The following is a 72,089-nucleotide window of genomic DNA, read 5'->3' as shown; positions in this document are numbered from 1 at the left end:
ATCTTCCATGTGATAGACTTCTTATGGTTTTTGAGAACTTTAAGAAGTTCGTCTTTATCTTCTTTAGAAAGGTGAGATGAAATAATTACTGGGAGTTGATAATCTTTCTCTAGAAAGGCGTATTCGAGATGTTTTGGTAGTTCTTTTAATTCTAAGGCTGGTGGTTCTTCGATTGATGGTTTTGATTTTTCATTGTTTTCAATGATTTCGTATATCATTTCTGATTCTTCGTGGTAGTTGTTATTGAAATTTTCATTTTCTAAAATTGGTTTGTTTAGTGTTTTGTCTAAGACTTGTGTTTCTAGGGGAGTATTGATGGCGGAATCTCGCATATAGCAACTTACGAAGGAGTCTATGATATCAACAAAGTATAAGGTGTCATCGTGTTGTTGCGTATATTGCATAGATTTTCCTATGTCAAAAGTGATTGCCTCGTCATTGACCCTAAGAGCGAGTTTGCCGGTGCAAACATCAATGATAGCCTTTGCGGTGGCTAAAAAGGGTCTTCCTAAAATTAGAGGTACACTTTTGTCTTCCTCCATGTCTAGAATCACAAAATCTACTGGGAAAACGAACTTGTCAATTTTGACAAGCATGTTTTCAACAATGCCCCGAGGATATTAAACGGATCGGTTAGCTAACTGAATGCTCATGCGGGTGGGCTTTGGTTCTCCTATCCCTAGTTTTGCAAAAACCGTATAAGGTATCAAATTAATACTAGCTCCTAGTTCAGCCAGGGCATTGCTAACAGATAAATTTCCTATGAAACAAGGGATAGTAAAGCTCCCTGGATCGGTCATTTTTGTCGGTAGCTTGATTTGGAGGATAGCTGAACATTCTTCACTTAGGGTGACATGCGAGAGTTCCTCCAGCTTCCTTTTGTTTGTCAGCACTTCTTTGAGAAACTTGGCGTATTTCGGCATTTGAGCGATAGCTTCGACAAAAGGGATGTTGATATGGAGTTGCTTAAAAAGTTCTATAAACTTCCAATATTGGGCTTCCAATTGCTCCTGCTTCAGTCTTCCAGGGTATGGAATAGGCGGAACATAGGTTCGGACTGGTTCCTTCGGCTGTACTGTGCTTGTTGGGGTCAGTCTTTCCTGCGTTTCATCAGGAGACTTTTTCTCCAAAATTGGTGGAACAACAGTGGTTGTACCACTCCTGAGTGTAACGGCGTTAGCGGTTGCATTCGGGTTGGTGATTGTATTGCTTGGAAGAGTGCCAGGTGGTCTTTCGGATAATTGTCGGGCAATTTGTCCGATTTGGGTTTCTAGGTTCTGAAGCGATGCTTGTTGACTTTTGAGATCGGCTTCATGTTTTAATAATATTCCGCTGATATCAACAGCTTTTGAGTCGGCTTTCTTTTCTGCTTCATTTGTTTTGGTCATCAATTGGATTAGCATTTCTTCGATCTTTCGAGTAGCTTGGGTTTTGATGGCTACTAGAACTTTGATCTTGAAATTGAGATTCATAGGTCTCTTCTCGAATCCGGATAAAGGTTGAGTGTTACCTCCGTCTTTCCAACTGAAATTCGGGTGGTTTCTCCATCCTGGATTATAGTTATTGCTGAAAGTGTTGTTCTGTCGAGCGATGAAATCGACTTCTTCCATGGCCATAATGACTTGTTTACAGTCACTCGTCTTATGACTTCCTCCACAAGTGTCACAGGTGAGTCTGGTTTCTGATAGTTCGGCTTAAAGATGTTCGAATTTTTTAGAAAGGGCTTCAAGTTGTGCTGTGACAAGAGTGTTGGAGTCAACGTGGTGTATTTCTTTATGGGTAGGTGTAGATCTTGGTGGGTTGTAAGCGAAACTCTTCTTTGCGGCCTTCTCCAGGACTTCAAATGCTTCGTTAGGTGATTTGGATCCCAGGTCTCCACCAGCGATCTGGTCGATAGCCTGTTTGTTTTGACTGGATTGTGCGTCAAAGAAAGTTTGTACTTGTAACCATACGCTCAGTCCATGGTGTGGGCATCTTCTCAGAAGACTTTTGTATGTTTCCCATGCTGCGTGTAACGATTCATCATCATCGGTCCGGAATCCGGTAATGCTGGCTCGGTATTTGGCAGTTTTATCGGGCGGAAAATATTTGAGGAGAAACTGTTCAACCATCTGGTCCCAAGTGGTGATGAAACCAGAGGAAATAGATTCTATCCATTCTAGGTTTTAGTCCCTTAGAGAGAAAGGAAAGAGTTTAAGCTTGATTTGATCGTTTGAACAGTTTTGAATTTTAAAGGTTCCGCAGATTCGTAAGAATCGAGATATGTGAGAAAGAGGGTCTTCGTCGAGGAGACCATGAAATTGAACTGAATTTTCCACCATATGAATGGTGCTTGATTTGATTTCGAAATTTTCAGTAATTTCGGGTGGAGGCACTCCATTGCCATAGCCTTCGAGAGATGGCTTGGCATACTGGCTCATGTTCGGCTCATTGTTCTGGGCCGCCATCATTTATTCGGTTTGATTTTTTTCCTGATGCGGTGGCGTCTACTGATTCGTCTTTGATTGCTTCTGCGGTTTCTGTAGTCCGTTTACGAGTTCGTCGACGAAAGAGTCGTTCGGGGTCAGAAATTATGAATATTGAAAAAAAAAAGAAAAAAAAAGTATGTTGTGAAAGTTATGAATATTCCAAAAATTGGTCCGAAAAGCAAATGACCATGAGAAAGTTATGTATTGTAAATGCCAAAGAAGCATTCTCAAAAATAGTAAAAGATGCCAAAGTTGCACATACTAGACGGGACTTAGAGTTTACGTGTTACCAAGGGGATAGTGAATCTGAGGATACACTATTGGGGCTCGAAGGTTTTTAGTCAATAAATATTTTTTTAGGGAATATATAGGACAAAGTCTAATAATACTTAGGGTATGCTCGTGCGGCCTCCACATGACCATTCATCCATCAAATTTCACCAAGTGCATCTACTTAATACCGTCAACGAGTCCTTGGCTTATGGTGATTTGTCAAATCATTCTGCTTTGACTCTAGTTTTTCTAGCTCTTTTTGTCTGAGATGGGATAGGTGTAGCCATGGTTTTTTGAACTTAAAACACTAAATGCAATTGGGGCTTGATAGGCTAGTGGCTGGGTTTAAGTGGACAACAATATCGGCAATCGCGGTTTTTGCGTTTATCTATGCTTAAATTAACCTATATGTTTTAAGATCAATTTTGAATTCTGATTCCAATGCAAAATAACATTTTCAGGGACGAAAAAGGTTTAAGTGTGGGGATATTTGATATGGTCTAATATATATTCTTATATAAAGATTTCCAACACTTTAAATTGTTTATGGGTTAGTTTTGTTACATATTAGTCCATCTATTAATGTTAAATGTTTTCAAGACACAACAAGTTAAACATTTTATATGTGATCAAGTCTTGTGGTATTTATATATGTTATCATTATTTTGTTTCAATTGAATTAATTATAATAACTATAAGCTAAAAGATAAAAGAAAAGAAAAATAATTAAGCATAAATAGAAAAGTTGACAACTCGTGATTTGAATATGTAAGAGTCCAATTATTTCAAATCATGAATCTCACTTCTGATTATTCTATTCGTTTTATATTTGAAGGCTACAAAATACATCTCTCAACTAAATGGACTTAGCTTAGTGGGCCAATAACGTTTTAAACGAGGCTAACTTGAAGAGGAATTAATCAATTGGTGCTCATTAATATAAAAGAAAAGAAAAAGTAATTGGTTTGGGTGTCCTAGGTCAGACGCCAAAAGAGGGGGACAACAGATTGGTTTTGGAGAGGTGCACACAAATCAAGGAGCCCATGCTGGGGTGTTTAACGAGAGCAAAAGAAAAAAAAATCAAAGGAAGCTAGCAGACTAGGACGTCTCAAAAACTCACGGCCATATACTCAAAAAGGAATTAATAAGCACGCTACAAGGCTGTTGAATTAATTTAAGCTACCAGGCACACGGCTCAATAATTTAAGCTCACAGGCTAGTAACTCAATTATATTTATTTCTTTTTCGATGAACCGTACTTTATTTTTTATTCTTGTTTCATCGAATATTATGAGTAGCTAAACTTTTATACTGCCTGGGTTTGGATAAATACTTTTTAGACTCGTTTTATTTTCAGTTTTGGATTATATATTAATTGGTTCATGTTTTGGTAAAGTTTGTATTTTATTTGGTTGTGATGCATATGCGTATTTGGTATTAATTTATAATCATCTTTTGTTTCATATGCGTCTTTGTGAATGTCTTTCATTTATGGATGCATATTAGGTTGTTTACTGTGTGTTTATAACAGTTTATGGTTTATAGTTAACGTATTCCATAGGAATGATAATTGAGAATTTAGAGATACCTTATATTCTGCCACTAGAGAGACCAGGAGGTAATTAAGTGTCGTCTGTTTTGGTCTTTTGCGGGTTTGGGTAGTGATTGCACGGGAGTGAGTTACCCTAGACTTCTTTAGATTCTTACAGATCCGAGTTATAACCGAATTTAATAAAAATACCCCTTTACGCCTTAGGGTATATTGTGATTAGAGAGACTGGGAGGTGATTTAATCTTTGGGTACCTTAGCATAGTTAGGTAAGGTGAGTCCGGGAGGTGATCCGAACCATTAAATCGTTGAGCATACATGATATTTAGGGTTCTTAGGTACTGTTGGTGAGACCGGGAAGTGATCTAGCTTACTATAGTTATTCCTTAAATTTCATTTTTTTAGAATACGGTACCATTCATTAATCCATTACCGAGAATTTACGAGTTGACTAGTAGGATTCCTTGTCTAGGTAGTTGTTTTCCATATTTGAGTTTTACCCCTATTTGTTCGTGTTAGTTTTAGTTTAAGTATTATTTAGTTTATAGTTAATAATTAAAAAACAAAAAATCAATTAAATCTATTTATTTAAGTTATTAGTCAGAGTCTAGTTTAGGTGTCGCTAGTATCCTTTGGGTTCGATATCCGGACTTCATTAGGCTTTACTACAGTTGATAGGTACACTTGCCTGTCTAGTGATCTAGCATTAGGATAGTCTAGATTTATAAATTTAAAACTAGAATGTCTAAGTTAGGTTTGGTTTTAATAGACCGTTTTGCACATCAATAAGTAGTTATTTTAACTATATTATACGATAGAAGTTGCAGTTTTTAGAGATTTTTTGATGCTAAAAAGATGTATATTTTTATATACATTAGAGGTCGGGAAAGTTGGTGTTAAATTCCCGGTTTGTGAAGATTGTGGTGAAATCGGGCATAAGGCAGAAAATTGTCCCGAGTATTATGATGATGTGGAGGATGACACCGAGGAAGTTAATTATACTTGCGGGGATTCCAAAGGCCAAGGGTTCAATTCGAACACATATCACTCGGGCCTAAGGAATCACCCGAACTTTCGTTACGGGAACGCGTCTTCTCAGTTGAACCCGAACTTTCAGGGATCGAGCCAGAACAGATCGCAGGGTAATTACCGCCAGAGAGGTTATCAGCAGGGTTCGAGTAATCAGAATCGGGGGTATAACAGAGAAGGTAACCAGGGTGGAAATTCTTCGGGTAATCAGGATCAACAGAAAGGGTCCTCGGGAAATTCTGATGAGTCGGTGCACTCGAAGTTGGATGCGTTGTTGAAAGTCATGACCGATCACAAAACCGAAACGAAGCAACAGTTCGAGTTACGGGATAAGTCGTGAGAGGCAATGATGAAGCAGATCGGTCAGCTCGCTTCAGATGTGGCAAAGTTACAGAAAACACGAGCCAACTCTCGAGCGACACCACAGTAAACCCGAACCACTACAGTTCCAGTTCGAAAAAACACGTCAATCAGGTAAGTATTTTACGTAGTGGTAGAAAAATATGATAATAAGGTTGGAGGTCCACCACCATTGGTTGATGGGGTGGTGGAAGAGATTGATGAAAATCTCGTCAGTGATGACGAGCCGGAACCGATTAAATTAAATGAATCTAACAAAAGTGAAACTAAAAATAACAAATCGGTTCCGAAGGATGACACCAACAACTCTAAGGATAAGGAAAAAGTGAAAACCGTTCCATATCCCGATGCTTTGTTGGCGCCATCAAAGGCGAAGATGGCATCCAAACGGGGCCCACAACAAGAAGAAATGTGGGAAACTTTTAAACAAGTTAAAATTAACATTCCTCTTTTAGATGCTATTAAACAAATTCCCGCCTATGCCAAGTACTTGAAAGAGCTGTGCACACAAAAAAGGAGTCATAAGATTCCTAAACAAATTGATTTTACCGATAATGTGAGTGCAATTCTTTCGGGTTCGCTTCCACCGAAGTTACAAGATCTGGGAACGCCCATTATACGCATTCAAGTGGGTGATTTTAAAACGACTCGGGCGCTTCTAGATCTTGGAGCTAGCATCATTATTCTCCCGGGCAGTTTATATGACCAGTACGATTTTGACCCACTTCGTGCGGCTGCCACTACGTTTATCTTGGCTGACCAGACACCGAAACTTCCCCGTGGAATATTGACTGACGGTATCATCAAGGTGGAAAACTTTTACTTTCCAGTTGACTTTTTGGTCCTCGATTATGTTTCGGGTGAAATGACCAAACAGCCTACGGTTATCCTCGGTAGACCATTTTTGGCTACCGCAAATGCCAACATTAATTGTAGAAATGGTACTGTTGACATGGCATTCGGTAACCGTAAGCTGAGAATTAATGTTTTCACACGTGGAAATAATTCCCCGGTCGATGACGAGTGCTTCATGGCTGATGTCATTGACGAATGCATCCCGCTATACGATTCTGTCGTCAGTTCGGATGGCACAGCGGAGACGTGTTTTTTGTTTGACAGGTTACAGGTGGAAACAGACAGGTTGCTGGAAGAGGAAGAAAAACAAATGGAGATCGCAGCTGTGCGAGGAGACCGTCCACCATGGTCAATTCAGGTGGAACCACTTCCCGAGAAGATCGATACCGGGTTGAAACCGTCAATGCTGGAAGCACCGAAAGGCGAGCTGAAAGAGCTCCCAAAGCATTTAAAATATGCTTTTCTTTGTAAGAATAATACATTGCCTATTATTATAGCTTCTAACTTATCTGTTGAACAGGAAAATGCTTTGATGGCGGTGCTGGTTGAGCATAAGGAAGCAATCGGGTGGACGATAGCGGATTTGAAGGGAATCAGTCCCTCAATTGTGATGCACAAAATCTTAACAGATCCGGCTGTAAAACCCGCACACGATGCTTAACGGAGGTTGAACCCAAACATGAGGGAAGTGGTGAAGAACGAAGTGCTGAAATGGTTGGATGCTGGCATTATCTTTGCCATATCAGACAGCACGTGGGTGAGCCCGACACGGACAGTACCGAAAAAGGCGGGCATCCAAGTCGTCAAGGATGACTCAGGTAACGAGGTCGCCACCCGGCCGGTAACCAGGTGGCGCATTTGTATTGATTATCGTAAACTGAACTCGACAACATTAAAAGATCACTTTCCGCTTCCGTTTATCGATCAAATTGTCGAAAAGCTATATGGTCAAAAATTTTATTGCTTTTTAGATGGGTATTTCGGGTATAACCAGATAGCTATTCATCCTGAAGATCAGGAAAAGACTACGTTTACGTGCCCGTACGGCACATTCGCGTTTAGGCGAATGCCATTCGGGCTATGTAACGCCCCACTACCTTTCAGAGGTGCATGATGAGTATCTTTTCAGATATGGTAGGGGAGTCTTTGGAAATTTTCATGGATGATTTTTCGATTTTCGGCACATCTTTCGAGTCATGTTTAAACCAACTCGAAAGAGTTTTGAAAAGATGTGTCGAAACGAACTTGGTTCTTAGTTGGGAAATGAGCCATTTTATGGTCCAAGAGGAAATTGTATTGAGCCATGTTGTTTCGAGTCGTGGGATCGAGGTGGATCGGGCTAAGGTCCAAGTCATTTCTACTCTACCTCATCCCACAAATGTCAAAGACATTAGATCGTTTCTGGGGCATGCCGGGTTTTATAGACGATTTATTAAGCGTTTTAGTGACATTACCAAACCCTTATGTAATTTATTACTTAAGGATGCCCCGTTTGACTTTAATGATGAATGTGCTAAGGCTTTTGACATTTTGAAATTGAAATTAGTTGAAGCCTCGATCTTGCAATCACCCGATTGGAGTTTACCTTTTGAAATAATATGTGATGCAAGTGATTATGCAGTCGGGGCTGTTTTGGGTCAACGGGTTGACAAGAAACCCGTTGCTATATACTATGCGAGTAAAACCCTCTTGGATGCTCAATTAAATTATACCACAACCGAGAAGGATTTACTAGCAGTAGTATATGCTCTAGACAAATTCCGATCTTATATTTGGGGTAGTGAAGTTATTATATATTCTGACCATTCTACTGTCAGATACCTCATGGATAAAAAGGATGCAAAACCAAGGCTTATCATATGGGTTTTGCTGTTGCAGGAATTTGATTTAGAGATTCGGGTCAAGAAAGGGAGTAAAAATGTTGTTGCAGATCACTTGTCCCGAATTATGGTGGAAAATGAGGACACGGATGGGCCCATTAATGAGTCATTCCCGGGTGAGCATATTCTGGCAGTTTCACAAAATCCTTGGTTAGCTCATTTTGTGAATTTTAAAGTTGCAGGTGATTTACCAGAGCATTGGCCAAGGAGAAAGAAGAAACAGTTGATGTCCCAAGCTAACAAATACATTTGGGACGATCCAGATTTGTTTAAAATCGGTGCAGATCAGATGATCAGACGATGCATACCCGAGGAGGATGTCAGAGAGGTGTTGGAACACGCACATTCGTCTGCATGTGGTGGTCATTTTAGTGGCCAGAAAACTGCTCGAACAGTTTTAACGAGTGGTTTCTTTTGGCCATCCTTGTTTAAGTATGCTCACGAGTTTGCGACACACTGTTGAAGTGTCAACAACTCGGGAGTATTTCAAAGAGGGACGAGATGCCCTTGAACCCGATCCTTGTTGTTGATATTTTTGATGTTTGGGGGATCGATTTCATGGGCCCGTTACCTAATTCGCATGGTAATCTGTATATCCTAGTGGCCGTTGATTATGTGCCTAAATGGGTCGAGGCAATAGCCACTAGGACAAATGATCATACAGTCGTTTTCGATTTCGTTCAAAGTAATATTTTTTCGAGATTTGGAGTCCCCCGAACTATCATAAGTGATGGGGGATCTCATTTTAAGAATTTTAAATTCGGGAAATTGCTTAAACGATATGGTGTTGATCACAGAATAGCAACTCCTTACCATCCACAAATGAGTGGACAAGTGGAGGTTTATAATAAGCAAATTAAACGAATTTTGCAGAAAACCGTTCGGGGGGGACCAAAAAGATTGGTCAACTAAGTTGACTGATGCTCTATGGGCCTACCGAACTGCTTATAAAACGCCAATTGGAACCACTCCTTATAGACCTGTGTATGGAAAGGATTGCCATTTACCAGTTGAAATTGCACAAAGAGCGTTTTGGGCTACTAAACAGGTTAAAATGGATTATGATGATGCAGGTAAAGCGAGGAAATTGGCTTTGTGCGAGATCGAGGAGTTGAGAGACGAGGCATACGATTGCGCGTCCGCTTACAAGGCAAAGATGAAGAAAGTTCATGATGCTAATATCCGGTTGCAGAATTTGAAGTTGGTCAACAAGTGTGGTTGTACAACATGAGAATGAAACTCTTCCCGGGCAAGCTAAGAAGTAAGTGGACTGGCCCGTACTCGATTGTAAGAGTCGGGAATCATGGTCAGTACGAGATTGAAGATTTTGATGATCATTTGAGACAAGTGGTAAATGGCTATAGACTGAAGCCATATTTGGAGATGAAGGACATACACGAGCTGGATGAGGAATCGGTGAATTTTATTGTAACTTCACTGGTTTATGAAGATAACTGAATTCAAGGCATTGTTGAGTTGTAGACTTTAAATTCAGCACTTACGGGAGGCAACCAGGGTTTGTAAGTGTGTGTCTAGTTTTGTGCAGTAAACGTCAAGTGTGGGGAAACGTGTTGAAGAATGGGAAATTAGAGAAGGTCGGTAAGCATGGGTGTAGTACACGTCACTCCAGGTATGTAAAGGTATTTTCAGTTTTGAACGTGTTCAGGGTGATGTCGGGATGCCAAAACAAGTGCGTTTTTGAAAATTTTCAAATCTGACTTCTGGACCTATCGCGGTGCACGATGGGCTTGGCATAACACGCGGTCGCGTACCGCGATTGGGTTAAACTCTATTTTTTTTTCCATTTTGGGCGGCGGTACGCGCCCTGTTCATTTCAACCCATCGCATACCGCGATGGGTCATGGAGACTTATCGGAATTGTTCAATGTCTCGGGTCGGGTTTTGAGGTTCACATTTAAAAATCATTATTTTATTATAAAACTAATGATATTGTTTGTTCGATATTAAACGATTTATGTGAACGTATTTTTAAAAATATTTTATTAATACTTCAAACCCCAACTCGACATATTAGTTGTTTGCTTTGCACGTTTTTCGAGACAGTTGGTTACTTTGTGTCAAGTTTGTTAGTTTGTCTTTTGTTTTGTTTGGTTGTGTGTGGTTAATCGAGTTGTGTCGAGTCACGTTTGTTTGTGTTTATTAATCGAGTCTCGGGGATACCTTGACAGTTTGAATTGTTAATTGATTACTCGCCCGTACTCAATCTCCATTCGGGCAGGTTAATCTGATTTTTTAGAAATACGCACAGGCTGTCCCCGAATTTTTTGTCTTTATTTATTTTTATTTAAATATTCTATTAATATTTTAATATTATTTTATTATATGGGACGACCGCGACCGAAATGCTATACGGTCGTCGCCATCTTAACATTTCTAACTTGCTTGCTTGAGTTTGCAGATATGGCTAATGCACCAGAGTCCTCGCGCACACGGCACAAGAGGTAGTGGACTGACCCTCGTGTCATCCGCTATGACACTGAGGAGGTACAGATTGTAGAGGGCATCGAGCCAGCGGATATCATGGGAGATGCTCGTATACCTCATCAGGTTCTCCGATTCTATTTGACATCAGAGGAGTATACGAGATATCAGCGGTTTCGAAAGATGCAGCTACTTCATCACCGTTCGTTTGATTGGACATTGCTGCTTCAGTTGGAGATTCACGACCAGGTACGTGATTTATTGACAGGTCAGTGGGTTGATGTGCTTGCGTGTGACTCGATTTCGTATGTCGAGCTCACACGTGAGTTTTATTCGACTTTTGACTTCTGTCGGACCGGTGCGGGACACGGTTTCCCAACGATTCATGGGGCAACGTGTTAGAGTGCGGAATCCTCTAACACGGCGATTCGGTGGTGAACAACAACTCACGGTTGCGGGACACGGTTTCCCAACGATTCACGGGGCAACGTGTTAGAGTGCGGAATCCTCTAACACGGCGATTCGGTGGTGATCAACAACTCACGGTTACGATTCCTAAGACGGTTTGACACCTAGGGACGGAGGAAAAGACCGACACGACGAAGATGGGCAGAGAGGATTTTCGGCAGTAGCAGGTTCGTGACTGTGTGTAATGTGTGCTCTCTCTTGTGAAATTTCCTAAGTTTCGTTTATATATCGTATACTGATTCGATCGAATGAGTATCTCATTCGATCGAATGAGTCCTGGTTCGATCGAATCAGTCACTGATTCGATCGAATCAGTTTCTTTTGACATTTTCAGTCCGTTAACTTGGTTTCACGATCGTTATTTTCATATCGAACCATCCTGATAGAACTGGGGACATACACATGACATTTCATGTCCTAACAAACTCCCCCTTGGAGCCAGTTCTATTTACTTATAATCAATCGAGTTCTCTTGCTCGATCGTAACTCCCCCTTGGAGTTAGCTCACTCTCTCTTTTCTCAAAGCTAGTGGTGCGCACGTTGCATCCACGAACTCCTTTCTTCATGAAGTTCTCTCAAGATCAAATGGTTCAGTCAGTCAGACTTACCATAGGTTCCGCATATCCTGAGAAGCTTCGTTCCTACAGAACATATAGAACATAATACATTAGTAACAAATGGAAAAATATCAGGCTCAAACATCTTTGGGTTTTCTTGTCACTTCATTCTTTCTTTCATGCACAGCCTGTTGCACAGATGAACATTTAGCAACCTGCATGAAGTTTTCTTTCATTCCTACACACTGGATAAACATTTAGTAGGAACAGACAGGGATCAGACTACCTGTCACGATGATTTCACATTAAAAAAAAACAGAATAAAATTAAAAAAAATTAATTCAGAATAAAAATCTTTTTGTATGTTTTTTTTTTTATAATATTCAAACTGAAATAAACAACTGTACAAAAATTTAAAACACATTATTTTTGGTTGAGAAGGATCTATAATAAAAAATCATACAGACGTATATGACTATCTACTGAGACTTTTCGGGATTTTTTTTTTTTTTTTTTTTTTTTTTTTTTTTTTTTTTTTAACAGAATATACGAAGTTAAACAAGACATAATGAATATTCTTTTTGTGAGAAAGATCCGAACAGGAATCATACTAATTACGTGACTGTCACACAGATCCGTGTTTAGCTGTATTATGACATAAAGAAACAGGTTGTGAGCATGTAAATAACTTAAAATGGTTTTCATCGTTTCTGTGATACGAGTTAGGTTCAATTATGTCTCAAAATTTAAGTGGGTAACAACTCAGAGATTATGATGCCTCCTATCTATTCTCAAAGCGTATTTGGCTTTCCCCAAGTCACCCCGAATTGACCTTGACCCATAGTGTCTGATTAAGGTTGTAAGTGTCTTCATCTGCTTCCCGTTTTCTTTCTTACTCCATGATTGAGAAGTCTTGACATTGTTAACTCTAGAATGTTTCAATCACTCAAAAGGTTTAATTTTTTTTTTTTTTTTTTTTTTTTTTTTTTTTTTGAATGTTACATAGACTTCAGAGTAGTAAACAATTGCAAGTCCCGAATCTGGATCACTGCAGTTTCTTCACACACTATCTTTACAGGAATCAGAACACTTATGGGCTCGTGTATGACTGGGTAATCGCTTTTCTGCCTATCATTCGGAAAGATATATATGAAGACATACAAAACTCTTAAGGAGTTTCCACGTAAAATCGAGTAGATTTAGTTTGTATCACATCTACTTTTACGCACCATAAAAAGCTACCATGACACACAATGACCGTTCTAAAGCCTTTTAAGCCTAATAACTTCACTAGTTAAGCTCACAGAATCAGTGTATCTATCATTTTCCAAGGTTGGATCAATTTCTCATTTTCTGAATATATATGAATGTCCTTTTTTTAAAAAAAAATAACGTTTAAATTATTTCGCCCCGATCAAGTCAAAGTCTTCAGGTAAACGGCTATCCTGAAGATCCAATGGATCAACTGGACCGACCACATACGAGTATGTGTCCTTCTAACTAAGTATAACCGACTATTTTTCAGCGAAAGAATAAAAAACCCATCAAAACCCGCCCCGATCACTTTCAGTCATCTGGTTAATGGCTATCCTCATAATCTACTAGTAGAAGTAAGGACCAAAACACATCCGAAAATGTGTCCATCAAACTGAGGTAACCGACATAATTTTAAGCGATAGTGATGTATAAAAATTTAATATAAGAAAAATGAAAATAAGCTGTACAGAAATAACAAATCTTTTTGATGTCTCAGTATGATAGCGTCTGTGTACTATCACCTTTCTTGTAACAAGATCAACTTCTCAAAATTTTGAAAATTTTTGGTTTTTCTTGAAACCTTTCTCCCCCTAGAATTTATAAAAAAAAAACAAAATCTTTTTGGATTTTTTTTTTTAAATTTTTAAGAAAAGAAAAAATGAAAACAATTTAAATGATATCTTCAGGAACATCTTCTGATATACGTTTAACGCCGTTGATCTCTAGTAAATATAAAAACCGTGGTTTATCAAATGCTTTAGTGAAGAGATCAGCGCGTTGTTCCTGAGTGGGGATTTTTATCACATCGATTAACTTCTTTTCGTAGCAGTCACGAAGGAAGTGATATCGAATTTCGATGTGCTTCGTTTTGCTAAAATGGACCGGATTTTTGGTAATTGAAATTGCAGCAGAATTATCAATATATATGGGAGTAGTAGAACATTCAATACCGTAGTCATGCATTTGTTGCTGAATCCAAATAACTTGAGAACAGCAACTGGCAGCCGCAATATATTCCGCCTCAGCTGTTGAAGTGGAGACTGACGTCTGCTTTTTGCATTGCCACGTTACTAAACGACTTCCAAAGAACTGACATCCTGCTGTTGTTGATTTGTAATCGAGTTTACAACCACCATAATCCGAATCACTATACGCATGAAGATCGAAGTTGTCATCATAAGGATACCAAAGACCCCAATCTGGAGTACCCTTCAGATAACGCAAAATTCTTTTGACTGCAATCAGATGGGAGACCTTCGGCTTTGACTGGTAACGTGCACAGAGACACGTAGCAAACATTATGTCTGGCCGAGAAGCAGTCAGGTACATTAGAGATCCGATGATCCCTCTATAGTGAGTTGGATTGATCAATTCACCCTTCTCGTCAGGATTAATCCCGTGATTAACCTCTAAAGGAGTTCCCTGTGAAGAAGAACTCAACATCTCAAACCGTTTCAAGATGTCATTGACGTATTTTGTCTGGTGAATGAAGATACCGGAATCTTTTTGATCAACTTGAAGTCCTAAGAAGAACTTCATCTCACCCATGGAGCTCATTTCAAATTTTTCTTTCATCACTTGTTCGAACTCCTTACAAAGTGTTTTATTCGTGGACCCGAAGATGATGTCGTCCACGTACACTTGTACCATAATTAGATCTCCTTCTTTTTCTTTTGAGAATAGCGTGCAGTCAATGGTTCCCCTTCTAAACCCGTTGTTCAGAAGGTGTTTGGATAGTTCTTTATACCAAGCTCTCGGGGCTTGGTGAAGACCGTACAAAGCCTTGTTGAGCAGATAGGCTTTGTCCTTGTGATATGGGTCTTCAAAACCTGGAGGTTGTGCCACATATACGGTCTCTTCGATGTGACCGTACAAAAAGGCACTCTTGACGTCCATTTGATATACTTTGAATTTCTTGAAAGATGCATACCCCAAGAACATCCGGATTGCCTCCAAACGAGCAACCGGAGCATATACCTCATTGTAGTCTAGGCCTTCGATTTGCCTAAACCCTTGGACCACCAGGCGGGCTTTGTTGCGAACAATCACTCCACGATCGTCACGTTTACATTTTAGTACCCACTTAGTGCCAATTTTCTTCTGTCCTTTGGGGAGATCCACCAGCTTCCACACACCAAGTCTTTTAAACTGCAATAATTCCTCTTGCATGGCTGAGACCCAGTTGGGATCTTTCAGCGCATCGGTGGTGCTGTGTGGTTCTTCTTGTGCTAAGAAGCATTCATGGGCATTAAGAGCAACTGATCCTGACTCCATCATTTCTGTGTAGAGACCAAAATTCAGCTGTCGACGAGTTTTGACACCCTGTTGAATGTCCCCTATAATGTTGTCTTGTGGATGATCACGTTCAGTCCTAACAACCGGATTGTCAGGAACGACAACATTTTGTTCCAAGTTAGTTAAGTTCGGCTCAGGAACTGGAGCGGATTGTGGTGCCTCTGAAGTAGACGTTAGAGGCTGATCTGCATTCGGCACTTCTTGATTTGACGATGAAGGTTGTGAAGTAACCTGAGTTGGTGCCGATTGTACATCATCTGCTGGAGATTCATCTTCAGATTCAGATTCGGAAGATTCTTGAACTTGATCGCTAGACTCTGTGGAGAAAAATGATGACGGACCAGGATGAGTTGAAGATTGCAAAGATTCATCAGGAGGTGCATTTTGCGCCTCATACATCATTTGAATAGCAATCTCATACAGATTGAAAGACTTGAACAATTTGTCATAATCAAACAACCAGTCTTCTCCTGTCCCCTTGGCTGGTTCTGTGTAGCGTTGAACATCGACATGGTACCATTCTTCAACTAATTTTGTTGTTCTGTTGAAGACCCTTTTGAGAGGTACGCTGTAACCCAGAAAATAACCCTTGATAATCTTCTCCTCGAACTTATTATCAACGTGCCTTTTAAGTAACGTGCAAAGAGCTCCGAATGGTTCCAGGTGCTCTAAGTTAGGCCTTCGTCGTTGAAGAAGCTCGAAACTTGTCTTGCCGTGGCGCTTGACAATGCCTACCCGATTTAATGTGAAACAGGCGTTGGCAATTGCCTCACTCCAAAACGTAACAGGTAACACTGAGTCGGCTAACATTGTTCTTGCTGTCTCGATTAACGTACGATTTTTCCTTTCAGCAACCCCGTTCATTTGTGGAACATATGGAGCACTGAACTCCTGAACGATCCCTTTTTCTTTGCAGAAATTTTCAACATTCGCATTTTTAAATTCTGTACCGTTATCTGACCGCATTCTTCGAACCTTCAGATTGTATTGAGACTCAATAGTTGTAACCAGCAGTTGTATACATCCAAACGTTTCTGATTTTACTTTCAAGAAAAACACCCAAGAGAATCTAGAATATTCATCAGTAACCACTAGACAGTATGAGTGCCCACAGATACTTTTGACGCTTATTGGGCCAAAAAGATCCATATGAAGGAGTTCCAACGGAATATCAATCGAGTGGAAACTCTTAGACTTGTGGGACCTTTTTATTTGCTTTCCTGCTTTGCACTGCACACACGAATCAGGGAGACGAAAGCTTCTCAGATTAACTCCCTCAACTAGTCTGTTGTGCACAAGCTTGTTCATGTTCCTGACATTTATGTGTCCCATCCGTCTATGCCATAAGACAGTATCACGTTCGGATGCCTTGGACACAAAACATGTCGCCGTTGGAGACGATGACCCTGCCTTAGCCATATCCAGAATGTAGAGATCACTCTGGCGTGCAGCTGACATTAAAACCTTGTCTTCAGGAAAGTTGAAATCCTTAGCCAAGATGTGGCAATCTCGGTCGTCAAACATAACTTTGAAACCTTTGTCGCAGATTTGACTTATCGACAACAGGTTGTTCTCCAACTCTTTGATGAAATTAACTTTCTCAAACGAAATTCGCCCATTAGACACAATTCCTTGGGCCGTGATATAACCTCCTTGATTTCCTGCAAAGGAAACTGCACCTCCTTTTATTTGTCTGACACTTGAAAGGAGATTCATGTTTCCAGTCATGTGCCTGGAAGCTCCTGAGTCTATGATCCACATGTTGAATCTTGGATCATATAGAGCAACCTGCACACAAAAACAAAAGGTTTAAATATCATTGGAAACCCAAGCCTTTACGGTCTTGGGTTTTCCATTTTCATCACGAATGTACAATTCAATCCATTTACCCTCATTAACACTGTTTTCTGGTTTGACATTGTTGTCAACAGTGTTAGTTTTCTTTGGTTTCCAAAAGTCAGTCTTCTTCTCAACATGTTTGAGATAGATGGTTGAAGACTGAGTTTCACTTGTCGAAGTGGAAACATTTGGATCTGAGGGGTTTGGGGATTGGTGTGGTGAGGTTGGCTGAGGTTTCCGAGGAGAAACCGACCTCGGTGTGTGAAACCGTTCTTGACCTTGAACGTCAATGGTCGGTCGCCTCCTAGGAGGTGACTTGGCATACCTCGGATCCGGAGTCGATATGTACTGCTTAGGATCCGTGTACTTATAGCAAAATCTTGCTATATGCCCTACCTCTCCACACGAAAAACAGTAGTTTCTCCCCCTTTGACTTGGTGGAGAGAAATAACTCTGTTTTTGTCGGTTATCATAGTACCCCCTGGATTTGATATTTTGGGGTGTAGTTTGTCTAGGAGGGTGTTTTGGGAAATTATGTTTTTCATTAACGTTACCCTCCTTTACAAACTGGGTACTATGTTCCACATAGACTTTCTCAGATTTAGGATTAAACTTTTTCTTCTGAGAATTTCTTGTTGTTGTTGCCTTTGACTTAGATGGTGGTGGGCCCGACTTAGTTGTGGAACCTAAGTCTGTGGCAACAACATTTTGTTTGGACTCAGGAGCCGGGTCAATGACTTCTTTTCCCTTAGACTTAGAAATTTGGTTTGTGTCCTCGGGTATATAATCATTTGATTCATCATCCGGCACAGCTCCTGGTGTGCTTGCAAATTGATTCAGGATCGGGGGTGGGACATTGTTATATCCCACGCCTTTTTCCTTTTTGCCTCGGAACTCGGGAATGATGTGTTCTAATAAATAAGATGAATTTGAGTAACTTTTTAATTTGAAATTCAATGATTCAAAATCAGCTTTCAAGTTTTCCAATTCTTTTTTCAAAACATTATTCTTATTTATGTGAAAATTGATAGAATCTTGTTGATTCAGAACACATATTTCAAGTTCCTTGTTCTGACGCTTAAGGCTATCAATCTTTTCTTTAAAAGCAGACTCTTTCTGCTTCCAAGCCTTATTCTGTGCAAGCGCGTCAGTCAGTTCCATTAAAGATCTTGAGGCTGCTTGTTTGTAAGCCTCGAGATCTTCAATTCTCTCTTTTAGAGATTGAATTTCTTGTTCATACAATTCACATTTTAAACATTTAACATTTTCTGGTTTGGGAGTTGATGGGTTAGAACTTACCTTGGCATTTGATGTCTCTGCCATGAATGCAAAGCAAAGATTCCCAGCTTTTTCCAGAAACGATGCAGAAGTTGCTTTAGACTCTACTTCGTTGACTTCTTCAACTTTAGCAGCCTCTGCGGGAATTGTCGAACATGGAGATATTTGAGGAACATTTGACTCTTTATCGTGATCCTCCTTAATCTCCAAAGATACCACTTCAACCTCAGGTTCTTCTTCATGGACTTCAGCAGCTGGTTCATCGACAATATATTCTTCATTGGTCGAGGAAACAACAGACTCGGTTTCAGAGTTTCCATCTACTATTGTGACATCAGCCATGTTGATGCTGAAGTTCCATGTCTCGCCTTCATCCCCTTGAACTGCAAGAGCAGTTTCATTGTTGATGTTGACGTTGTTTGCTGCGGTTTGATTTTGAGGGACCAGTTGTCTCTCAAGGTTGACAGTTGCAGCAGCTGCAGCAGGAGTGGATGATGATGAAGTGGTTCGGAAGGGATATTGGTGACCTTCCCTTCTTGGCTTCGAACACTCCTTGGCAAAGTGACCAAGTTCGCCACAGTTGTAGCATTTTACTTTGTTTTTATCAAAGCCGAACTTGGATTTGTTGTTTATTGAGAGGGCCTGACCTGTTTTCTTCGTCCACTTTCTGGCCCTTCGGAACGCACTGCCAAGAGCCCACATAATGTCTATGCGTTCCATATCATCTTCGTCAAGCTGTTCATAGTCATCACTGTCCAGATGACTATTTCCTAGCTTACCCGCCACCATTAAACTGTAGGACTCAATTATCGTGCCTAGAGTTGCCATGTGTTCTTTGGCAACCTCCACTGTTACTGTTCCCAAGCCTTCAGTATTCAACGTTGCTTTCTCCGTTGACTTGGGTCCGGAGTTAGTACTTGAGTTTCCAGAAGTTGATGGTGGGACGGAAGATCTCGTTTCAGTCCCCTTTGATTGATTTGACGTTGAGGAGACAAAAGCGGTCTTCATCGGAGCATGATCAGTTGAATCTGACATAGGAGGTTTTGACATGTAGAGTGATTTGTCAGAAGTTGATCTCGGTTTTCTGGAGGAGGCTCTTAGTTCAGCCTCTTCTTGTCTGATTTCTTTAATAAAATCAGACAGGAGAATCGTCTCCAGCTGATGACTTCTTCTCATTACTGTCAGGAAGGTGTTCCAGCTGGTTGGAAGTCCTTGAGCAAGACATCTAACCTTTTCAGTCCCTGTTGTTTTGACATTATAGGACTTGAGTTCTGACATTAGATGATAGAATCTCGACAGTAACGATTCAATGTCTTCTCCCGATTCTGGACCAAACAAATCAAATTCACGCTTGAGCTCCCGTGCGTGAATTTCTCTAAGTGAGTCAGATCCTTCACATCGTTCAACCAGTGCGTTCCAAAGAGTTGACGCTGTTGTAAACTGGTTAAACTGATGGAAGAGATCGCTTGAAAGTGCTTGTGACAGTAACGAGAAGGCTTTCTTCTCAGCATCAAAGGCTATCCTTTGATCTTCAGACAGCCTAAAGTAACTCAAAGTCTCACCATCATCAATTGTCGGATGCACCCAAGTTGTCTGAACAGCTTCCCAAAGTCCAGGATTCACACCTGTTATATGAATTTGAAATCTTGTCTTCCAGGTTGTAAAATCGTTTAAAGTCATTAGCTTTGGTGGCTTGTTATAGCTTCCCGATTCAGAATCACTTTCGAGAATCGATTGAATCCTCTTGTTGGTACTCGAACTTGCAGCCATCTTTGTTTCTTTGCTTTAACTTTGAACTGTTGATCGAATGGGTTTGATTCGATCGGATGAGTGACCTATTCGATCGAATGTGTTCTGGTTCGATCGAATGTCTCTCTGAAATGCTGATCTGTAAGTTATTCGATCGAATGTGAATCTGGTTCGATCGAATGGGTTGAGAGGTTCGATCGAAAGAGTTTCTGGTTCAATCGAACGGGTTCTGACAGTCGAATAAGACAAAGATCGAATCGGCGGATCGAATAAAAGACTTATTCGATCGAATGGTGACTAATTCGATCGAACGAACAAATCTGGTTCGATCGAATGAACTAGGAGTAATTCTCGGCGGGAAAAAACTGATTCGGTCAAAGTTTAAACTTGTTCGATCGAATAGGAAGGCTATTCGATCGAATGAGTTCCAAAAATAGACACGTTCGATCGGAAAATCTGGAAATTCCAAAATTAGAAGATTTTGACGGATTTTCGAATTTTGAATCAAAAACACAAATCTTGGAAGATCAAGAAGCAACTTAAGATCAAAATATGACTTTTAACACAAAAACAACTTAAGACCAACCAAAAAACGGATCAAAACCACCAAAAATACGAAGAACACGAAGAACGCGAGGAACGTTCTTGACGAAACTCGAACTTTTAACACACAATTCTAAGATCAAAACACCAAAGTATGACAATTTTAACAGTTTTTGACAAGAACACGACGAACACCAAGATCAAAAACACCAAAAATTCGGAATTTTCCGGCAAAAATTACGATTTTCGCGAGAAAAACACGAATTTTACCACGAATCTAACGTGAATCTAGAACCAAAGGCTCTGATACCACTTTGTCGGACCGGTGCGGGACACGGTTTCCCAACGATTCACGGGGCAACGTGTTAGAGTGCGGAATCCTCTAACACGGCGATTCGGTGGTGATCAACAACTCACGGTTACGATTCCTAAGACGGTTTGACACCTAGGGACGGAGGAAAAGACCGACACGACGAAGATGGGCAGAGAGGATTTTCGGCAGTAGCAGGTTCGTGACTGTGTGTAATGTGTGCTCTCTCTTGTGAAATTTCCTAAGTTTCGTTTATATATCGTATACTGATTCGATCGAATGAGTATCTCATTCGATCGAATGAGTCCTGGTTCGATCGAATCAGTCACTGATTCGATCGAATCAGTTTCTTTTGACATTTTCAGTCCGTTAACTTGGTTTCACGATCGTTATTTTCATATCGAACCATCCTGATAGAACTGGGGACATACACATGACATTTCATGTCCTAACAACTTCACGTCCACATAGTTTAGTGAGACACGCGCGGTATCATTCTCACCGGGACGGCAGTTGTACGAGATGTCCGTCCCAGATTTCGCGGTGGCCACTGGATTTTATACGGCCGAGCAGGTTCAGGCGCCTGCCTTCCTCCAGAGTATACATGGTTACCCGACACATACTCAGGACCCACGTGAGTACCGTCTCACGGAGGCCCAGCTCGGCCAGTATTGGGCGGAGATCGCCGACGGGGCCCACTCCAGTGCTGTTGTGGAGTCGTCTATTCGGGACCCCGTCCATCGCTACATTCACAGGATTGTTGTCTGTACTCTCGTCGGCCGACATTCGGGCCATGAGAAGTGCAGCAACTTAGATCTGCTGTGCTTATATTCTATTCTTGGCCAGCGACCGGCCAATGTGGCGATGCTCCTGCTCACGTCATTCGCTCGGGGTAGCAGACTACAGGTATCCTCGGCACGCTTACCATTAGGGCCTTATATTACGAGGATCGCTGAGCGGCTCGGGGTTTTTGAGCGTTATCCGACTAGATATTTTACGCGGGGGCCACTTATAGGTGTTTTTGGGATATTGGAGGCCCGTCGGGCCGGGATCGTTGAGGAGCATGATCCAGTAGCTTTAGTACCGGTCCGACAGGGTCCACAGGCACCACCACCAGAGGGGTCGGAGGCTGAAGTTTCTCTACAAAGAGGTATTCCGACACGCCATTAGCGTGGTCCGACTCCTCATATCATGCTACTTCAGCAGCAGCATTCACTACGAGAGGCATCAGCATCTTCCTCACGCTATCCGCAGCAGCCCGTCACATTGGCTATGATATATCAGCGGCAGTTGGAGATCTTGGAGGAGGTTCGAGCTCATCGACAGGAGGTTCGGGCCGAGTTGGAGGAGGCCCGAGCACATAAGCTGGAGACGCGGGCCCATCTGGCCCGCCATGATGATTATTTTCGTTTGTTATTTGTCTCTTCACAGGTACCGCTCCCGCAGTCATTGATTATCACAGCGGAGCAGCCTGTGGATCCGCAGGACGAGGCAGTTGATGATCCGCCAGCACAGTAGCTTTTTGGTTACCTTTTTCACTTTATTTTGTTTTTATTAGTATCATGGTCTGTATTATATTATATTATATGTTGGGGATTCATGTATGGGTAACTGGTTGGGCGTTAAGTTTATATATCTTTTGATTGCTGTTGTGTTTGATTTATTTGTATATTTTGTTGTAACCGAACTTTGTGGGTGTCTATAAACCTTCACGAGACCCCACTCGTCCTCCCGGGCTACCGGGGGGTTTACAGTGCTTGTTACATATGCTAAATGCAATCGTGATTCCTACGAAAGTGAGTTAGGTTTTTTAACGTTTTTAGCTAATTTAACAGAATTTATTATGAAACGAATTAATTTGGCTCGGTAAGTGTTTTAATAAAATTAACAAATATTCTTTTTCATAACTCTTAAAAGACCTATGTCTTACACTTGTGATAAGCTTGCTTATACACATCTCGAGATTTTGCAGGTTCGATTGTCAGTTTGGTAATTGGATGAAAAGAGAGTATACGAGTGTTATGAGAATTCATGAGCCGACTGGTCCTTCTCCAGTCACGTTGATATCAGGTGATTTCAGTTTCATAATTTATTTTGTTTTTATTACTTTAAAATGTTAAAAGTGTAATTGTATAATTGTTAGTAGAACAGCCACACATGAGCCCCGAAATTTTAAAATTGCTTAATAATCAAAAAGTCAATTTCAACCCCGTCTCTCAAATGTTCATTAATCGTTTTATCATTTTTGTTAACCTTGAGGACAATGTTAAGTGTTCTTACATTGAGGACAATGTAAACCTCAAGTGTGGGGATGGGGGAAATTTTGAATAATTTTAGCCCGATAGTACCTCGAAGAGTGTTCAGAAACCAAAGTTGTTAACTGTTAATTATTGCCATTAATGCCAAGTCATAGGTTTCTGGTCATGGTCGGTTTTTCAGCGTCTCATTAGTCTTACTCACAAATTTTTTTATTATGAGAAGTTGAAAATGTGGTCGTTTAGGCGGGGAGTTCAGTAACCAAAGTTGTTAACTGTTAATTATTGCCATTAATGCCAAGTCATAGGTTTCTGGTCATGGTTGGTTTTTCAGCGTCTCATTAGTCTTACTCACAAATGTTTTCATTACGGAAGTTGAAAATGGGGTCGTTTAGGCGGGGATAACGAGTCATTGGGACAGGTACACATGTTTATATCGTCAACCCTATTCCTCCGGTACGTGTGTGAGTTGACCCAAATAGATATAATACACATATAATATATAGTACACACATATCATTTGAGTGCTTTCACTGATGTTCATGGATTACGGGATCACAATTGGCAAAATGCAAAAGTGATAGAGGCAACTAGGTTAAGCCTCGTCTGGATGAGCGTGATTGTGGGTATTAGGGGGGGGGGGGGGGGTTGGGGCCTCATACATTATACATATGAGGATGGTTTATGTGAGGGGCGGGGGGTTGGGTCCCTTAGAAAACATTTCTTGGACTTATTTTTCGTTTGTTTAACCCTGACATTATGTTACGAGACGATCCAGCTTACTAGGTTTATTTGTAACTGTAATTGTGTTTGTTTTTGTAATTCTATTTGTATTTGTTATCATGCTTAAAAAAATTGAGAAAAAGACAAAAAGATGTCTGTTTATATTCAGTTATGTATTCTGTAGTTCGTTGAAGTTCGTTTATGTCAAAAAAAAATTTGTGAAATCAGTATGTTGATAGTTTGTTTATTTAGATGTATATAATCAGCCAGTTAGTTGTACATTAGTTTCATTTATTTAGATGTTTTGTAATAAGCCAGGTCGGATCGTTTGAGCTACTTAAATATTTCCCTTCCATACCCTTACACCTGGCCCCGTTACAACCCTTTTAAAGATCTCTTGATTTGCATTTGTGCCAAAGCAGCTTGATGGATTAATATGTACTTATGAGTGATATTGAGAGCTGAGTGATACTGGCACATCTTTTGCTAGTCCATATATTAAACCGAGAGGAGAGATGTTATATTACGAGTGGTATGAGCATGTGTGCCTTAACCGGAAACAAAGTACACATGTCTGGGCGGCTCTATTGTTTTTATTATAGCATTTAACCGTATTTGTGAGATGTCAATTTAAAAACAGTGTCAGCTGGGAAACTGGGTATGACCTTAAACCTTACTAGTAGTAATGGAGATAATCTACATACCTATGATGGAGGTAGATGTTTGCTTTAGAGTTTTGCTTGAGAGCAAGCAAAAGATAAGTGTGGGGATGTGATGGTCGGTTAATTTGTATATGTTTTAGTTCGTTTATTATTTAGTTTTAATTGTTTATTCTAGAACTATCGATACTTCATACGTGTTTTATTGGATTTTAGGTCATAGGCGTTAAATTACTCAGTATGGACCTGTTGTGACACGGAATGAAGACCCGGGATGTCCAGCACGCAAAACTAGGAAAATAATGAAGTTTGCTGTAGCAGAGTCCCATCGCGGTACGCGATGGGTTTGCTGAAGTCCCCATCGTGTACCGCGATGGGTAATAAAATATATTTTGACTCTAGTCAATAGCGGTACGCGATCAACCTATAAGAAGACCCGTCGCGTACCGCGACGGGAGTGCAGACGGGAATTTTAGGCTATATCTTCTTTTTCATCAAGACATAACCCTAACTCCGTTTTTGAAGAATAGAGGCGATTTTCAGCAGTTCCGATAGGCGATTTCACCTTCCTATCTCGTGTCAAGACCATACCTAAGATCCATATCATCCGTATTGAAGATTCGATGATGTCGCGGCTCGGCTAATCTCCTAGAATCGCACCCGGGATGTATAGTTTGTAACGTTTTACAGTTTTTCTCTTGTGATTAAGAATACTTATGTTTTGTTATTGATGATTAATATATGATTATTGATGTTTGGTATTTCTGAGTGTTCGGTCGGTTTAGGTTTACGTTGGTCTGAACGATCTGTTACCAGTTGCTAGATAATTAGTCATATAACTGTTTGGTTAGATTGAATACGATAAAACATACAATTACCCTTAACTGAGTCACACTGGCAATGATTGTTTGATAACCAGTGCCGTGTGTAAAGTAATTATTGATGTCTAAGGTTTTGTCTAATTGATCAGTTTTCAGTTAATCGTTAATAATTAATCTGTTATGTTGCATGAGATACTGTTTGTTGCTTACTTGAATTCTCGGGTGTGATTTGCTTTGTTAACTGTTTGAAATTCATTTACTTGTTCATTGCTTAGTCTCTGAATTTACTCCAAATTGCTTGTGTGATCAGCACTAAAAATTAGTCACTTCAAAATATTAAATCTATTACACGAATACATTGACCACATACTTCTTGTGATACGATACCCTACTTGCTCTAACTATTTAGAATAATTAGGTTTTTGATTGATTTAAACGACGGTCATCAAAATACTCGGTACATGCCCGACCCGAACCCAATGCATGGGGTATGGTTTTTAGAGACAATACCTGAACCCGGCCCGGTTATTGTCAACACCTGATTTTCCAATAACGGTCATACCCGAACTCGGTTCCATACTTGGAACCGGGTATTTGGAAAACCCGATTTACGCGCCTCTAAGCCACTCTATTGAATTTTTCTAATATAATTAACAAGTTTTGATTTCATATAATGGGTTATGTTATTCTATAAAGGGAAACAAAAATGAGAAGGATTTATAGTCACACAAAAAAACCCCTAAAAAAAATAAATAAAAAAATCATAATTCAAATTATAATAAAAACACGAATAAATTAAAAACACAAAAATGTTTCCACCGTGTTTCTCGTTCACATAAAAAAACACAATGGTAAGTTAAAAAAGTCATTGAGTCTTTTTGTTTATCATTGTGTTTTGTGTTTATTTTCGTTATTGATTGTGTTTTTTTCCTTAACATTGTGTCTTTTTTTATATTGTGTTTTATTACTCAACATTGTGCAGTATTTAGTTCGGTATTGTGTTATATTTTGCGATCTATTGTGTCTTTTTTAGTTATAATTGTGTCTTTTGTTCATATTTGTCATTGTGTCTTTGATGACACCGTTGTGTATTTTTGTCAATTTTCTTTTTATTTTTTTGTATTTTTTTAACGGGAATGATGGCGGAAACATTTTAGTTTTTTTTTATTTTTTTCGATTTTAATTTATATTTTGAGTTATACTTTTTTATGATTTTTTTGAATTTATTTTTAAGAAGTTTTTTTGTGTGGTCAAAAATCATTCTCACACTTCTCATTTTTGTCTCAATTTGTGTTTTAATTTTACCCTTCATCTAAGATGAACAAATAACGTTTTTTTTATGTTTGGTTATGAATTGAAGTCATTATCGGATCACACAATCTAATTAAAACATTTTGAACTCGTTATAGAATCACACAATGAATTAAGCCATTGATTTATGTTTGGAACCAAATATTGATCTTTGTTTCTTTCGCACTGCATAGTTCTTCAACTTCCACTAAGCTCTCACGGTAGGATCTAACCATTCTTTGTACTTTCGTTTAATTCAGGAATAGTCATTTAAACTGGCATTCTTAGCATAGACCGATATACAGTTCAATCATGTATCCACCTTGTATTCTTTGTTCAATCATTGTTTGACAAATCGTCTTGTTTTTTTGTCATTCAGAGTACTTTAATGATGATTTAAATGTACATGATATGAATATACAAAATTTTATTTTACAAAGTACTATCTCAAATAAGGTTTTGTTTTATAATTTTTACTCTCTCCGTCCCAATTAAAGTGTCTTAGTTTGAATAAACACAAAATTTAAAGTAGATTAAATCATTGTTTTCTTTGCTTACCAAATGACAATGACGCCATTGGAAAGTGGGTCCATCAATATTGTTATTAATGTTAGTTGTGTGTTTAAGGGTAAACTTAGAAATTGACTAATAAATTTTGAAAGTGGACATTTGTAATTAGACAAATAAAAAAGGAAATGTTGACACTTTTAATGGGACGAATGGAGTATATTGTTTGTGTATACACCTCTATTTTCATATTTTAAATCTTTATTTTCAGATTAGAACATTTAAACTTATGCTACAACCGTCCATGTAACATAGTTTGGAACATCATACCCAGGCTTAGAAACAACAAATTTCAATTTCGAAACTTCATAATTGAGCTTGAAAAAAAAATAAAAAGTACATTGGACAATTACCCAAAGTTAACCGAAACCGACCATCCAGTTATGGTTAAGCTGTCTTCCATAACCGAACCTCAATTATGGTTACGGACTTACGGCTAAGCCTCATTATTGAATCCAACCAACTTTTCACACCCGATTAACCGACCTAAATGAATCCGTTTTGAGCTATAATCGAACCAAACCAACTCATTATAGACCGCTAAGATTTAACAAAAACACTTGTGAGAATGCTTTGTTTGTTAAAAATTATATATTAATTTAATAAAAAAAGGAGTCCCTCTTTCTCTGTTGTCCTTGTTTGTGGGGCACCCATTATTCGCCGTACATGATATCAGTACAACAAAGATTCTGCAATCTTCAGCTACTTGCTGGCCAAGGAAAGTGGGACACACTTATACCACAATAACCGAACCATTAATTGAAATCAAACCAAAATTAATTAATAAAACGAAAATCGGTTATCGGTGTTTTACCCTCGGTTAACTGAACTAAAAAGAACCATTCACATTTAACATATTTCTAGCTTTTAAATCTCAGTTTCATGTATTACATAGTTATATACCACATCTTCATATATTTAAGTATCCATTTCATGTATTTATAAGCAAAAACTTTAGCTAAAGTTTGATTTTGGTTATTAACCGAACCAAACCTAAAACCGACAAACTTACCGAATAAACTGAATTGAACCGGTTAACCAAAAATCGATTGGTTAATTCGTTTGAGACTAATAATCAAAGTGCATTGCCTTGTGACATTGGTGTCCACTCTATCCTAACGAATGAGAGTTCGATCTCTACAATAAGGTATTAAGTGGATTTAATAGGTATAGGAATTAAAGCCGTAATTATAAGTCTTAATATTTTATTTTAATAATAAAATAATTTAACTTTTTATTATTATTTAAGATCATTAAGTAAAAGCTAATGCTAATTTTTATTAACGGATCCTTTTGTGCGACTCCGTATGAGGACCTCCTTCCCTTATGCCCTCTCTCCGTTCACACGGTTCTCAAAGCCGAGGAGGAGGGGTGGGTAGCAGGGATCCTTTTAGTTAGGATCCGTTAATAAAAATTAGTTTTAGCTTTTACTTAATGATTTTAAATATTAATAAAAAGTTAAATATTTTATTATTAAAATAAAATATTAAGACTTATAATTACGGCTTTAACTGTGGTAGCTTCGTAGAAATTTCTTTGATGCTGATACTTGCAAGTACCAAAATGGCAAAATTATTCAGAGGCACATTAAATTCGGTATTCACCAAAACGGAACCATGAGATCCTCCAAAACTATGGATATTAAATGATATTTCAAGTCGATCGAATGTACAACCTGAGTTATATCGATTGGCTTGGCTTAGAGGTGACAAATGTGACCAATTGAGTTGAATGGGTTGCATCACAATGTATATAATGGGTCATAATAGGTCAAACTAAAAAAAGAAAATGATTAAAACGGGTCAAAACGGGTTGAAATTTCTCAAGTTTTTTTTAATTTGGAACGAGAAAAACGGAGGAAACTTTTTAGTACTTTTACTTTTTGATTTATTTTTCGAGTTATGATTTTTTACTTATTTTTTTTTTAATTTTTTAGTGAGTGGTTTTTGAAATGTGTCAAAGTGGGTTTTTGATAATCGTCGTTCGAGTAATGCAAAAACCTAAATAACCTAAGTAGACGGGGTAAATAAGGTATCGTATCCACCAGGAGTATGTGGTCAATGTAATCGTGTAATAGATTTATAATATTATGAAGTAGCAGATTTTAGTGCTGATCACACAAGCAATTAGTTTTAGTTTAGAATTAAGCAACGAACAAGTGGACAAGTTTCAATCAATTAATAAAAGCAAATCACACCCGGGACTTCAAGTAAGTAACTTACAGTAATCTCATGCAACCTAACAGATTAATCATTAACGGTTAACTACAGACTGATCAACTAGACAAAACCTTAGACATCAATAATCGCTTTACACACGACACTGGTTATCAAACAGTCCTTGCCAGTGTGACTCAGTTAAGGGCAATCATATGTTTTATTGTATTCAACCTAATCAAGCAGTCCTATGATCAATTATTATAGCAACTGGTAACTAATCGTTCAGATCAACATAAACCTAAACCGGTTGAACACACATAAATACTAAACATCAATAATCATAGATTAACCATAAACAATTATACATAAACGTTCTTAGTTACATGAGAAAACTGAAAATAATACAAACTTTACATCCCGGGTATGATTCGGAGAAGTTAGCCGAGCATCGACATCATGGAATCTTCAATTATAATGATATGGAACATGTAGGTGATCTCGGTATGAATCGGAATGGTGGAATCGCCCTCTTGTAGCTCTGTAAACTGCCAGCCAGAAGTCTCTTTATCCAACCCTAACTTTATCCTTATATAGGTTTTAAAATAGCGACTCTCGTAGTTTTACTTTCGTCCAGCATATGATACTCTAGCTTCAACAAATGGTACTCTGGCTCAACAAATGGTACTCTAACTTTAGAGTATGATACTCTAATTTAGCAAACCATACTTTAAAACATCCTGATGTGCGTTGCTTCTTTACATAGCATAAGATACTCCGATTTCAACAAATGATATGCTAAAGCAACTTTTACCTAAATCCTCCAGTTTTGATCATACACTATCACACATCATCCCGGGTCTTCATCTCGTGCTCTCACAGGTCCAAATTAGGTACTTTAACGTCTATGACCTGAAATACAAAACACGTATGAAGTATCGAAGTTCTCACAATAAACAGTTAAAACTAATAAATAAACGAACTTAATTATATACAAATTAACCAACCATCAGTTTTTGAAAGCTCAACCCATTTCAAAAACCCCTAACAATAAAATTCAAAAAAAAAACAAGTAAAAAAATCATAACTCGAAATATAAATCAAAAAGTAAAAAAGTAAAAGTACTAAAAACTTTCATCCGTTTTTCTCGTTTCTAAAAAAAATATTGAGAAATTCAACCCGTTTTGACCCGTTTCAATCATTTTCTCTTTTTAGTTTGACCCATTATGACCCATTATATACATTGTGATACAACCCATTCAACCAGTGGTCACATTTGCCACCCCTAGTTTGGCTTTGGCTAGATTATGAGTATTACACTCTTGTTTACGATATTAAAACTAGATTTTATGGTTTGGTGTATGGTTTTGAGCGTGCCGTGTAAGCCAAATAGACTGAGATAAAAATAAAAAGTAACTTTATAATGCATATAATTTTAAATATAAATTTTTACGAACCGTGTCTTTCTCTAAAAAAAAACTCTTCAAAAGTAGCATAGAATGACGACTGGCCGACAACTTTTATTGAAATACTCTAAAAATTTATAGAAAGTAATTGCCATGTATAAATGGTTAGTCGTTACAAATCCGTTATTGTATTAGAAATGATCACTGACTTTTTTAAACCTTTCAAAACATGTAGGAGTGTTCGGGAAAACCAAAATCGGAAATTTTTCGGTTTTGTATGTTTATTTAGACTATTATTTGAGCTTTGAACTTTGATTTCGAATATGGTTCTAGAATTTTTAAATCTGATGAATCCGAACCGAACAATCCGTTATCTGATGAACACCTTAAAAAGTACGAAGTATGCATCTTTGCATCCCACTCCTTTCGTGAATTTCATCTGTCACAAAAGACCAGGAGGTGGTGTTCCCGGGCCTTGCTCATAGCAGCTTCCCGCCCCGCTCCATATTCATGCCCCATTTTAGAGAGGACCACATAAAGTTTGTTTTTTTTTAAACCCTATAAATGTTTATACTGGGTCTTTAATTATTAACATCATATGATAATGGTCAACACACTTGCTGTAAAAACAATGTGAAAACAGAGAGCACAAAAAGCAATTGTTTTGCAAGTTTCGGTACAAAAATGGTAGAATTCTTGCCTTGTCTATATAAAACTTTAAATTCACATTTTCGCCCCCAACAATTAAAGAATCAATAAAAGTATTCAAAAGCTAAAAATCTCCGAAACTAACAATTAATTTCCTAACATCCTTTCATTTCTTCTCTCTCTCTCCTTCTCTATGAAACTATCAAGTAATTTCCCAACATCATTTCATTTTTTCTATCTACGAAACTATCAAGTAATTTCCAAATATTATTTCTTCTCTCCATAAAACTACCAAGTAATTTCTTAATATCCTTTCATTTATTCTCTCTTTTTATATTTCGTATTTTTACTCAACTCGAGTACGGATCAGACTCTACTTAATTACTATTAATTAAGTTATACATATTTATAATCATTTTGAGATATATTTTTATTTATAATTTTGTATATAACATAATAAATATTATTTAGTTATTGTTTTCATAACTGTGTATATATCAGTGTCGTAAAACTCGGCCTAGGCGGCCGAGTACTCGGCGCCTAGGCGCTCTTCACTGCATCGCTTTTCTTCTCCAAGGTCAAAACACTCGGAATCGGACCTAGGCGGTCCAACTCGGACCTAGGCGGCTCTACTCGGCCTAGGCGGTCCAACTCGGTATTAACAAAATTTTGACTTTTATTAAAAAACTCAATTTCTCCAAGAGCCCATCACTACTTTTTTTTCCTTTTCACGCTAAAACGCAACCTAATTTCTGTTCTAAACTTGCAACCACCATTATTATCATCTGATTCAAAGTTCTAAACTCGCAACCACCATTATTATCATCCCATTCGAAGTTCTAAACTCGCAAACCTCTTATATAAGTTCAATTGAGGTACGTCTTTCATCAAATGAGACATGCTTTTGAACTAATATGTATGTGCTATTGATTGTTTTTGTATTTTTCGTATGTATTTTGTAGAATATTTAGTAAACTTTTGATATTTGACATATATATAATCTCCGAAAAATGAATTTCTTTATAAAATACCATGTACGAGTACTCCTCGACTACACCCCGCCTAGACCGAGTACTCGCAACTCCCTAGTCTGCCGCCCTGGGAGCGCCTGACGACTTTTGCAACCTTGGTATATATATAATAGCAATTATTAAATAAAAATGTATTAAATACGCAGACAAAAAAAGATTAAAAAACTATATCAAGCATGGTCTCGTTTAGACTTGCAAGCTGAGGCTTAGACTCGTTTATTGAACAAGTTTAGTTTTAAACTCGAGTTTCTTACAAGTCGATCTCGAATAAATTACTAGCAACTTATCTCGTTTACATTCCTAGTTAAATAAACAAAATGCCAATGGAAAATTAACATAGATAAAAGACACGCCACTCTCTCTATCCATAAAAAGACACAAATTAATATTAGAGTAAGGACAAACATTATAAAAAACAAATAATTGTAGGTGTAATTCTTCCGTACAAAATCATGGCCACCTAGCTTTCATAAATACAAAATCGTGAATTTTAGAGCACACTAGGTTGAAGAAGACATATAGTAAATGACAAATATACCCCTGTTTTATAAACTTTTGTGTGATTTACACATTCATACATACATATTAGATACACATATATTGTTTGTCTTAATGTGTTTATTTAGTGCTTAAAAGGATTTTGTGTGTTTTTGTTTTGATCATGAAATATGTAGCACAATCTTTAACTTGTGCAGGTTGAAGAAGGCTTAATGTGAATGACGAAAATGCCCCTGAAGACGAACGCAGACGAGTCGTATGCGAGTCTTTCGAAGGCGAAGAAACGAGAAAAACTTATGGATTTGATAGAAAGGAAAAAAAGTGGGAAACGACAGTTTCCTAAAGAGCGCGATACGATCAATATCAAGAGTTATGAGAAGGAAAGTTTGAAACGAAAGAAGTTAAATTCACATTTTTATAAAAAGTTGTTTCAAGTTCGGAGAAAAAAAGTGAAAGTTTCAAATTATGTAAATGACACGCCTGCTGTGGGATCTTGTTCGGGTACCTGACATAAAAAACACAGGTGATTTGGTTAATGACATATTTGTTCATACATTAATATTTTTATTATTCATGTGTTATAAAGTTGTTTTAAATTCATAGGAAAAAGGTGAAAGTGTGGAATGATGTTAACGATACACCTACTGCGGAATCTTGTTTGCGTAAAAAACAGAGGTGATTATGTTAATCACATATTTTTTCATACATTAATACTTAATTATTCGTGTTTTATAAAACTGTTTGTTTGTAGATTATGTTATGAACAACGATGTGGAGCGAGTTTTCTTCGGTCTGCTATAAAAGACAAGATCCAATCTGGTGTGTATTCTGTTTATTTAGCTCTACATTAAAACAGTTTTATTTTTGGTATAGTCTTTGTTAATGATGTTTCTAACTAATGTCATTTAGTGTTAATATTCACTGATGGCCATTATATACACACACAACAGGCTGCAGTGAGTTGGCTGATAATCAGTTCGAGGTCTCAACCGAAAGACATGATCATATGATTCCTTATGTTAGAAAGCTTCTTGACCACCGGAACAGAGGTCAAAATGCTGTCATCTTTGACGGGCCGGTGAGATTTTTGGTTTATTTTTCCATTAAACCATATTAATTATTTTAAATAAATATAACATTAATTAATTGGATATAGCAGGAGCGGGTAGTTAAGGTGGTGTCTTTTGTATCATCGTTGTTGGATAACACGATGAAGCCTATTCTAATAATATCAGCTTCTTCCGGTGCTGTTTCATTGTGGGAAACCGAGTTTTCAAAATGGCCAAAGTCGGCTGTGACATACAAAGGTGGTCACTATATTATCACCATTAGAGATTCAGAATTTCAAGTTGTTTTATCTTCTCTAGATGCCATTGCTGAGGTACTTAATTCTTGATATTATATGAAACCGTCTCAAATTTATCGTGTGGAAATTATATTCATTTTGTTATTTTGCAGGACTTGGAGTTGAAAATGCTTAGTAATACTAAATGGGAATTGATAGTAATAGACGAGAGCCAATGCCCCGTATATTCAACACATTTAAACAAATTTCAGAAGCTTATGGCTGATATGAAACTGTTAACAGTTACTGGCGAGTCAGGGGTATGTTTCTCACCTTTCTTTTATTTCAAACGGGTCAATAGGGAACGGGTCAAATTGGTCAAACGGGCTGAAAGGCAACTTAAGCCTGTCTTTAGTCCACTAATTCTCAACAGATGTATGTGGGCCAATAATAATAATAATAAAAGCTTAAAAAAGGGAAACAAGTCAAATCGGTCAAATGGGCTGAAAGCCAACTTAAGACTGTCTTTAGTCCATTAATTCTCAACAAATGTATGCGGGTCAAAAAATAATATAGGAGATAGATAAAACGGGAAACAAGTCAAACGGGCTGAAAGTCAACTTGAGTCCATGTTTAGTCTTCAGTGCATTAAATCTCAACAAATGCATGGGTCAACCTGGCACAGCCCGTTTTGACCTGTGGGCCCGCCACTACTGCGTGCTGCAGCCTTTGTTTTTTTTTTAAATTTGCTGATTTCAGTCAGCTGTTTCAGGATATCTTGCAAAGCTACCGAAATATCCTTTCACTCGTTGACTGCAAAAATCAAAAGATACAAACTGTTGATGCTGACATGGAAATGAACAATGATATTGACACATTAAAAGAACGACTGTCGCCATTTATAGCATTCAAGTGCACATTCACAGATCTTGACGAGTATTGGGTCCCGGTTCATCTTTCTTCAATGCAAACCGAACAATATTGTTCAATTTTAGCTTCAAATTCGGACAAACTCTCCTCATCTTCAAGAAAATCTCCACTCCGTGATATTCTCACTCAGATTCAAAAGGTTCTCTTTTTTTTTGGTAATGTTTCGCATTCAGTTTGGTAAATGCTTATTCTTAATCTGTTTAATAATTATTTTTGTAGTGCTGTGATCACCCGTTTCTTGCAGACCCCACTTTGCGTAATTCATCGAAAGAAGGTTCTTTAATTGATGATGATCCATTGGCTGCTGAAATCAATGTCAGTGGCAAATTTCAAGTTCTTGACAAGCTGCTGCTAGAGATTAAACGATGCGGTTTGAGAGCACTCGTTCTGTTTCATGTAAATATATTTTTTAATTTTTTTTAGTTATTACATACTCACTATACATATTTTTTTTAATTTAAAATTTTTTGTTTGTTGATTGACAGTCTGCAGTGAATGCAGAGAAGATATCAACCGGGCATTTTTGGATGACCTTGTTCATCGAAGATTTGGCGAGAATGCATATATCCATATCCCAGTGAATACTGTTAATTACACACCTGCAAAGAAAAAGGAATCATTAGAAAAGTTCAACAATGCAGAGAGTGAATGTTTCATTTGCTTGTGTGATTACTGAAGAAACGTGGATCGACTTACAAGTAGACGATCAACTTTCCTCGGGTTTGAGTGTGCTATATCACCGATGGTTTTCCGGAGTATGAATTCTTCCACTTACAAAACGAGCAGCACCGTGAACTTACCCCTCAGAAAGGGACAGAGGGGTCCTCTTTGGGGTAACCCTCCGGTGTGAGAATAAGATATTGTAGGAGAAGATAATAATAATCTGAAAGTGAGTAAGGACTTAGAGTGTATTTTCTTGCTTACCTCCCCTTGTGGAGGTGGTGTGGTATTTATAGTGTTAGGGTTTCCAATGATTGGGTTCAGACCCAATTAGGGCCTTTTTGGCCTCCTCCTATTGCTTCGCGCCACGTGTCCTTAGGACACCTGGTGCTTTTTCATTGATTATTCTTTGACCAAGGTATTTCACCTGACCCATGTGCAATCACGTGGTAGCACATGGGTTTCGCTGAGTTGTCCACCCTTCATTGGCAGCTGTCAACATCAGCATATTCTTTATTCCTTAAAGGATACCTTCTGGAAGGTTGTCTGATGAGCACAATCATGGTTGTCCTTATCCTGGTTTGGATAAGGACGTGGTTGATTATGTGCATGTGTGATATGCGCCTATCCTGGGGATGCGCGAGGTCTTCTCTTTATTCTCACGCGCAGATGTGATATGCGCAAGCATATGTAATATGCGTGAGCGTATGTGAGATGCGCCACGCGCATATGTGATATGCGTGAGCATATATGATGCGTGAGCATATGTGATATGCGCCACACGCAGATGCGCCACGCGCAGATGTGATATGCGTGAGCATATATGATGCGTGAGCATATGTGATACGCGTGAGCATATGTGATGCGTGAGCATATGTGATATGCGTGAGCATATGTGATATGCGCCACGCGCATAGGTTTTGGCTTTGTGTCTTCATGACATCCTGATTTCAAGCCTCTTGTCTATATCTTGTGGGTTGACCCGCCCCGCTCGATGTTAAGACGGGTGCATACCTCTTCAAGCCCCCCCAGTCTAATGTGTGTCTTGTCTCGCGCGAGCGAGGTAAGATAGATATTAGACTTAATAGTTTGCTCTTTTAATAGGGTTTGTCTTTTCTTTTTATTTCTCATATGTGCGTTGCGCGAAATTCTATCCTTTTGGTTGAAATGAATCGTCCATATATGCGGTTGGTTGGTGCTGACATGCGTCAGAGATGGAGACGTTATGTGTCAGACTTTTCGTGTGCTCGAGGTGCTACAGTGGCCTTTCATGTCTCCTCATACAGTGTCAGGAACACGTGTCGCGCTCATGTTGGCCTGCACCTGCGAGTGGGGGCGCGTGAGCGTAACTCTGATCAGTACCTGTTTCTTTCTCTCTCCTGGGCCTATAAAAGCAAGCCTTTTGAGTGGTTTTTTCTTCATCTTCATTGTTATTTTCAGAGCTCTTTCTCCTTCAATTTTCATTCCGATTAAGAGCCTTTATCTTTTGCTTCCAAATTTCCGTGCTTAAAGTAACCGCTGTTTGATTCACAATTTTATGTCTGATAACCCAGACACCACAATTTCCCCCAACAAACGCCGTGTAAAATCATTAGTTATGTCCACTTTGAAAAAGACCGGCAAGGGTAAACGGGCTGCCGAGGCCTTGTCGGAGGAGGTGGGGAAGAACAAAACAGTGAAGAGATGGGATGAGATTCCCTGCAAATTGAAACAGTCTGACTTCGACAATCTCGTCGCCTCTCAGGGTTTTCTCCCTGAGTACAGCTGTCTGCTCCCGGCGACCCGGCAAACGGCGGCAGATCCGCCCACCGGCTATATCTCTTTATACTCTCACTTTTTCACTCACTGTAACCTTCGTCTTCCGATGACAAGGTTTATAGGTGCACTCATTCAGTTTTATGGGATTCACATATCCCAAGTCCATCCTTGTGGACTAGTGCGCATGACTCATTTTGAGTTCATGTGCAAAGCTCAGCGCGAGGAGCCCACCCCTCGGCGCTTTCAATATTTTTACAAGCCAAAAATCCAAGATTCTTGGTTCTCATTCATACCGCGCAGTCAGAATGTTAAGTGCTGCACTGTTTCCTTCAAAAGCCTTCATGACTGGTCTGAAAATTTTTTTTATATTAAGGCTGGTGTGATTCCCATCCGCATGACCATGCGCGCGATCACTTCTGCGCCCGCGGATGAGAATGTTCTTAAGAACCCGACGGGCACATGGGTTAACAAGTTAACTGCTGAACCATCCCCCGCCAAGAATATTTGCGAGGAGGCGCTGGTGGGGGTTGGTATGAGCAAGAGGTGGACCGACAGCGCGACTGAGCCTGTCGTCCAAGTTGATGGCTTAGGTGAGTTATTAGCTCATTGCATTATTTCTGCGCGAATATAATTCGCTTTGCTGATATCATTTGTCTTGTTTTATGCAGTAAGCAAGGAATACGTCCATGCCGCCTATGACGAGCATATGGAGGGCGGCTCTTTCGCGCTGAGCGCTGGGGAAGTTGCTTTCCCCGATCGCTTCGATGATATGTTCATCCCTGTCGATTTAGAATTTTGCTTTGACAGCGATGCGCCTGGTAAGCCTTTGTACTTATGCTTATGCCTATGCCTTTAGAATACCAAATTTGGTTAACATTTCTGTCGCACGTATTGTAGATGCGCTCGAGAACTATGAGTTGGAGCTTGCGGAAGAGGAGGTGGAGGAGGAAGCAGCTGAGGCGCCACAACTCAAGCGCAAAGCTAAAGGCAAAACTGGCGCAGGGGCCAGTAAAAAACAAAAGAAAAATGATGCCCCTGTTGCCCAGGATCCTCCTACCCAAGCGAAGGGACTTGAGAAAACCAAGGGATTTACCTCCAAGTTTTCCTCGTCCTCTTTGCCTCGAGGTGTGGGCAATCCTCCCGTCCACACGAGGTATGGTGCTGCCACTTCATCTCTTCGCGCGGCGGACAAGGGAAGCGGCGCTGCGCCTGCTGTTTCATCTTCTCCAACAGGTATACTTTGTTTATATTTTGTGGTTTTATGAGCGTGATTCCGATAGAGTTATTAATGAAGCTTTGCTCACTCAAATGTTTGTAGAGCCGGCGACTTTGGTGGCTCAACCTCAGGCGCAGCAAGGTACCGAGGCTGCGCCGAAGGTTGCTTTGAAGTCCCCTGTTTTACCCTCGAAAAGGGGGAAAATGGACTTCATGGCGATGCTCAATTCGCGGACGGCGGTGCGCCAAGGTATTTATTGCGCTTTGATTTTCTGATTTTTTCCTTTAGATCAAGTCATGAATCATTTCTCCTTGTTGGTGTTGGGAACCCCAACGCGCCGTGCGCTGGTGACGGTATGGCGTTGAATTGGGCAATCGTTCCTCTACCCAAGATCATATTATGGCATGAAGTGGTGGGCAAGCCCAAGAAGTTGACAATTTCAGCTCGCTTGTGTTTCTCATCCCCCATAGTTAGTTCGAATTGTATCTGACCTAGGGGGTGAATAATTTCGTTTGAGACACCCGAGATTGGTGCATTCACAATTTCGAGCCTTGCTTGGTCTGCTGGATCCAACTTCCTGAAACATTGCTCATACATGATGTCTGATTCACTGCCGGTGTCCACCAGGACTTTTGACACCTCATAATGAGCGATGTGTGCAGTGATGACTAGAGGACTGCTGATAGACGGGCCTCCTCTGATTCTTGGGAAGATTACTTGTTGCTCGCGCCAATCCCCTTGGACTTGCGCGCTTCTCTTCCTCGATCTTTGCCCTTGCCTTCCTCCTTCAGCTACACAGATTCTTTTAAATTTTTTACTGGCTGAGGCTCCGTCTGGTTGTTCATTCTCTGGTCTTGGGTTTTTCACCAGGTGAGCCAACTTGCCTGATTTCACATCTCTTTCAATCGCATCTTTCAAATAGTGGCATGCATCGGTGTTGTGCCTTGTGGACTTGTGGAACTCACAATACTTGCCACTGTTTGGTGGTCCCTTATGGAGCAATGGCTTGGGGCTTTTAAACTGGACATTCTCTGTGCTTAACACTTGCGAAGGCGTTTTGGTGAGGGGAGTCCATATTCTTGGTAGAGGTCTGTTAGGCTCTCTGCCGCCTTCCCTCTTGTCACCTTCTCCGCGATTACGAATGTCTTTTTGGGGCTGGGGTGAACTTTGTTGCGCTTGCTTTTCTGCGGGAGAATAATTGGTTTGCTGCAACCTGGACCATACGGAGTTTTGTTTGCCCCTCCTTTCATTGTTGCGTGGTGCTTCTGTTTGATGCCCTCTATCTCTTGCTCTGTCTTGGGCAATTTGTTTTTCATTTCGCGCGAAGACTCACGATGCTTCCATAAGCTTAGCCCAAGTGGTTGGCATGCCATCTCTGCTCACGAGAGCTCTGCGGAGTTGATCACTGCGCGCACCTTGTATAAAGGCCACGCGCAAGAGTTGTTCAGTGATACCTCCAATTGCGAGAGATTCCTGATTGAAACGAGTTATGTAGTCTTCAATGGTTTCATCATTCCTGCGCACGCAGTGCATGATGTCATCGGGGTCGCGCGTGTGTCTGCGCTGCTGTACAAAGTGAGCCTGGAACTTCTCCAGTAGCTCTTCGAACCCATCGATTTGTCCTGTCGGCAAGCTTTCGAACCAGACACGCGCTGCGCCCGTGAGGCAACGAGCAAACATGTGACACCATGTTGGCATCGTCCAGCTTTCTAGGTTTCCAGTGTTGTAAAAACCTTGTAAGAAATCATCTGGATCTGTTGTACCATCGTACTTGCCTAGACCACTTGGCATCTTGGTTTTGTGTTGAATGGGAGCCTTCGCAATGCGCTCAGTGAATTTTGAATGCTTCACCAAGATGGCTGGCCTATATGGTGTGGTTACGTCCACTTGCCCTTTCGCTTGTGGGTTGTACGGTGTGTATAGATCCATATCAACTTTGGCTCCAGGCGCTATGTTCATGTGCGCGCGAAGCTGTGAACCTCCTGCATGAGTATCTCGCGTCTTCCTCATGCTGTGCACTTCTTCCTCATCACTAAAATCAGCGTGTTCGGTGTGAACAGAGTGACCATCTTCCTGCGCGCGCGCCCTTTTTGTTGTTCCCTGAATGGTTTGTTTATCAAATGCGAGCCTTTGTGTTAAGTCGGCTAACTTTTTGTGTTTGACCAGCTCATTGTATTTGTCCATTAAACGCCGTTGTTCGTTTATGAGCCATTCTTTAGGGTCATTGGTTTCAACTTCCGGACCCATTGGTCCTTTTTGTTTTGCACCAGTCAGATTTTGGAACGTGAGATCGTCTGGAGGAGTTTCAGTCTGGCTATGAGGTGTTGTGATGAAGGGATGGTTACTGGTGGTGCGCGCAGTATCACGCGGCGCCCTCAGAAACTGATGTCCCTCATTAACATCCTCAAGCTCATTATCCTCCAGAACTTGATCGCTGTTTCGAACACCGGAAACCATGGTGAAGATTTTCAGAGAGAACTGATGAGATAGTGGTTTTGTTGCCGTTGTAACAGGTGATGGCGCCAATGAAGAAACGTGGATCGACTTACTAGTAGACGATCAACTTTCCTAGGGTATGAGTGTGCTATATCACCGATGGTTTTCCGGAGTATGAATTCTTCCACCTACAAAACGAGCAGCACCGTGAACTTACCCCTCAGAAAGGGACAGAGGGGTCTTCTTTGGGGTAACCCTCCGGTGTGAGAATAAGATATTGTAGGAGAAGATAATAATAATCTGAAAGTGAGTAAGGACTTAGAGTGTATTTTCTTGCTTACCTCCCCTTGTGGAGGTGGTGTGGTATTTATAGTATTAGGGTTTCCAATGATTGGGCTCAGACCCAATTAGGGCCTTTTTGGCCTCCTCCTATTGCTTCGCGCCACGTGTCCTTAGGACACCTGGTGCTTTTTCATTGATTATTCTCTTACCAAGGTATTTCACCTGACCCATGTGCAATCACGTGGTAGCACATGGGTTTCGCTGAGTTGTCCACCCTTCATTGGCAGCTGTCAACATCAGCATATTCTTTATTCCTTAAAGGATACCTTCTGGAAGGTTGTCTGATGAGCACAATCATGGTTGTCCTTATCCTGGTTTGGATAAGGACGTGGTTGATTATGTGCATGTGTGATATTCGCCTATCCTGGGAATGCGCGAGGTCTTCTCTTTATTCTCACGCGCAGATGTTTCATGCGCAGATGTGATATGCGCAAGCATATGTAATATGCGTGAGCGTATGTGATATGCGCCACGCGCAGATGTGATATGCGTGGGCATATATGATGCGTGAGCATATGTGATATGCGCCACACGCAGATGCGCCACGCGCAGATGTGATATGCGTGAGCATATATGATGCGTGAGCATATGTGATGCGTGAACATATGTGATATGCGTGAGCATATGCGTGAACATATGTGATATGCGTGAGCATATGTGATATGCGCCACGCGCATAGGTTTTGGCTTTGTGTCTTCATGACATCCTGATTTCAAGCCTCTTGTCTATATCTTGTGGGTTGACCCGCCCCGCTCGATGTTAAGACGGGTGCATACCTCTTCAATTACCGTGCATGCCATTCAAGTATTCGGCTTTCACGCCTCGATGCGGTCGTATTATTCAACAGCGACTGCAACCCGTCAACTGACATAAGAGCTCTCAAGAGGATGACCGTTGATCCGCATCGTGACCGGTTACATGTTTTCAGGTTCTATTCAGCATTCACTGTTGAAGAGAAAGCACTGATTTTGTCAAACCAAGGTACACCTGTTGACTGTTATTTTCGATGGAGAGCTTGCCACCGGCTGCTAGGATGGGGCGCCTCTTACTTATTCAGTAAGCTCCAAAGCTGCACCGACACCAAACATCAGTCGTTTATAGACGATTTGGTTCATGAGATGTCATCCCTGTTGAGGAACATGGGTGCCAAACCGGGCCCCACAAAACGTTCAATCATATCGCGAGTTGTCACTCCCGTTGAAAGTATCTTGTTATATGGTGAAACTGAAAACCTTACAAATGAAAGTTTATCTATTGATGATTACTTGATCGATAACAGACATTCTGTTTTTTGGAATAAGTTGGTCAAAGAAAGTCAACTTGGACGGGTCCAGTTATGTGACAGATTGTCTCGGAGAGTTCCAAAGTCAAACCGAAACATGATTGAAGATGCAAATGCAACCTCTCCTTCTTTCCTAAGATCAATGCCGAGGAGTAGAAGAAAGTTGGTTAAGAATGTGGGAAGAAAATGGACCAGTTATATTTATTAATATTAAGTAACCTTCATATCATATATATTTGATCATTTTTATTGTTATTTCATACAGGGACACATACACCTTTTGCCACTCATCAACCATGTGAGACTGCTACACCTTCAACTGCTTTGAATCCCGGAACAAATGAAGGTCAACAAAGTCAAACCGATCAGCCACGACCACATACTCTCGAAACAGAAATCGAAAGAATTCAAAAGGAGCGAGAGAAAATCGCGAAATCACATTAAGAAAAGGTTTTTGTTTTCTTGTAGTTATATTATTATTATTATTAATTTATGGATTATAGGATGATATAATGATGTTGTTTAAATGCAGGAATCAATGCTTCTTGCGGAATGTGAAAAGGAGATTTTAAAGATACGCAAGAAGTATGACGGATTGATTCATGACTCGAAGACGTGTTTAACAAAAGAAGATACGGTTCTCGAAGAGTATGAGAAGCTTGTTAATGCCAATAAACTTCTTGCTGAGATTTTGTCACAACATTGGCAGGACACTCCTATTCTAAAGAAACCACAAAAAGGTATCAAATATAATATAACTTAATTGGTTTCAAGAACATTATTTAATTATTGTTTTGTTTCTTTTAATTACAGAAACTAGCGCGCTTAACATTCTTACAATCCCTGCGTCTGCACTGGTTCGGCCCACGAACCTGTGTTTGACCGGTGGTCCCACCACACGTATCCCCGGACACAGTTTAGGCGGGTCAGGAGCACGCTTTGCAGCCCCTCATATAAGGTCAAACCCGTAATTGTTTGCATCACTTCATAACCGGCCTGCCACTGGTGAACCGTCGGTCAACTAACCAAACAGTTGACTTTTTCAAGTACATAGACTGATTTTGTGAGCTTGCAAGTGTAAGTGCTAAAAGGTGTTTTTGGTAGCATTTTAGTAGGCACATTCATTGTATATGTTGCAAATATGCTTGCTTACAAACATTAGGTGTTTTAGAGATAGTCAACTAAGTCAACGGTTGTCGTTGGGTGAGTTAGTTTTGTGAAGTGGCTTACTGTTATTAGCAGTTGAGTAACTCCTTTGGGACTGACTATGAATAGCCATTATGTATTCATTCAGAATTATATATAATTACTTACATTCATACTAATTATTTGACTCTCTTTATTTTAATTTTTCATGGTATCATACAAGTTGTGTATTTATTAACTGAAATGGACTTGAATTGACCAAATGCTTTATGACCCATGTTTAACACACTTCTTCTAATAACTGAATTAACTGAACCGTTTAAAACCGAAATATTAGTATGGATTTGATTATGCTTACTAGTATTCTGTACTTTGAATTAAAATTCAATCTAAATTTTGTTTTAAGTTTTTAAATACAACTAAGTATATTGGACCTATGCGTTGCAACGGAACGTTAAGTCCTACCAAAATAGTGGGCCCATAATTTAGGTAAACCACAGTGTAATTAGTTTTAAATAATAAGTACAAAAACAAATATATATATATATATATATACACATTTTGTGCGTTGCGGTGGATGGTAACTCAGTCGGTTTTGGTATACTCGTTATAGCAAACGAAAGAGAAAATAGAAAAAGTTTCGGTATACTCGTTATAACAAAGGAAAGGGAAAATAGAAAGTATGTACAATCAGAATGGAAACTTGTACATCGAGCTTATGTGCGCCAATCATGTGTCGTTATGTAGTCCAATCACGTGAGTTATTTAATATTGTTTATAAAATAATTTAGGATTAATTTCATATATATCACATGATAAAGTGACATGATAATGTTAGGCTAATTAAATAAAACAAGTGTAAGTGTTATTGTAAATTGGTCGTGGATTGAAAGTAGCTACATAAAGCAAGTTTTTAATATATATATTATGATATAATTATAATTTTAAGTAATCAATAAGATAAGGGGGCTTCGTCATTCGAAAACCAAAAGAGCAATACCATGAGAATCCACAACCAAGTTATGTATTACTTGTAAGGGTGAGAAACAACTTAACCATTAATTGAAACCGAACGGAAAAACCGACGAAACTGAGCCAAAAAATAACAGACAATCAGTTAACGGTTTTTTTGTACTCTCGGTTAACTGAACCAAACCATTCATATTTTCATATATATTTTAGCTTGTATACCTCAATTTCATGTATTCATACCTCCAAATCACGATTTTATACATCCATTTCATGTATTTATACCCTAATCTCTTGTATTTCTAAGAAAATATCTAGCCCAAGTTTAGTTTTAGTTATTAACCAAACTGAAAACCTAACCGACTAAATCAAATCGATTGAACAAAAACCGATTGGTTCATAAAATTAATTAACTGATGATCTAGGTTTTAGTTTAGGCTAATAAACGAACCGACCCGAAGCGTGCGCACTCCTAATTCTAATTACTTGTTGGGTTACCGGTGGACTGATGAATCTTTCTTTGACCATAACACGCGTTAAGTTGAAATGATATGAAACAATTAATATATTGGTTCTAACAAATACTATCTTTTATTTATAGTCTGATTTAACCGGTTTTGACAAAAGTTTTGTGTTGAACCGCTTAATTATGGTTAAGAAATAGACGAATTAAACTGATAGGATTGGCTGGTTGGATCACAGCCGGCCTGTTTTAACGGTTTGATGCTTGTTTTTCGATGATTGTTGATAAATCAAAGAAAATTATGTCCAAAAGAAATAGAGAAGTCTAAAAAGAGTAAATTATAAAAAATGTCCTTTAGGTTTATACCTTGTTTCTTGTACCTTAGAGCACGGGGAGTCATCCCATTTTGTCTCGCTTTTCTCATTTTATCTCATATGTCACATGTGTGTAACATCAATTAGTTTTTTTATCTAACTTTTCCCAAATAGCACGCCATCGTCCCATTTTGTCCCGGTTTGAAGGAATCACACGCCAACGTAATCTGGCTCCAACTTCCCAATTCCAAAAAAGAAAAACCCTCGAATTCGGGGGATGGTGTTATGATATTTTCAGGTTGGTGCCAGCTTCTTAACCCCTCATCTTCACCCATGTATTTGAAAGTTTATTTATTTTTGTGATTAAGAAAACCAAATTTACGTTATGACACGCTTATTTTTATCGACGTTTCAATGTAAATCTTATTCGATATTGATGTGTGGATTATAATGTACAAATCAATGTAGCATTAATTTAAAAGTCAATAAAACATATTAAACAATTCTTTAAATGGGCAACTTACAGAAGTTAAAAAATATATATGCCTGCTTTCTTATATTGATCTTGGTACAAGTATTCAAATCATCCAAAACTTAAAGTTGATATACCTCGCCCAAATTCTCTTTACAGGTTTACCCCATCTCTGCGCTACTCCTTTCTTCCGATTGTTCAAAAAGCTCGCTCGATATGGTTTAGTATGAAGCTAAGTCGGCTCGTCTCGGATTATTCACTTTTAATATATTCTATTTTTATATACATAGAATATATTATAAAAAATGTTTAAAAAGGGGGGAATATATCCCTTCAGAATCCCAAATCAAAGTTCCTAATATAGGCAAGTTGTTAAAATCCAAATTCTCGTTCTTATTTCTAAAAAACTATTGCATGATTGCTGTTGCGGGTTGGTTCGGATGCTGATGATATTATTTTGCAACACTACGCAGATTGCTGTTAATATGGGAGGTTTTAAGTCTTGTTTTGTAGCATTTCAAGATATGTGTTCTTTAAACAATTATTATTATCTAAGCCTAATTTGTATTCCAATGTGACTTACTAGGTGTTTTGATGCTAAAAAAGACAGATTTTAAGCCACTGAAAAGCTGTAAGGGTATTTGTGAATTTTGGTCATACATTATATTATCGAGAAGTCAAAGATTACAAGTAACGGTTAATGTTAACCGAGAGCTTATTTGTAATCTTGTGCTGCGACTTTTCTAGATTGTGCTAGTGTTGTGATACAATCAGTGGCTAACACACGAAATTCTTTCATAAGGGACGATCGGGGGCTTAACACTAACTTTAAAATGGCCGTCCGCCCCTGGTGATGTTGATACTATCACCTAGTAGGCCATCTTGAACTTATGTAGATTGGGTAAACACGTGCGCGGGTACCTCTACAATATTTTGATATTCAAAATTTCCTTCACAAGATATAAATATACTTCAAATTGTTATACAAAATATGAAACAAAACTCTTGGGCAAATATTAAATTAGCAAAACAGGAAAAAAAGAAGAAAAAGGATATTACTGATCAAGCAGAAGTAAAGATTCTGTGTACGAGCTCACCTGTAATGAATAACTTCGTCCTTTAATCCCAAGATCATTGATGTCCCCCGACAAGGGTTGACAAACTACTAGTCGTGCATCTTTACCATCATCATCATCATCATCATCAGCGTCAACGGCCATCACAATTTCACCATTCCTCCTAAACTCCTGTGGGAAACTTGGTTCATTTGGATCGTTTATAGTGAAATGCTTCGTAAAAGATTTTGAAACACCATTCTCCATTAGAGGTGCACAAATCGGTTTTTTTAAAAAAACCGGTTCGGTTAATAACCGGACCGGTTTTTCTTGGCCTGGAAAAAAACCGGTTTTTAAATAACCGGACCGGTTTATTAACCGGTTTTTTTGGTGCAAAACTCGGACCGGTCTAACCGATTAGGACCGGTTTAGAAACCGGTTAGAACCGGTTAATAACCGGTTTTTTTAATTAACCGGTTTTTTTTTTAAATAACCGGTTAATAACCGGTTTTTTTCATAATAACCGGTTTTTTTCCATAACCGGTTCAGTAACCGGTTTTTTCTCTAGAACTTGTAACCGATATACGAACCGGCGGTTTGTAAACCGGTTTTTAAAAAACCGGTTTTCGTAAAAACCGGTTTCCGGTTTAAACCGGTAAACCGGTTCCCCAACCGGTTTTTTTTGGCCATCTCTATTCTCCATCATCCACACTTCAAATTTCGGGGTCGTTAAACACCTTCTGAGAACCACGAGAGAATCACTTAGGTTAAATAACTCCAACATTAACAGATCCTCGAAGGCCAACGTACCCGGGAGGTGTATTTCTCCAAATTCTTCACTTAACAAATCAAATGAAATAATCATAATACCGGTATCACCACCACTGGTAACACCCAACCAGTAAATAAACCTATCTACAACAGATTGAGAAGACGGTTTGAATTCAAGCAGTTTATCAGGCGGATTAGAAGGCGAAATTCTCCACACGTGCCAGGTTAAACTAAAAACCTCAACCTGCCAAGTAACGCCGACGCGTTTATTAATTTTAACAAGTTTAGGCTCAGTGGTTGCAGGACAAACCCCAAAACCAGTAGCACAGGAACATGTTACATCATCGGGCACAGCAATAGCAACTGATTTTCTGATAGACGGATTCCAAAAAACAGCCTCATGGGAGCCATATAAATTTCGATGATAGCCGAGGAGGCAAATCACGCCACGAGAGGTGCCGACGACCCTTGAATCCCAAAGTAGGTAATTAATGGGGTGGGGAAGGGCAGGGGAACCCATGTTTAGGGGGAAAGAATCATTATCTGCAATCGAAACGTATACATCATTCTCATTATTTTGGTAGCTTATAAGCAGATGGTGCGGTTGATCGCGGCTGCTGACGGTGTAATCAGCGATGAAATCAGAGGATTCGATCACAGACTTCCATGGTTTAGAAACGCACCTGAACTGAATCAGTGATTTTATAGGAAGCAGTTTCATGACTTCCATTTGTATTTCATCTGACATTCTGATTGATTTTGGTTATGAATTGCTAGCTAGGGTTTTTGGAACAGTTGTTGAGGGGATAAAGAGATTTGATTCCCGCGAAAAACTAGTTCTCAAAAGTTAGTTATAATAAAATAATATCTTAACCGATTTTTACTAATTTTTTTTAGTTAAATATATAATAAAAAAAATTTGGCAGTCTTTTTTATGTTAACTAGATCACTGCCCTTTCAAATTAAAGAGTCATGTTTGTCTACTTTGGCCTAACTATGTTGTCATAGCTGGATTCATGATGGCTTCAGAGTTTGACTTTGATGTTTCTTTGGGAAACCATATCGTAGGCTGCCACTTGACCGTCGTTGCGCCGCCATAAGAGCAGGACTTTATAGCGTAACACACGGTGGTACGGAAACCCAGGTGGGCTCGGGATTCAAACTGACAACCTCATAAGGTCTAGCTCAAATTCTTCATTGTTATAATTCATCAAAAGTGATATAAGTAAGAATCAAACTTGAGTCTCTACTGGAGAATCCAAACTCTCCTACCGCTAGACCATAAGTGATGGATTAATAATAATAATAATATTAGTCCGAAGATTGGTAATAAATTTATATTTTAACATATTTTTAGTGGATCCGACTGATTATCAAAGTTTCCAACATATTCGAGAGGTAGCGACGTAATAATAAACAGTCGTGTCCAACAGCACAATTCATGCTTCCGTCAGATCCAACTGTTTAATTTGTCCGTCAAGTCCTAGATTTTAAATTGGGGGGGGGGGGAGGGGTGATTTCAAGTTCTAATCCATTAGATTTTATTTGGTGAAATTGAACACTGCGGTTGTGTTCTTCTCGAAAAACTAACCTATTTACACTATAGATTTGCTTGATTTTGTGGAGAAATAAGAAAGATGGAGATGGAGGTTTGTTATGGAGGTTTAGTTTAAGGTTTGAGAGGTAGAAGATAAGAATTCTGTCGGATCCATTAAAAATTTCGTCGGATTCGATGATTCTTTAACGAATTCTGTAGGATCCATTAATACGTTGACATGTGACACGATTTTACAGGTCAACGAATTATGTTTGACTGTGTTGAAATTTTGTTGGATCCAACATAAAAAATAGCTATTTTGGGTTTACGCCTTCGAATTGAGTAATGAGTCTTCGTTTTCAAAACCATGGCTAAATTGGAAATTGTTGGTCAAAATTGACTATATTAAGAATTTTCACTAAATAAAATGTATAATAGATCATAATGGGTTAAACTAAACTATAGGAGAGAAAAAGTTTAAATTGGTCCGCATGAGTTGATATTTATTGAGTTTTTCTTTTTTTACATTTACGGATAAAACTGTTAGTTTTTTAATTACTTTTTTAGTTTTTGACATATATTTTGATTTTATGAGGGGTTTTTTATATCTCAACTTATTCCGACTCATTAGAAAATATTTCTTATTTTCTAACATATTATATATTTTATTTAAACTCATATCAAGCTATTTGGAGTGGGCGTCATCTTTGATTATGTCAATGAAATACAAGTTAGATTTGTTGTTATAACTAAAACAAGACTTTATAAAAACAAACTATTAACAAAACGAGTTAAGCATAAACAATAAAATTAAAATGTTAGGTTGGTTATTACAAATATAATATTATAAAAAATGGGGTGAGTTCATTTAAGAAGTTTCATTTTCTTAGAAATGTTAGGAATGTGGGTATTTTGGTCCACCTTTTTCATCACAAAACCCACTTACATCTCCACCCACCTTCTACAACCACCACCATCCACACCACCATCACTCTATCGCCCACTGCCACCACCTAGCCGGAAAGTTGGCCAGAATAGTCGCCATAAAATTCACCGAAAATGTATGACGAGAAGTCGCCAGAAAAGTCATCGGAAAATGGTTGCCAAACGGTTACTATCTCCATCAAATGTGTTTTTCAACATTAAAAACACTATGAAGAAAACACAACGAAGAATACACAACTAAAAACACAATTGTGTAACACAAATTTATAAATCACAAATTAGTAAATCACACTTTGGTAAAACACAATTTATAAAAAAACCCATTAGTTTTTTTAAAATTTTTATATAACAATATGATACTCATAATAAATGCAAAAAGACGTTTATTATTATGGTGATATTTTTTAAAACAAAAATCTAACATGCCCTGTTTACCAGAATGAAAAAAGTACATAACAACCATCTCCTTCAGGTCTGCCAAGTCAAGCAAGATTCTCAGGAGAAATGTTCACTTTAGACCATTACCAAACTATTTCCACTTTTACGGACCCGTTCCCGACCACTCTATCACTCACCAGACAACATTTTCTAGATTCCAAAAGAGTACAAAACCGGGAACATGTCTTTAGGTGAAATATAGAAATCGTCTAATAAACACATATAATTTCAAACGACAATATTTCCCTTGTATTCAAATTCCACTGTCAAGCTCCTGATATGTAATTATAATAAAAAAATAGTTTATTATGCTTTCGATAAATAAAGTAAAAAACCTTATACAACAAACACCAAATAAATTGAGGTTTTTACATAACACCCGATTAGAGATTGAGCATGAGTTGATAGTTTATATAGCCTTTTGATATCTTATTTTCCATTAGTAAGATACTAATAATGTATTAATTTTTTAATACATACAAAAGGTGAATAAAATAGCTTTTAGTGGTTCTTAAATATTTAGTAGTAATTGAAGCTTACTATTGTATAATAGTATTAAAAACATGGTAATTAAAAAATTATAATAAAGACATATTAAATTGGTCAAATGTATTAAAGATTCTATAATGGTCAAGAATTCGAATTTCAAAATGGTTCAAATAAATAATTTTTATTATTTACTTAATTAAGGAATTTAGTTAAAATTGACATTAAATTCACAATAACTTGAAATATTTAGAAGAAACTAATATTTTTTTATTTAATGCATGAATATTGAATAATTATGAAATGAGTTTATATTTATGGATGGTATTCAAAAAATAAAAAGGGTTGAAAAAAATTAGTCAAATTAGGAATGAGAATTATGTTTAAATATGTAAATTTTATTTAAACCTATTCAATATAAATGGTCAAATTGAGTCAAGTCGTTAATTTATTCAAATTGTTGTTATTTAAACATATTCAATATAATCAAATATGTAAATGTTATTTAAACCAATACAATTGGACTTTGACTAATAACAATATAAGATTGATTATCTTACTATAGATAATTTAATGTATTATAGAATAATCAACTAAATTTTATTTCGGGATTATATAATAATCAATTAAATTACATAAATTGTGAAAAATAAATAAATACATGAATACTAACATAAATATAAATCAATATTAAACAAAAATAAAAGACATCTTATCAAACAATTCTCAATCCATGAAATTAGCTATACCAAGTTGGGGACAATAACCTGAAATGATAAAATTAAATATTAATATTAATATCACATAATAAATATATTACAAATTATGAAAGATTTGAATCATGTGAAAAAATATAAAATTGATGTTATAACTTACAACCGGAAAATTTGAATCGCGTTACCGGAAAAACGAAATAGTGAAGATATGCATTAAATCTTTGATTTTGATATATAACTTAAAAAGATTATAAGAAAAAATCATATAAATATTAATATAAATACAAACAAAAACGGAAAATTATCAGTTTAATCTTGGATTTTGATATAGAATCTAAAGATATTATAACAAAGTAATATAAAAATTAAAATAAATATAAAACCTTACCGGAAAACCGTAATAACTTCAACATATTAATTCAATCTTGGATTTTGATTTACAACCTAAAGAGATTATAAAAAAATTATATAGCAATTAAAATAAATATAAAACATTACCGAAAACAATAGATACTTACCGGAAAAACGTATAACAAAATTGGCCATTACCGAAATACAGGAGATGGTTGAGGAATAAGCCAAGAGAGAGAGAGAGAGAGATTAAAATGGTTAGGAATTTGTTAGTGTAAGAATTTTCGTATGAATGCTAGGTATTTATACAAGAATTTCCTATTGTAATTAGAAACAAAAAATTAGGGAAACTCAATTAACTTAAAATAAGGACGAAAATTAGGGAATTAGGATTAATTATTTTTTAAAATTTCAATTACTAAAATGTATTGTTCATAAATTAAATCTATACTATATTTAAATCTAGACTATATTTAAATAATAACATAATGTGAAATACAAAAATTATATAATAAAGTGTTGAATCATATGATTACAATAAAATTACAATTCTAGTGTACATGTTTACAATTATAAGTTATAAAACCACCATATATAACACCATTATTTAATAAAATAACACACTTACAAATGGTAAACCGTAAGTAACGAATACAACATATATTTTGTATGTATTTTGCATGCATAACTTGAGAAGTACCCATCACCATAGGCACATTAAAGCACACATGACATATTTTATTAGAAAAATTCTAACAAAATATGTCATGTTCATGGACCAAAATACGTATATTTTATTTTTAATAATACCATTTTGTCTTGAACAATCATTTTGATGGACCAATCTTGCCCGGGCTTTGAGTTATCCTTCAGCCGCCAAAGTTTCAAAATACGGACCTTTAGGATACAGTCACTGTTAAGAACATAAGTTGGTTCAACATGGTGATATTTGTTGGCTCCATCTTACTAGAAAAATTTAACAAAAACACAAATAATTTTAAATTAAATAACAATAACACTTTTAGGCCTCAAAAATAAAATATGAAAATGGAAGATATATAAACAACAAAAACTAAAAACCTTGGCACAAAGCTCCTCGTTTTTACTAAAGAGGCTTTGATGGTGTAAGAATTAGCCTTTCAAATGTACATATTTATAGGAAACGAATTAGGGTAGAGAAAATTATAAAAGGAAAGTATAAATGTAATTGATTAAAAACATAAATTTAGGAATTTTCAAAAATTTTCAAAATGATTATAGTAAGAAGGAATAGAATTGATGTCGTAATTAATGGATTTTCAAATAATATGCAATGTTACATAATTAGATTCGAAATACAAATAATATATTTCGAAATTTTTGAATTTTATGTAATGATAGCTCTGTAAAATGCAATGTTACATAATGTAAAATGTAAGTTACTAATTATATAGTATGTATTGTAATTCATATAAAGTGTGAAAATAAAAAGTTACAAATTTAGTTATATATATGTAACTCAATTGTGAATTAGTAAATCGTATTTCTAAGTCAATGTTGACAATTATAAGTGAATGGGTGAATGGGTCAATAATGGATTTGTAACTCAACTGTTATTGTTAAACAATAATAAATCAATGGATTTGTATTTTAATTCTTAAAAGTAAATCAGTAAAAATAAGTAAGTGGGTCAATGGGTCAACTAACGTAATTATAGTAAAACTTAATGATTGTTAATTAAATAAAATTAACATTCAAATTTAGACCATAATTTAGACAATAATTAATTCAAATAGGAAGGGGGGACATCAAATTTACAAATTTACAAATCCGTAATTAAACCTTTACTTAATAAAATGGGTTATCATTTCCTAATTTCCTTACGAGTTTGAAAAAATATAATTTAAATAATATCATATTTTAACAGAATTATAATATTTTAAATCGGTATCTCTATATTATATATATATATATATATTATCCATAATCTCTATATTAAATCCGTAATCTCTTCAATTGATGAAATAACAGATAATTAATTAAATTATTTACTATATATTATCAATAAAATTAACACAGGTGGTGAATGAAATCAACCAAAAAATAACAAATGTGGTGAATGAAATTAACAAAAAATAATACACTTTTCAAAAAAAATTAGAATATTTCGTATTCAAACTATAGGTACGATTTTAAAATATTACATTAATTAGAATATTTTTTGTTGTTATTTAATTAATCTAAATTTACTCTTTTAGTTAAATGTAATATTAAAATATTAAAATATTACATTATTATTTACGTATTCAAAATGAAAAATTAAAGATTAAAGGAAAGTGGAAAGATAATAATTAAATAGCATTGATTAATCTTATTTTAATGTATTATTGATTATTTTATTCATTTGAAAATTAGAGAAGACGTTAATATATATGGAAAGTATGAGAATCAACCAATAAAAAGGGAGTATGTGGACCTAAAGCTTATTGCTTTATTTTTACATGCGGGTTTTCGTATCTTTATATATAAAGATAATAATATTAGGTCCTCTAAGTTTATACAAGAACAATGACAAAAAAAAAAGAATGAAAAACCATCTGAATGTGTACATACTTTAATGGAATCGATAACTATTTTTTTTCCTTTTGGTGTTTGATTCAAGGTGTGATGAATACCAATTAAAATTTACAAAATAGCAATCTGAGTTGTGTTTGGGAGACGTGGCGTACTCGCTTGCTCTTATTAGGCGCGTCTCACTTCCTTTCTGGCATCATAGGTAAGTTTAATCTATTAGTCAACAAATTTTTCGTTAATTTGTTCATCCTTTTTTGTCAGTATGAGAAGACATGTGAGTATTACATTTTTGGTGCAGACTTGGGGAAAAACGGATTGAGCTTCAGGTGAAGACAATAAAAATTGTAAGTGACTTTCTCATTATTTTTATTGTGTATAACCTGTATATGATTATTTGCTTGTGAATGAACCAAATGTGTGTCCATGTCCGTTCGTTTAGTTCATAAACAAATATTCTTTGTTCGTGTTTGGTTCGATTACAAGTTTAATCGGGTTTTTGGATTGAACCTATAGATAATGGAACAATATCATCATGAATATGTAGTAAGCAGTTTAGAATATCCAAATATCAAGGCTTTTGTTGCTTCAAAATTAAACTTTTGGGCTATTAGTATGTGATGTTTACTGCAGTGATTGGTTGTGATGTCGAGATTTCGTTTTCATTTTTCTTGCGGCTGTTGTTGACAAGATGCTTTCTACAGTCAATAAAGTAATTATACAATATAGAATGTATAACTTTATATATATGTAACTTTGAGGTTTAAAATATGGTGAAAATGTAATTTTCAGATTTATGATAGTATTTTATGTAATTTTAAGAGTTTAAATTGTAGGTTTAAATAGTGATGTATGTAATTTTGAGGTTCTTATCCTCTATATCATCATATATGACCTCAGAGCTTAATTATTTTCAGTTTTTTTCGTTATTATATAACAATTTAAAATAATATGAAAATATATTTTCAACTCGGTTTTTGCAGTGTAACTATATCAGGCTACCAACATGTGCACATCAATGCAGCATTAATTGACCATCTTGCAATGTCTACAAACTGATTGTGAAGGGTGTCTAGATCAAATCATTTACCAGTTAAAATAAGCTTTGGATATACCATATTGCAGGTTAAAAGATGTTTTAGTAACAAGGGCATTTTTGGTATTTCAGAATTGGTCACTTGTGAAATTGATTTAAGACGGCGGATTTGTGCAGTTTGATTGCGTAAAGTCAAACTGCAGGTTAAAGCACAAATTGCATGGTTACAAGTCAATGTGGCTACAGATTAGATGTTTGTCAAGATTCGAGTCATTAGCACGATTCAAAATTTAATTCTGGACGGTTTGTAATTGGGTAAAACTGTTTTGGTCTATTTCAAAAGTCTATTATTAGATCATTAAAACGTTGAGGAACTTAGATCTTTCACATTTTTTTAATTATATTGATTATGTTACGTGTTTTTTAAGTTAATCATGATTTGTCTTTTGGATGGTTATGTTTCATGTTTGAGTTCAACAATGTTGTTCTATATTTGCAAATTGATATATGTCGTTCGTTAGTGTTCATTTGCACTCGTCTAGAAAGTTAATGAACGAACATGAACTTACACATTATATGTTCGTGAACTATTTGTTGGTCTGATAAAAGCTTAATGTACGAGCACGAACAAGGCTTCGTTCTTTCAATTCGGTAAGGTTGTGTTTGCTCATTTATGTTCGTGAGCGTTTGATCATGTGTTCATTCATTTACGTTTGTTAATGTGTATTGATTTGTGTTCATTGAAGTTTGTTTATGTTTTTTCATTAAAGGTTTTTTATATTTTTTAGTTTATTATCCAAGCATTTAAACATTGAGGTACTTGCATCTTTCACACAGTTTTTTAATATTTATTATGTTTGTTATGGTAAGTGTTTTTAAAGTTAAAAGCGATATTTCTTTTGGATGGCAATGTCTAATGTTTGGGATTAACGGTGTTTTATATTTTCAAATTGATATATGTTCGTTTGTTTTCATTTGCATCCGTTTAGCAACTTAATGAACGAACATGAAGACGTTCACTTCCTTAACAAACAAAAACCAACACGAAACTTTCTTTAGTTATGTATTTGAACAATTCGTTTTCTCCGATAAAGGCAACGAACGAACATGAACAAGGCTTCGTTTGTTCAGTTTGGTAAGTCCGTGTTCGTTCATTATGTTTGTGAATGTTCACTAACATTTTTGTTCATTAACCTGTGTTCGTTTATGTTAATTCAACTTCGTTTATTTATGTTCTTTTACTAAAGACTTTTTCTATTTTGTTTAGTTTATTTTTTTATTATCCAAACATTTGAACTTTGAGAAACTTAGACCTTTCACTCTTTTTAAAATAATTATGATTATGTTTATTATGTTATGTGTTTTTTTTTAATTTAAATGTGATTTATCTTTTTGGTGGTCATATCTAATGTTTGGATTAATAGTGTTGCTACCCATGTCGTTGAACTCAAAAATTTTTTAGGAACTAATATAACCAAAAATTATATATTCACAATAATATAAAAAAATCTAAATAAATTCATGCGGCTAAAAGCTAGTAATTATATAGTTATCAAGATAAAAATAAATAGAATAAACAAAAACAAACAATTTAAAAAGATTTTGGCGTAAGTTAAGTACCAAAGTATCCAAACTTACAACCATTCTCTTTACCAACATCCACCACGAGCCATTTACAAACATACTCACACAAATAGCATACTGCGTTCCATTGGTCAACACGATCACCTTCTGTGTCGGGAACCATGCGGTTAAAACACTCGTCTTAATTTCCAGTAGCGTGAAAAGTCATCTTTGCCCTCGTACCCAGTTTGTTGGTAAATTAATGATGATGATTATTATTTTTTACTAACCCAATCTTGGATACCAAACTGCCTTTACAAAATCTTCCATGAATTTATCAAATGCCTCGACTGTATCTTTGACTATTTGACAATTTTGAACATCTTTTCATTATGTTTTTATGCACGAACCCGCCAAAAGCAAAATAATACAGAGCACTGAAAATGAAATACTTCCCTGATTGAAAAAATAAAAGAAACAGGCCAAACTAAGTCAAACGGGTTATAGTAATAATAATAATAATAATAATTTTGTAATTATAGTGACAGCAAACTTGATAGCGGCGATATCTAATAAAGGATAATCGGGCTAATTTCCACGTGGGATCTTTAGTTACTTCGGACTCTATTGAAGAGGGCCCACATCCATTTATATGAATCGCCAGGTGTCAGAAAACCTGCTACCGTTACTGCTTTGTTGTCTTGTCTGACTTTGGATCGAGTACTGCATGAAGTTTGTAATGTGAAAATTAAAAAGTTTATAATAATAATAAACACCATGAAAAAGACTATTAAAATAAAACACACTTGGGTTGAAATGGGCAAAACCGACCCAAATTAACTCAAAAATACTTTTCTCTCCGGTCACTTTTTAAAAAATTGAAAAAACTGGAATATCCGACTTTACCAAAATAACCCAACAATTAAAACTTAAAGGTTTGATTTTATGTGTTTTCGAAAACAGATTTTCGGTTCGGTTTTGGTTTTGGTTTTGCTATCAACCAAAACCGAAAAACTGAGAGACTAGTTTTAAGTAAACTATAAGATATATAAATAAACAGTTCTGCGCTAAAAAGTATATCCAAATGTGTAAATAATCAATTAACCATTAATCATTATTAAGAAAAAAAATTAAGGCCAAAAATGACTTAGGCCCATATATATTGTTTTGGGCAATTTTTTCGGTCCAAAACTTTCAAGCACAAATGGTAAAACAAGAAAAACCGAAAAATAAACAGAACGGTTTATAAAAATCCAAAAACCGAATTTTCAGATTTTGGTTCGATTGGAGCCTAAATTGACCAACTCATAAACAAGCATACCTTTAATTTGTTTGTTCCAAATCTCGAATCCAAAGCAAGAGGCCGTCCATTTCCAAACCGAATCATTTGCTGCAACTGCCATTCCGTTTGAATCCCCAGCAGAAACGGGTCATTCTCGACGCTGACATCGTCATCTTCATCAAGTTCACAAATTGCGCGTCTAATATTCCTTTCTTGTATCCTCATTATGTCTTTGCATTAATGTTTCAACCGGGATTCCAACGTGCAATAAACACAAGACACGTTGGCGATGGCCTTTGTGTCTTGTGGGCCGTGACATGGTAATCCCTCTTCGTCCACGTGTTTATCTTTGTTGTATATGACTAATGCTACGTTTGGTTTGGCGTTTGACTGTGAAGTGGCAGATGCACCCTCTACCAACGGATTTTTTCTTGGGTTGGTTTGTATGTGTTCCTGCTTGGTCTAACCACACCGCCTAATCTGTGATCGTCTGGGCCAAAATAACACCAATACCTATAGAAACTACAAATGTCAGCATGGTTGATTTCAAAGTCAAGCCTTTTAACTCTTTAATGCATGTTTTTCAGAAATAATATAATGTTTGTAGTTGCATGAAAACAGAAAACCCGACATTTAACCAAAGCAAGATAACCGAACCCAATCCTAATAGCTCTCAGTTTAATTAGTTTATGGTTCGCATAAAGTTATATATCCAAAGCGTCTAATTTTTTTTGTTGCGTTTTGAATTTTTGGATTGATTTTTTTACCAGTCAAGACTCAACAAGTACTATGACGTTCAGCTCAACAAGGTACTAAAATATTGTCTGTTAAAAGCAATTTTATTTATATTTTGCAGTGATACTTAACAGTCAACTAGGTAACTCTAGATTGAGGCTTATTGTGTGACTAGAGCAAGTGATTTTTTTGTTCTTTTGCTGGAAACAATCAACATTTCATTAAACTGAAAAGGATATATTAAGTTTTTTATTCAATATGAAAAAGAACCAAAGATCGGTTTGTGTTCGGATTTGATATCAACCAAAAACAGAATAAAAAACTGACAGATTGTTTTTTATTAAGATCGGTTATTTTGTTTCGGCTTTCTTTATCTTTTGGTTGATAGCAAATGCGAACCAAAATCCGATTTTCTAAGGAACTTAAAACCAATCTGTTGGTTTTTATTGGGTTCGGTTATATCAATTTTTGATTGAAATCAAAACCGAAACCAAACAAAAAATCGGGATTTTCAAAGAATTTAAAAGCCAGCCCGTCAATTTCTTATTGGGTTCAGTTATGTCAGTATCAATTAAATCCGTAACAGGTTTTACCCAAAAGAAGATATGATGAAGTCTACAGTGTATTATCCTATATTACATTAACTGCATGTTCCTCTTAATTTGACTGTGTGCATTTTATTTCTGGATTCATGAGAATTATAGTAAATACACATGCAGATGTTTTCAATATATGAATACACAAATTTATCTACACATATGTATATACCAATTCAAGTATATTCATATAACCATGATGTATCTTTAATAGTAATGCTATAATCTTAGATAGTTTATTATATATATGGCAGGTGGATGAGTACACGGGTGATACTGAAAATGCGACAAGATTTTATTCAAAGGATGTTAAATTCTGTTCTAACGGAAGCACCTTCACTGATTCTTAATCCACCATTCTCGATCATGAATGACTATGCTAATTTTATGTTTGACAATGGTTTTAATTGTTTGTAAACGGCTCACAGTGTTTGATAAAACCTGCTTTAAAAATAAATATTTGATTTAAATTAAAGGCAATATCAATATCATAAAATTTAGATTGAATATTTCATTACAGTACTGCACTTTGTTAGCATATGCTAATGTTTTCAAAAGAAATATGAAATTAAAAAAAACACAACTAGAAAGGTCCAACTTTACATGAAATGCGAAAATTCCATTCTTTTATAAAGGCCCAATAAGACGAAGTCATTGCTAACGGTTAGGTTTTGTCCGGTTTCATTGCATTTACGTGTGAACATGTCAAGATTATAACTTTGGTAAATATGTTTACATTGGCATTAATTAGTAATCTGGTCAAACTTATCATTTTAATTAAACGGGTCACAATCCGTTTTAGTAAACAGGTTATATACTATATCTATTGTGAATCATAACTGTAGCAGATGAGTCAAATATAAACGAAAACCGAACTCTTGATTTAAAACCCGTCTTGTTTCTATTTAATATCGGTTTAGTTATTTAAAAGCCCAAATAAAATAATATTATTTTATTTTAAATTACCAATTAAGCATGAGTCCCTAACTATTAACAAATTAACCGATAATTCGATTTACAACCGAACCTTCTCGTTCAATGTTTCAAATGAAGTTTCAACCAAAGTTCAAGTTCATTAATATACTTTATTTATTCGTTTTCATTTAGCTTTCAAGTTGAATCCGTTCGTTTCGTTTGCAAGCTTCCTACATTTCAATCATTTGTTATTTCTCGGTTCGTTAATCGAGGTGAGTACATGTCACACCCTCAAAATCCACTAACGGAGTTTTACTGTCAGAGGGGGTGAACTAACAGGATCGGAATTATTAGTTATAATCAAACCATAAAAACGTTTAAATGAAAATAAGTGCGGAAGCGTAAAAACCAAAAGACAAAAGTTGCGTCACGCAGGACGACTTAAAATCCAATGACAACAGTTTAAAATCAGTTTGCATAAACAAAAGCGTTTTCAACAATGCATGATCCTATACCGCGCGCCCGCCTCGGCTACCTGAGAATAACATACTAAAAGTGTCAACACGAGGTTGGTGAGTTCACAAGTTTATATAAAATAAAGCGTTTAGCGTTTTGCGTTACCAGATAGTGTTAAATCAATTATATATCGATAGGTAGCTAGCCTATACAACAAGTATTACTAAGTGTTCGACACCGAAGCTGACTGTTTATTAAGTGCCTTGCCACCAGGTCATCCAGACCATGGTAATGTGTTAGCCAAAATTACACCCACTCGACCTCCAGTCGAGTTTAGCGTTGGGTGGGGTTTGTCAAACCCAGTAGTACTACTCAACAGTGACTCGCTATTATCCAAATATTAACCGGTTCGATGTGTAGGACTTCAAATGTTTCGTTTGCCACTTAGCCTTTACAAGTGATATATAATTTACTAACAAAATCTTAAATGCGTTTTTCGGAGTATGTTATCTCCCCCAAGTGAAAAGCGTTTAAAACAGTTTAAAGGGGTAAGTGAAACTCACTGTTTGCGAAGAATTCCCAAAAACAAATCACCAAGTGATGCGCGTCACAGAAAACTCTCACTAGCGTTCTATAACAACAAGGAGATTTTTCTAAGTATCGGAACTATTAACGAGTCTCTAGACCCGGCACATAATTCCTAAGCACAAGATACGTTTCGTGTTTCGTTTGTGAATCGTGTATGAATTAACAAGTATATTTGTGATACGTTACACGTGTAAACAACTTCTCAAGCATCAAGTATAAACATAGCATACTTCTAGTAATGTTCTAACACAAGGGTATTTTGGTCAAACACGTAGCAATTATCGATTATCAACATATTTTATGTTCTTTCGCCTAACTCAGCAACTAGCTTTACCAAGACAGATTACTACTAGTAAAGATTACTCTAATCCACAGATCACAACTCATCAATTAATTCATCAAAAATCACCACAAGAGCATACATGTGTTAGGATTCTAGAACATATTTTGTTGTATTTTTATTCCACATATATTTCTCACAATGATCAATTTATTACAGCAAACTCACAACAGTCAAATTCATGCGCAACAGAATGTTATTTGAAATTCCCGTTAAATTAAAAATCCAACAAATGCAAGACCAATTGGGTTAGGTTCTTAACTCAACAAGTTAACTTCCAGAAGTGGAACCAACCCATTTGGTCTTGTAGTTCATGAGATATAATATATACAAAACAACCTAACAGCAGGTCTCACAACTCAGCTTTGCACAACGTTTTTGTAAACTCATAAAAGTTAACTTTTACATGTTCAAAAATTGCAAATTTATATTCTTTAGAAACTAAACTCAACCTAGTTTACTGTAGTATCAATTATCTCGACCAATTTTCAAATTCACACCCCGTTACAGTCAATTGAACATCAATAACACAATCTGTCCAGAAACTGTTTGCATCCAAACTCAACATATTAACTATCTATGGACCATAATCCGTTCATATGACCTTCTAGACACCATAATCACTATCCATGCACATCAAATACACACCACATACATGATTAGGGTTTTACTTGAACTCAAAATCAAAGAAACAAGCAATTAACATGCAATAACATCAATTCTAGTTATCAAATCAACAATCAATACATAATTAACCATCATCTAATCAAAACAAGTCATATGAACATTATATATATAATTTCCGGATTCTAGGGTTTATAATTATACCTTCAAAAGCACAAAAATAAGCAAGAGGAAGGTAGAAGATGACTAGAATCGGGTGTAGGATGCTTCAATTGTGAAAAACAAGATCAAAAACCAAGAGATATGTGTGTGTGTGTGAGCCGATCGTGAGGAGAGGGGAGGGGGGGCTGGCCGTCGGTTTTGGGAAGGGAGAAAGAGAGAGTTAGGGTTTAGGTTTATTATTATTTAATAACAATATGTTACACTTAAGTCCCTCAACTTTCAAATGTTACTTTTCTAGCTTAATTAATTTAGTTCTTGTTTCTTGTCTAGCATTACACACAATATAATCAAGTAACACATATGTTAACACATAATTATCACATAATTATTGTTTTGACGTTTTTCGTTTATTCACCAACTGTTTGCGTCAACTCTTTTGCGTTTCGGTGCAATTCCCGAAAGACTACACATGTAGTAATTGTTCAAGCGTCATTTAAACCCTAGTTTAAATGTAATGAGTTGTGCGTTATAGATTCAATGATCTTTAAGTTTGAATTGACGGAGTTGAGTTAACGGAGTTAACCTGAAATTGACGAATGTCACAGTACATTTCATCCCCCGTTTTTCCTTTTATGTTTTGGGGGTAACATGCATACTTATTCAAAACAAGAATGATTTATTATACAGTTTTCTCAAACCACAAACTTTAGGGTATATGATACTTGGAATACTTGCTCTTTTGTGTGTTATATGCCTCATATGCTTTACGTGCGTGAGTGTTTATTTTTATGTTGTTGTTGAGCCTCATTAAGTATGATCATACGCTCCTCTAACTACTTAGCCTTATGCTAGTAGAATAGGGCCTCATTATCCGAGTATGTCGGTTGTTACTGAGTAGAAAGGATCCTCATTTACATATGTTTTATATGCCACGATTGATGCTTTTATTTATAGTCTCATATACGTTTGTGGATTTCGCTCATATTATATATACTCAAACTATGAAATTGCTCACCAACATACGTGTTGACAAAATATTATTTTATGCATTGTTACAGGTTTGACTTTTATCGACTTGAGGACTTGTCAGAAAACGTTACCAAGACTATTAGGATATTAGTAAAACGAACAATATATTTGTTTACTTGTGTTCAATTTGTTTGTATGACCAAGATGTGTTGTTTATTAATTTGTGACATAAATGAATTGATTAAATATTTTCACTTTAATAGTGTCTTGTGTATTTGTCCAATCACGTTGCACCCCGGCATGTTCCGCCTTTGGTCGGGGTGTGACAGATTGGTATCAGAGCCACAAGACTATAAGATAGGTGGTTAGACGTAACGGCCTAGTATAGTCTTTACTTTAGGGTCCTTATACGTGTTTGCTAATACGTGTTTACCCTACTTGATTGTTCAATACACTTGTTTATTTATATACTTATTTATTTCATCAAATTGTATATATACACAAATACTCGAAACTACTAAGGTATCCTTACCTTACTTTTGTTTAATTTTATTTATACACATAAACACACTTTATAGTACTCCAAGGTATCATTGCCTTAATACGCAAAAACGTTAGTTTTATTGTGTTTTATGGATCACGAGATTAACTTGGATCCCGTTGTTTCAAATCTCCTTAAAGATCGTCTCATATGAGATGACCACTTTAAGTAGTCGAATGCGAGCGTTCCGCCCGCCATTCAAATTTTCGGTGTTAAAACAATAGAACTACGGTGATTTCGTGGACTAGCGTTTTGACATGACGTTGTATTCTGATTTATTGTTTTTTGTTACAATCGTTATTTGAGTCGAAGACATGAAAAAGACGCGGTGGTACGTGCACATGTTTAGACTTCAACATGGTATTTTTGTATTAAAGGTTTTTAGTGTCGGAATATCAAGTCATGGTGGTTAATGCACGATTTCTCCGCCTTTAAATCTTAAAACATTATTATTACGTTTCAAGAATTTAAACCATTTTTCCTTTATTTTGTTATAAATTCTTATCACAAGTCTTCATTTATAAATGTTATATATATATATTTTATATATCTCGATTTTATATGGTAAAGTTTTACACCAATTTTCTCGTTTTGATTTCACGATGATTTTATTACAAATTTCGTTCATTATGATCTCTTCGATATAGGTTAAATATATGTATATATAGAGTTTGATCTATTCATAATAATTTTTAATATGCCATTTATTTTCATTAAGACGATTTACAAACGAAAATCTTATTATATAAATTTCATCATATTAAGAAGGTTTTATGATAAATTTCACCTCAACTTTTCAAGTAAATTTCTTATTGTATAAACTTTAAATTGTTTTCAAAGTCCTTGCACGAAAATTTTATAAAATTTTTTTATTTTTATAACTATTCCGTTTATTTTGGACGATCACTTCAAAATTTTAATTATTTAAACTTCTCACGACATTTTTAATTATACTATATTATATAATACACGTGGTAAAATTTTCGTTACCCAAATTTATTTTGTTAACAACTTTCATCATGCAATCTTTGGTTCATTATAAATTTCCGCAAATAAAAAAAATTACATCATACGATTTTCCACGTTTTAAAATTTTTATGATAGTTTTGCCATGGTATTTCAAGAATGTCACAAACTTATAACTTGTAATCTTCTTGAAACTCTCATGCGAAACTTCAAAAAGAAAAAAAAAATTAAAGACAAAAAAAAATCGTTTACCTCTGATTTCTTGATTTACAATGCCAGTCATTTAGCTTACCATGGTATTTTCGTTACACTATATTAAATAACGAACTTGGTAAAAAAAATTTTCATTTCGCAACTTTGTATTCCCAAAAACGACATTCATCATTTAATACTGAGACCTCATAACAAAATTCGACATTCAATTTATGTATTTTAAATTTCCTCATAAGCAAAATAATAATAATAATAATAAAAAATTTATTGTAATTTTATAAAAAAAATTGTGTGATTCACACGCTCGGATCTCAAAAATTCTATTTATAAACTATATATATTTATACATATATTAACTTGTAACTTTAATTATCAAAATTTTCATGGATGTTTCAAACATTAGTTATAAAGTATGATATTTTTCAAATTAATATTTATTACTAGTAAAAAAAATCTTCCTATACACAACCACAAGTTCCCAAATACTCGTAATCCATCTCAAATTACCGCCTTAAATCAAACCATCCTTACACTTCAAAAATTTTCCCGCGCACTCATATTTTTCCTCAATATGAACGAGAAACCTAAACATCCAAAAGTATATCCTCACCTACTCAAACCACATGCAAGTCCAAGATATACAAAAATCAACCCAACAAAAGACCCTAACTACCGACACTTCTACGCCACGAAAACCTATTAAACTCGCTATCCTAATACTTCAAAGACACCGACAAACACACTCACAAATGCCTTGAACATATACAAACCAAAACTTAACCAACTATGACTTAAAATCCTTTGGACCCATAATATGTCAAGTCACAAACCATATCGCCACATCGTTCCCATCCAACCATAGAGTTTGATATCAAAATAGCATTCCAAACACTCCTTTCCAAATACATGTATAAACCGAATCTCAACCCAAACTAGTCATGATCAAATTATCCAACTCATCAACTTAACCCGAGCTCAAATAAGCAAAAACCTCACCTTTTAGCCAAACCACTACTTACACAAATCATCTAAGCCTAAATTACTCAAACGACCTAAACTCAACAAACCTCTTAAATCCAACTCAAGAAAACCTAACTACGCAAGCCAACCGAAACATACTCACTCTTCACCAAATTCCAAACCATTCACCACTCGAAGCTTAAAACCCCTCCCTACGCATGCAAGCTTCGTTTTTCCCTAAATTTATATATATATATATATATATATATATATATATATATATATATATATACAACTAGTGTATTTATAACAACCTCAGGTGTTAAAATAATCAATTTTAAATTTTAAACCCTAAATACATATATATGGTCTTGTCATGACAACAAATTTAATTATGAGGATTTGCTTTCAAAGATTATTAAACGATTATATGTATGATTTCAAAATTTATAAATATTGTCACCTAAGGTGATAAATCTCATAAAGACTTTATAATCGAAGTTTCATTTTGAATATTGAATGCGGGATTTATTTAGTAATAAATTACAACTTTCAACCATATTGCATAAACTCAATGACCATGACGTTGCAAATCTTTTGGGACGCGTTTATAAATATTTTGTGTTGTTACACAAATTTTTGCTCAATAACGATTTACGCAAACTATTACTTCTTATTATCGCAAGCATCATCGCTTTATATAATTTATTTTCATCACAATGACTTTATGTATACAAACTCCTTTAACAATTTGGGTTATAAGATTTACATTTAATAATGATTTAAATGTTTTCCCTAGCAACGCGTTACCGTGATGCTTTGTTATTATGTACATTTCTTATAAACAATACACTTAAGACCTCATTTTCAATTTTAGTCTATTATACGCTACACGATTTACGTATTTTGTCATTTATTCGAGTCTCACGGTTATTGCGATTTTCTTTCCCATTGATGAGATGTTTCGATGGTAACTTTATGCACATGGGATTTCATTTTGGTGTTTTGATTTTGACCGAATCCAAGCTATTCAATAACAATTTGGGTAATACTTTCAAAACTTTAACTTCGCCAAAAATCTCATTTATCTTTTAAAACTATATTTTCATGACTATGTTGTTTATATTTGAGCATTTATGTAAACACGATTCTATACATTATTCTATATCATTTTATCTAATCTATTAACGGCCTATGTGTGGTTGTCCACAAGTTTTGGCGCTATTAGAAACCGTTATTATAATGACGATTATATAAATGGTTTCACAATAGTGGTCATATTCACGTTTTATCACATTTCATCGATTGTTTTGGTTGTTAATCAAATACTACTTTATTTATATTGATGCACGTATGCGTCACCCCAAAGAAACTCACCTCATCCTCATGATTTCACGAAATCGTATTCTCAATTATTTATAACCTCAAGTTTGTAAGCGTATGAAACTCATTGTACGACATTATTATTAATTGTAACGTTGTTTACCCCGACCTTATGTACTCACCTTTCGGGTTTCTCATTTTCAGTTTTTGGATTCTCGTTTCCTTTATTGGAATCCTCAATCCCTTCTATCAGAGTTCTCATTTTTTTTTTAAAAAAAAATTTCAACAGATTTATGCACGTTTCAAATGTTTAAGATTTCAAAATAAATATGTATTAAACCACACAATGGGACGGACCATGTGGACCATACGACGATCTAAATAATTATGGGTGCACACTTAATTATCGAAATCCCCGTATGGAAGCCATAGTAAGTACACGTGTGTGCGATAACTCATGTCAGAGGATGATAGCGGAGAAACGGTAGAAATACGAGTTATGATAAGGGCATGGTGGATACGCCGCTTGTACTTCCTATATATAAGTGCCTTTATTATATTCTCACTTGTAGCGTTTTTTCGAGTCATGCAAAGATTTGACGTTATTCTTTTGCTTAAAGTTTTCCTTGCAAATTATCTTACTACAGACAATATTAATTAATAGTTACTTTTTCTTTGATTTTATTTTAATTTCGGGACGAAATTTCCAAAAAGTTGGGGATACTGTGACATTCGTCAATTTCGGGTCTCGGTTGTATTCATTTGGTAATCATTTTGTAACATGTCGATTTCTTTGCGCTTTATTTTAATAAGTTATACTTCGTAATGGTGGTTAAACTTGTAAATCCGAACTGTCAAATTATCAAACCATTGTTAATATAACTCTAGCGTGTGCGAGGTTTGTCAAATACAGTTATTTATAATTTATAAGCTAGGTTAAGTAAACGTTAGGGGCAAAAGTGGATTTCTTTAAAGTTATACAAGTTTTAAACCAATTATAACTAAATACCAAACTTGAGGGGCCAAAAACGTAACATTTATAACCTACCTATAAAAGAAACAAACCCTAATCCTAATATCATTACACCCATTAGCCTCCTTCTTCTTCCCTTTCTTTTTCCGGCGACCCCGGCCGTTTTCCGGCGACGTCCGACCACCCACCTTCGGCCACCACCTCTCACCGCACCAACACTAACCTTTCTTTCCCCTCTGGTACGCAAACCATCACCCGCAGCCACCACCACCACTCCTTTCCCCGTTTTTTCGGCGACCTTCGGCCGCTGTGGCCTCACCGGAAAACCAGCCCCGCCACCTCTCTCTCGCAGTCTCTATCTTTCTCCCTCTGTCTCTCTCGCTGTCTCTATCTATCTCTCTCTGTTTCTCTCTCCGTCTCTATCTATCTCTCTCGCTGTCTCTCTCTCTCCCGCCGTCTCTCTCTCTCTCTCTGCCTCATCTCTCTCTTTCTCTCTCATTGTAACTCTCTCTCTGCTCTCTCCCTCTCTACGGCTCTCTCTCTCTCTTTTTCCTTTCCTCCATCCCTCGGTTGCGGTTTCCATCTCCGACTACCTCGGGAACATATATTAGGGTACAAGTTAATTTGGGTTTTGTTATTATTAATTTTAGTATATCAATAAGTTTGAAATCGTTAATATCGGTTAAATACTTTGAAACGGGTTGATGAATATTGGTGTTATTTTGAATTGGGGATAAGATGAACATCGGGTTTGGTTAGCTAAGACGGAATACACCCGAGTTACTAACCACTTAAAATCGATCTTGGATTTATGTTTAAAAATAAATATATATAAATGTTATAATATTATTTTAGGTTTAATTCATATTGTTACTGTTATTATTACTATTACTATTAATATTATTAGTATTAGAATTATTATTAATGTTATTGTTATTATAAATATTAAAGTTGTTAATATTATTCTTAAAGATCATATTATTGTTATTTATTAAAATTATATTTGATAATTTATTATTATCAATAATATTATTACATTTATCTTGTGAACTCGTTTAGAACTCGAACCGACACCGAGGATGGTATTATTATTTACTCTCAATATTATTTGTTATTATTATTATTATTTTATCAACAACGCTTTAATTAATACTTGGGGTTTTTATTCTTTAACTATTATTATTAGTATCATACTATATTAGTATTATTAATAATAATTATTGAAATTATTATTATCATCGTTATCTTATACATCTATCTATATATATATATATATAACATATTTTTTTAGATTTATTATTATCATTAATAATATTATTATAAGCTATATTATAAATTCATGTTATGAATACTGAACTCTTGATTTAAAACTCGTCTTGTTTCTATTTAATATTGGTTTAGTTATTTAAAAGCCCAAATAAAATAATATTATTTTATTTTAAATTACCAATTAAGTATGAGTCCCTAACCATTAACAAATTAACCGATAATTCGATTTACAACCGAACCTTCTCGTTCAATGTTTCAAATGAAGTTTCAACTAAAGTTCAAGTTCATTAACATACTTTATTTATTCGTTTTCATTTAGCTTTCAAGTTGAATCCGTTCGTTTCGTTTGCAAGCTTTCTACATTTCAATCATTTGTTATTTCTCGGTTCGTTAATCGAGGTGAGTACATTTCATCCCCCCGTTTTCCCTTTTATGTTTTGGGGGTAACATGCATACTTATTCAAAACAAGAATGATTTATTATACACTTTTCTCAAACCACAAACTTTAGGGTATATGATACTTGGAATACTTGCTTTTTTGTGTGTTATATGCCTCATATGCTTTACGTGCGCGAGTGTTTATTTTTATGTTGTTGTTGAGCCTCATTAAGTATGATCATACGCTCCTCTAACTACTTAGCCTTGTGCTAGTAGAATAGGGCCTCATTATCCGAGTATGTCGGTTGTTACCGAGTAGAAATGATCCTCATTTACATATGTTTTATATGCCACGATTGATGCTTTTATTTATAGTCTCATATACGTTTGTGGATTTCGCTCATATTATATATACTCAAACTATGAAATTGCTCACCAACATACGTGTTGACAAAATATTATTTTATGCATTGTTACAGGTTTGACTTTTATCGACTTGAGGACTTGTCAGAAAACGTTACCAAGACTATTAGGATATTAGTAAAACGAACAATGTATTTGTTTACTTGTGTTCAATTTGTTTGTATGACCAAGATGTGTTGTTTATTAATTTGTGACATAAATGAGTTGATTAAATATTTTCACTTTAATAGTGTCTTGTGTATTTGTCCAATCACGTTGCACCCCGGCATGTTCCGCCTTTGGTCGGGGTGTGACAATAATTGTCGGTTAATACACCCCCCTCAGTCTGGGCAGCAGAAGGACGAATGCACAGGCTGGATCTGAACCGCGTGAAAAGTTGTCGTGGTACACCTTTTGTGAAAATATCGGCATATTGAAAATCAACAGGGACATGCAGAACTCGAACCGC

General features: G+C 36.5%; 2 protein-coding genes across 2 annotated transcripts; one reads left to right on the top strand and one right to left on the bottom strand.

The window, feature by feature from the left end:
* Positions 1-42,659: 42,659 nt before the first annotated feature.
* Positions 42,660-44,614, top strand: LOC143602934 (uncharacterized). The gene is made up of 4 exons (XM_077079892.1): positions 42,660-43,309; positions 43,381-43,565; positions 43,648-43,855; positions 43,929-44,614. Exons 1-2 carry the CDS (start codon positions 42,721-42,723, stop codon positions 43,557-43,559), a joined length of 768 nt encoding a protein of 255 aa, XP_076936007.1. The 5' UTR covers positions 42,660-42,720; the 3' UTR covers positions 43,560-43,565; positions 43,648-43,855; positions 43,929-44,614.
* Positions 44,615-48,263: 3,649 nt separating this feature from the next.
* LOC143602933 (F-box/kelch-repeat protein At3g23880-like) lies at positions 48,264-49,053 on the bottom strand. The gene is made up of 2 exons (XM_077079891.1): positions 48,345-49,053; positions 48,264-48,274 (listed from the first exon to the last, which is right to left on the bottom strand). Exons 1-2 carry the CDS (start codon positions 49,051-49,053, stop codon positions 48,264-48,266), a joined length of 720 nt encoding a protein of 239 aa, XP_076936006.1.
* Positions 49,054-72,089: the final 23,036 nt, after the last annotated feature.

The sequence above is a fragment of the Bidens hawaiensis genome, unplaced genomic scaffold, assembly GCF_021521415.1.
Source record: "Bidens hawaiensis isolate Kalapana, Puna unplaced genomic scaffold, B.hawaiensis_p1.1 tig00060133_1, whole genome shotgun sequence".
Lineage (NCBI taxonomy): Eukaryota > Viridiplantae > Streptophyta > Magnoliopsida > Asterales > Asteraceae > Bidens > Bidens hawaiensis.
Note: the sequence above shows the minus strand (reverse complement) of the source record. Positions and strands in the feature narration are given on the sequence as shown.

Excerpts from the sequence above, each read along its gene's own strand:
- LOC143602934 (XM_077079892.1), top strand. The coding sequence starts at position 42,721 with ATGACCGTTGATCCGCATCGTGACCGGTTACATGTTTTCAGGTTCTAT. Across the intron at positions 43,310-43,380 it reads TGTGGGAAGAAAATGGACCA|GGACACATACACCTTTTGCC; the intron begins GTTATATTTATT and ends TATTTCATACAG.
- LOC143602933 (XM_077079891.1), bottom strand. The coding sequence starts at position 49,053 with ATGTCAGATGAAATACAAATGGAAGTCATGAAACTGCTTCCTATAAAA.